This window comes from Pelodiscus sinensis, chromosome 24 (assembly GCF_049634645.1).
Source record: "Pelodiscus sinensis isolate JC-2024 chromosome 24, ASM4963464v1, whole genome shotgun sequence".
NCBI classification, from domain to species: Eukaryota; Metazoa; Chordata; order Testudines; family Trionychidae; genus Pelodiscus; species Pelodiscus sinensis.
The window spans coordinates 157,419-223,762 of record NC_134734.1 but is presented as its reverse complement, the minus strand read 5'-3'; the positions used below and the strand labels follow the sequence as shown (position 1 = coordinate 223,762).

The 66,344-nt window shown below is 67.4% G+C and overlaps 5 protein-coding genes across 6 annotated transcripts; 3 read left to right on the top strand and 2 right to left on the bottom strand.

The window, feature by feature from the left end:
* Positions 1-11,791: 11,791 nt before the first annotated feature.
* LYPD3 (LY6/PLAUR domain containing 3) lies at positions 11,792-20,733 on the top strand. Its single transcript, XM_075908218.1, has 5 exons — positions 11,792-11,898; positions 14,638-14,769; positions 15,668-15,838; positions 15,914-16,057; positions 18,886-20,733. Exons 1-5 carry the CDS (start codon positions 11,832-11,834, stop codon positions 19,401-19,403), a joined length of 1,032 nt encoding a protein of 343 aa, XP_075764333.1. The 5' UTR covers positions 11,792-11,831; the 3' UTR covers positions 19,404-20,733.
* Positions 20,734-29,968: 9,235 nt separating this feature from the next.
* LOC106732462 (C5a anaphylatoxin chemotactic receptor 1-like) lies at positions 29,969-34,367 on the top strand. Its single transcript, XM_075908217.1, has 2 exons — positions 29,969-30,199; positions 32,141-34,367. Exons 1-2 carry the CDS (start codon positions 30,002-30,004, stop codon positions 33,137-33,139), a joined length of 1,197 nt encoding a protein of 398 aa, XP_075764332.1. The 5' UTR covers positions 29,969-30,001; the 3' UTR covers positions 33,140-34,367.
* Positions 34,368-35,676: 1,309 nt separating this feature from the next.
* Positions 35,677-38,519, top strand: LOC142819572 (chemerin-like receptor 1). The gene is made up of 2 exons (XM_075907625.1): positions 35,677-35,872; positions 36,833-38,519. The coding sequence occupies exon 2, from the start codon at positions 36,841-36,843 to the stop codon at positions 37,861-37,863; it is 1,023 nt and encodes a 340-aa protein (XP_075763740.1). The 5' UTR covers positions 35,677-35,872; positions 36,833-36,840; the 3' UTR covers positions 37,864-38,519.
* A 3,363-nt stretch (positions 38,520-41,882) lies between these two features.
* On the bottom strand, positions 41,883-60,627 carry PHLDB3 (pleckstrin homology like domain family B member 3). The gene is given in 17 exon segments (XM_075907126.1): positions 41,883-43,011; positions 43,444-43,529; positions 43,818-44,040; positions 44,129-44,188; positions 44,820-44,907; positions 45,152-45,263; positions 45,397-45,496; positions 45,682-45,777; positions 46,492-46,578; positions 47,048-47,155; positions 47,699-47,854; positions 50,887-51,002; positions 51,005-51,014; positions 51,379-51,546; positions 52,580-52,690; positions 53,226-53,458; positions 60,497-60,627. Coding segments are annotated over 16 exon segments (1,881 nt in total). The 5' UTR covers positions 53,451-53,458; positions 60,497-60,627; the 3' UTR covers positions 41,883-42,876.
* On the bottom strand, positions 60,505-65,226 carry LOC142819500 (persulfide dioxygenase ETHE1, mitochondrial-like). Of its 2 annotated transcripts, none has more exons than XM_075907128.1 (7): positions 65,094-65,226; positions 64,608-64,752; positions 64,054-64,202; positions 63,209-63,338; positions 62,759-62,848; positions 61,904-62,020; positions 60,505-60,642 (listed from the first exon to the last, which is right to left on the bottom strand). In XM_075907128.1, exons 1-7 carry the CDS (start codon positions 65,151-65,153, stop codon positions 60,590-60,592), a joined length of 744 nt encoding a protein of 247 aa, XP_075763243.1. In that variant the 5' UTR covers positions 65,154-65,226; the 3' UTR covers positions 60,505-60,589. The 2 variants fall into 2 exon arrangements, with proteins under 2 accessions (XP_075763243.1, XP_075763242.1); XM_075907127.1 differs by lacking the exon at positions 65,094-65,226 and adding an exon at positions 64,958-65,083.
* Positions 65,227-66,344: the final 1,118 nt, after the last annotated feature.

The following is a 66,344-nucleotide window of genomic DNA, read 5'->3' as shown; positions in this document are numbered from 1 at the left end:
GCCTGGCATTTCCTGCACCCTCCTCCCTGGGCCCCCCTGCTCAGGGGAGGATGGAGCCGGGGGGTCTGGGCCGGCAGGAGCAGCGGGTACCTGGGTGGGGCTCGGGGATCTCTGGCGCTCAAGGCTCCTCCGCGATCAGCTGCGATCCCTCTGCCCCAGGCCAGGAACCACGTGACCGGCAGGATATTTCCCAAGAACAGCCCTTCCCTGGGACAAACAACCCGCCCTGCACAGCCCTGGGCGCTGGGCCCCTCCCCTGCCACCCCCTGGGAGCCTGTGACGTAGTGGGGGTGCTACAGATACCATCCAGTAGGGGCAGCGCTACAGCTCCCGGCCAGTAGGGGTCACCCCAGCCCAAACACAGCCAGCAGGATGCCCAGAGGCTATGGACTACGGGAAGCTCAACGCCGTCACGGTGCCCGACGTCTACCCCATGCCAGGCCCAACGAGCTCCTGGACAGGCCGGGGGGAGCTCGCTGCCTCACCGCCCTGCCCCTCACCCAGGGCTACTGGCAGGTGCCGCTGGGCACCGAGGCCAGGCTGAAATCGGCGTTTATCACCCCGCTGGGGCTCTACGAGTTCCTGGTCCTGCCCTTCGGCCTCAAGGGGGCGCCGGTCCCTTCCAGCGCCTGGTGGACCAGCTGCTGCGGGGGGTGGGGAGCTTTGCCCTGGCTCACAGCCACGATATTTGTGTCTTCAGCCAGTCCTGGGAGGCCCACGTGGCCCAGGTCAGCCGGGTGCTGGGCGGCTGCAGGGGGCCGGGCTGACGGTAAAGGCTGGGAAGTGCCAGGTGGGGCTGGCCGAAGTCTCCTACCTGGGCCGTAAGGTGGGGAGCGGCCGCTTGAAGCCAGAGCCGGCCAAGGTGGAGGCCATCGGAGACTGGCCTGTGCCCCAGCCCAAGAAGCAGGTCCAGGCGTTCATTGGGATGGCGGGTACGACCGGAGCTTTGTGCAAACTTCAGCTCCATCGCGGCCCCGATCACGGAGCTGTGCAGGAAGGGGAGGCCCGACAGGGGGTCTGGCCGGAGCAGTGCCAGAGGGCTCTGTGCGCTGAAGGAAGCCCTGGCCAAGGCCCCAGCACTGGTAAATCCGGACTTCGAAAAGCCCTTTCTGGTGTCTACCGATGGCTCTGACACCGGGCTGGGGGCGGGGCTGAGGCAGGTGGATGAGCAGGGGGAGCGACACCCCGTCGTGTACCTGAGCAGGAAGCTGTTGCCCGGGAGCAGAACGACGTGGCGATGGCGTGGGTGATGGCGTGGGCCTTTCAAAAGCTGCTGCCGTACCGGTTTGGCCGGCATCCACGGTGTAACCGACCCCTGCCCCCGACCTGGCTGCGCAGGGGAAGTAGGTGCCGGTACGCCGTCCGAGGGAGGGGTCTCCAGGCTGGACAGTGCTGGGGCAGGTGGAGGGTTGGGGGCTGAGCAAGCCGCAGGCTTGTGGCTGCGAGGGTGCAGGCGTTTGGGCTGGGGTGTCTGAGGGGCTCAGGGCAGGGAGGTTGGGAGCATGACGGGCACAGATCTGCGGTGTGTGGATGGTGCAGGCGTGTGGTGGCAGAAGGCTGGGGGTGTGGGGGTGCAGGAGTTTGGGGATGGGAGGGGCTCAGGACAGGGGGTTCCAGTTGTCACGTTACTGGATTTTAAGGGGAGCAGCCAGGATCACTGCTGCACCCATGGGGAGGCGTTTGCCCCAAAAGCGATTACAAAGGGGGCCATGTGAGGTGTCAAAGGAAAGCGTACGCTCTACCGATTCTGTATATGCTACTCGTGCACTTGTAGAATGGCTGGATGTGGAGTTTCAGTGATGTACTCTGTGGCTGCTGGAAGATGCTCTGTCTGAAGCAGAGCAATGGGTAAGGAATGCTGAGCCGATGGCTATACTAATTAGCAAGGAGACAATGAATCTCCGGGTGCCGATCCACACCTCAGGAATGTGACCGACACCTAAGGGCTACCAGCATGGAACAGCAGGATAGGCCACTGACCAGGTGACCTGCTGCAGCCAAGAAGATGCCAGGAGAGGTACATAAGTGTCCTGTGGCTCCTCCATCTAGGGCTTCAGCTCAGCTCTCGATCCCAGAGCTAGAGAGCCACGAGCCAGAACGAACCGCGGACCCATCCTGACATAGGATGTGCACCAGAGACTTTTAATCCAGCAGGTATAACATCTCTGCTACAAGCCTGCATCGAGAACCGGGAGGTGCGATGTTTGTGATGTAGGATCCTTTAACAGCCTCTCTCTCCTGCTTTGCTTTCTTTTAGTAATAAACCTTTAGATTTTAGATGCTAAAGGACTGGCCCAGCGTGGTCTTGTGGGTAGATCCAGAGTGGAAATTGATCGGGACCTGTGGCTAATTTCTTGGAACAGAGAGAACCCGCTCGGGGTAGGTGATTGGCTTCTATAACCCCTCACCTGTGCTAGGCCCGGGGCTGTTTGGGGCATGGAAAGAGCTGGGGTGTCCGAGGGGTTTTGCTTGTGAGGCTTCTGGCTGGCCGGACAGGCAGCTGGAGCGCTCGGTGTGTGGCCTGTTTGGGAAGGTCTCCAGTTCGGGGCTGTAAGGAGCCCCAAATGGGAGCAATTCGCCCTGAGCGGACGCCCTCAGCTGTGCCCAGACCCGGCCCGGTCCGTCACAGTACAGTGTATGATGGGCTCAGGTTTGGAGTCTGGGAGGGTGCAGGAGTGTTATGATGCTGCAGCCAGATGGGCGCTTGTTGGCTAGGCTTCATTTTTAAGTACAATATTATGTCAAACACAATGTGTTTCGGCGTTGTCTTTATTTATGAGAGGGGCAGGGAACCTGTTTTGAGTCAGGTGTCACTGACCCACAGAAAAGTCAGAAAAGTCGGGGCCACACAAGTGAGATGCAAAAAACAACCCCTGCGAAAACCCCCAAGCCTCACTAATGTGGCTCCAACTGTGCTTGTGGGGGCAGGAGACAGAGTGCTGGGGCAGGGTGCTGGTGGGTGCTAGGGCAGATGGCAGGCCACTGGGGCAGGAGACAGGGTGCTGGGGCAGGGTGCTGGGGGGTGCTAGGGCAGATGGCAGGCCACTGGGGCAGATGGCAGGCCACTGGGGCAGGAGACAGGGTGCTGGGGCAGGGTGCTGGTGGGTGCTGGGGCAGGTGGCAGGTGGGTGCTGGGGCAGGTGGCAGGTGGCAGGCCACTGGGGCAGGAGACAGGGTGCTGGTAGGGGGTCTGGCCAGGGGGAGGAAATAAGGACAGCTCAGCCAGTACCAGGGAATCCCGGGTCTCAGGAAGCACCTGGGCTGCTCTTCCCCTCCCCTTTCCTCCCTTCCCCTCCCCTAAACAGCTGGTGCACTTCTGTCCTTGGCCAGGGACTTCCTTCCCCCTGCTGCCTGCTGTGCAGGGTGTGTGTAGGAGTCCTGCCTGCATGCCAGCTCCCACTTCTCAGGAAGCGCCTGCCCTTCCCCTGCTGCCCACGAGAGCCGCGTGCTTCCTGAGAAGTGGGAGCTGGCCTGCAGTCCTGGGACTCCTACTCCCTCCGCCCCCCGACCTTATGCCCAGGTCCCGAAGCTGCTGCCGCACCCGGAGCCCTCAGCAGCTGGCTGCTCGCACGTGCAGGACGTGACACAGCACCCGGGGGGCCGTGCGCGGGACGGCCGGGCCGTGAGCACGTACGCGGCTCCGAGCGGCCCGGCCGGGACAGCGGCTGAGCTGAGCGGTTCCGGGTTCCGCCCTGGTTCCGTCAGGAGCCGCAATTCTTCTCTTTGCGGCTCACGAGCCGCGGGTCGGCCGCCGCTGTTTCAGACCAAGGGAGGGGGCGAGGCCCCTTCCCCCCAGGAGGACTCAGGCTCTGCCCTGGCGCCTGGGCTGCCATCACTTCTGTGCTGCGCCGTGTCCCTGAGAAGCAATGAAACCTTCGACTCGACTGGCCGGAGGAGAGGCGCCTCTGGCTGCGGACGGGGGGACAGAGTCGGGGGCTCCCTGACGGGCCATCACACGGCCACGGACAGAACCCAGGCACCCTGACTCAGCCCCTTGCCCCATCTCTAACCACTGGACCTCACTGCCCTCCCAGAGCCAGGGAGAGACCCCAGCTATCCTGACTCCCAGGGGCCCCCTGCTCTAACCACTGGACCCTACTGCCCTCCCAGAGCCAGAGAGAGACCCCAGCTATCCTGACTCCCAGGGGCCCCCTGCTCTAACCACTGGACCCCACTGCCTTCCCAGAGCCAGGGAGAGACCCCAGCTATCCTGACTCCCAGGGGGACCCCCTGCTCTAACCACTGGACCCCACTGCCCTCCCAGAGCCAGAGAGAGACCCCAGCTATCCTGACTCCCAGGGGCCCCCTGCTCTAACCACTAGACCCCGCTGTCCTGAAGGAGCTGGGGAGAGAAGCCAAGAGACCTGACCCCCTGCTGTAGGCACCACACCCCAGTCCCCTGCTGGAGATGGGGGGAGGACCCAGAAGTCTGGGCTCCTGCCCCTCCCCCTGCTCTCAGCCACTCAGTCCCAGCCCCCCAGGGCAGAGCCTTGGCCCCTCCCCCCTCCCCCCGCTGCCCCCAGGCCAGTCTGTGCCCTGGAGCCAGGTCGTGGCTGGCACCCCTAGAGGGGAAGAGCTCCAGGCCCCATCCCCCGTCTCTCCCTGCGCCTGGCTCAGCAGGGCCTTGTGCTCCCCACACCCCAGCCCCAGGCCCCGGTGACTCAGTGCTGCCTGGTACAGGCACTGGGGAAGGGCAGGAGGGAGGAGGGGGAAGCTGTGTGTCTGGACTGGGGGTGCTGTTCCCAGCTGCACCCCAATTTCCTGCACATCTGGCCTCTTCCTCCCCGCCCCAGCACCCCTGAGGTCCGGCCGGAGCAGCTGGTTTTGAGGCTTGGGGGGGCTGCATTGCAAGGGGGCTGAGCCACATAACAACACACACAGCCCCCCCCCCCCCACCCGCCACTCACCCCAACCTGCAATCCTGCAATCCATAGCTGGGGAGAGAACCCAGGAGTCCTGGGTCCTGCTCTAACCACTAACCCCCACTCCCCTCAGCGCTGGGGAGAGAACCCAGGAGTCCTGGCCCCGGCCCTGCCACCCTGTAGCCGTCAGACACTCGCCCCATCCCCCCCCGTGGCCAGGCCAGACCCTGTTGCAGGACCCCCCGTTTGCTGGGGCAGAGCCGAGGCTGGGCCCCCGGTGCCAGCTCATGCCCTGGACCCGGGACTGTCAGTGCTGAGCTCAGCACCCTCGGGCAGCAATACGGGAACAGGGAGGGTGGGTGTCAGCACGTCAGCCTGCCCTGCTGCCCCATCCCGGCCCTATGGCCCGTGTGACGGTGGGGGCGCCGTGCCGCAGGGAGGGGGCAGGGATCCAGGAGGGGGCGCCGTGCCGTAGGGAGGGGGCAGGGATCCGGGAGGGGGCAGGGATCCAGGAGGGGGCACCGTGCCGTAGGGAGGGGGCAGGGATCCGGGAGGGGGCAGGGATCCAGGAGGGGGCACCATGCCGTAGGGAGGGGGCAGGGATCCGGGAGGGGGCAGGGATCCAGGAGGGGGCACCGTGCCGCAGGGAGGGGGCAGGGATCCGGGAGGGGGCAGGGATCCAGGAGGGGGCACCGTGCCGTAGGGAGGGGGCAGGGATCCGGGAGGGGGCAGGGATCCAGGAGGGGGCACCATGCCGTAGGGAGGGGGCAGGGATCCGGGAGGGGGCAGGGATCCAGGAGGGGGCGCCGTGCCGTAGGGAGGGGGCAGGGATCCGGGAGGGGGCAGGGATCCAGGAGGGGGCGCCGTGCCGCAGGGAGGGGGCAGGGATCCAGGAGGGGGCACCATGCCGTAGGGAGGGGGCAGGGGTCTGGGAGGGGGCACCGTAGGCAGGGGTCCGGCAGGGGGTGCCACAGGGAGGGGGCAGGAGTCCGGGGGGGGCCGTGCCACAGCAAATGGAGGGGGGGTCCAGCAGGCGGTACCATGCTGCAGGAAGGGGGGGCTGGGCAGGGGTCTTGGGCCCGGTGCCAGCCGCGGTGCTGTGGGGGGGGACTCGGCAGCAGGGCCGTCCTTAGGCGCAGGCGGAGCTGCATGGGCAGTGCCCTGTGGTACCCGTGCCGGCCAAGGGCAGTTCCAGCTCAAACACCCTCGTGCCCCCGCCCCCGCTCCACCCCTTGGCCAGGTGGCCCAAACCCCCCCCCCCAGCTCCCACTGCCCCCCAGCTCGGTGGCCCCAGGCCCTGGCCCCTGCTCCACCCACCAGCACCTGCAGGCCCCCATGCCCTGCTCCACCGCCCGCCCTGCACCGCTCCTTCTGCCTGTCCCCCCAGCCTCCCCTTGCTCCTGCCCCCCCGTTCCCCCCAGCCTCGCCCTGCACCTGCCCACCCCCGCAGCATTTCTGCCCCCCTGTTCCCCCCAGCCTCCTCCTGCTCCTGCCCACCCCCGCAGCATTTCTGCCCCCCTGTTCCCCCCAGCCTCCCCCTGCTCCTGCCCACCCCCGCAGCATTTCTGCCCCCCTGTTCCCCCCAGCCTCCCCCTGCTCCTGCCCATCCCCGCAGCATTTCTGCCCCCCGTCCCCTCCAGCCTCCCCCTGCTCCTGCCCACCCCCGCAGCATTTCTGCCCCCCTGCCCCCCCCAGCCTCCCCCTGCTCCTGCCCATCCCTGCAGCATTTCTGCCCCCCCGTCCCCTCCAGCCTCGCCCTGCACCTGCCCCCCCCCACAGTGTTTCTGCCCCCCTGCATGGCGGGGCTGGGGCCTGCGTAGGGACCAGCAGCGGCAGGACAACCCTGCCCGTGGGATGCGAGTGGTGGGGCGCCCAGTCCAGACACCCTGCTGTGCGGGGTGGGGGCTCCCTGGGGGCGGCCGTGGGAAGCAGGCAGGGGGTCCTGGGGGAGCTCCGGGGGGAGGTGGGGGGACGCTGTGCCAGGCAGTGGGGTGCCATGGGGAGCGGCTGGGGATCCCAGGAGGGCTCCGGGGGGAGGTGGGGGGATGCTGTGCCAGGCAGTGGGGTGCCATGGGGAGCGGCTGGGGATCCCAGGGGGGGCTCCAGGGGGAGGTGGGGGGACGCTGTGCCAGGCAGTGGGGTGCCATGGGGAGTGGCTGGGGATCCCAGGGGGGCTCCGGGGGGAGGTGGGGGGATGCTGTGCCAGGCAGTGGGGTGCCATGGGGAGCGGCTGGGGATCCCAGGGGGAGCTCCGAGGGGAGGTGGGGGGACGCTGTGCCAGGCAGTGGGGTGCCATGGGGAGTGGCTGGGGATCCCAGGGGGAGCTCCGAGGGGAGGTTGGGGGACGCTGTGCCAGGCAGTGGGGTGCCATGGGGAGCGGCTGGGGATCCCAGGGGGAGCTCCGAGGGGAGGTGGGGGGACGCTGTGCCAGGCAGTGGGGTGCCATGGGGAGTGGCTGGGGATCCCAGGAGGGCTCCGAGGGGAGGTGGGGGGACGCTGTGCCAGGCAGTGGGGTGCCATGGGGAGCGGCTGGGGATCCCAGGGGGAGCTCCGAGGGGAGGTGGGGGGACGCTGTGCCAGGCAGTGGGGTGCCATGGGGAGCGGCTGGGGGTTCCGGGGGGGGCTCCGAGGGGAGGTGGGGGGACGCTGTGCCAGGCAGTGGGGTGCCATGGGGAGCGGCTGGGGATCCCAGGGGGAGCTCCGGGGGGAGGTGGGGGGACGCTGTGCCAGGCAGTGGGGTGCCATGGGGAGTGGCTGGGGATCCCAGGGGGAGCTCCGAGGGGAGGTGGGGGGATGCTGTGCCAGGCAGTGGGGTGCCATGGGGAGCGGCTGGGGATCCCAGGGGGAGCTCCGGGGGGAGGTGGGGGGACGCTGTGCCAGGCAGTGGGGTGCCATGGGGAGCGGCTGGGGATCCCAGGGGGGCTCCGAGGGGAGGTGGGGGGACGCTGTGCCAGGCAGTGGGGTGCCATGGGGAGTGGCTGGGGATCCCAGGGGGAGCTCCGAGGGGAGGTGGGGGGACGCTGTGCCAGGCAGTGGGGTGCCATGGGGAGTGGCTGGGGATCCCAGGGGGGCTCCGAGGGGAGGTGGGGGGACGCTGTGCCAGGCAGTGGGGTGCCATGGGGAGTGGCTGGGGATCCCAGGGGGGCTCCGAGGGGAGGTGGGGGGACGCTGTGCCAGGCAGTGGGGTGCCATGGGGAGTGGCTGGGGATCCCAGGGGGGCTCCGAGGGGAGGTGGGGGGACGCTGTGCCAGGCAGTGGGGTGCCATGGGGAGCGGCTGGGGATCCCAGGGGGGCTCCGAGGGGAGGTGGGGGGACGCTGTGCCAGGCAGTGGGGTGCCATGGGGAGTGGCTGGGGATCCCAGGGGGAGCTCCGAGGGGAGGTGGGGGGACGCTGTGCCAGGCAGTGGGGTGCCATGGGGAGTGGCTGGGGATCCCAGGGGGGCTCCGAGGGGAGGTGGGGGGACGCTGTGCCAGGCAGTGGGGTGCCATGGGGAGTGGCTGGGGATCCCAGGGGGGCTCCGAGGGGAGGTGGGGGGACGCTGTGCCAGGCAGTGGGGTGCCATGGGGAGTGGCTGGGGATCCCAGGGGGGCTCCGAGGGGAGGTGGGGGGACGCTGTGCCAGGCAGTGGGGTGCCATGGGGAGTGGCTGGGGATCCCAGGGGGGCTCCGAGGGGAGGTGGGGGGACGCTGTGCCAGGCAGTGGGGTGCCATGGGGAGCGGCTGGGGATCCCAGGGGGGGCTCCGGGGGGAGGTGGGGGGACGCTGTGCCAGGCAGTGGGGTGCCATGGGGAGCGGCTGGGGGTCCCGGGGGGGGCTCCGAGGGGAGGTGGGGGGACGCTGTGCCAGGCAGTGGGGTGCCATGGGGAGCGGCTGGGGATCCCAGGGGGAGCTCCGGGGGGAGGTGGGGGGACGCTGTGCCAGGCAGTGGGGTGCCATGGGGAGTGGCTGGGGATCCCAGGGGGAGCTCCGAGGGGAGGTGGGGGGATGCTGTGCCAGGCAGTGGGGTGCCATGGGGAGCGGCTGGGGATCCCAGGGGGAGCTCCGGGGGGAGGTGGGGGGACGCTGTGCCAGGCAGTGGGGTGCCATGGGGAGCGGCTGGGGATCCCAGGGGGGCTCCGAGGGGAGGTGGGGGGACGCTGTGCCAGGCAGTGGGGTGCCATGGGGAGTGGCTGGGGATCCCAGGGGGAGCTCCGAGGGGAGGTGGGGGGACGCTGTGCCAGGCAGTGGGGTGCCATGGGGAGTGGCTGGGGATCCCAGGGGGGCTCCGAGGGGAGGTGGGGGGACGCTGTGCCAGGCAGTGGGGTGCCATGGGGAGTGGCTGGGGATCCCAGGGGGGCTCCGAGGGGAGGTGGGGGGACGCTGTGCCAGGCAGTGGGGTGCCATGGGGAGTGGCTGGGGATCCCAGGGGGGCTCCGAGGGGAGGTGGGGGGACGCTGTGCCAGGCAGTGGGGTGCCATGGGGAGCGGCTGGGGATCCCAGGGGGGCTCCGAGGGGAGGTGGGGGGACGCTGTGCCAGGCAGTGGGGTGCCATGGGGAGTGGCTGGGGATCCCAGGGGGAGCTCCGAGGGGAGGTGGGGGGACGCTGTGCCAGGCAGTGGGGTGCCATGGGGAGTGGCTGGGGATCCCAGGGGGGCTCCGAGGGGAGGTGGGGGGACGCTGTGCCAGGCAGTGGGGTGCCATGGGGAGTGGCTGGGGATCCCAGGGGGGCTCCGAGGGGAGGTGGGGGGACGCTGTGCCAGGCAGTGGGGTGCCATGGGGAGTGGCTGGGGATCCCAGGGGGGCTCCGAGGGGAGGTGGGGGGACGCTGTGCCAGGCAGTGGGGTGCCATGGGGAGCGGCTGGGGATCCCAGGGGGAGCTCCGGGGGGAGGTGGGGGGACGCTGTGCCAGGCAGTGGGGTGCCATGGGGAGTGGCTGGGGATCCCAGGGGGGCTCCGAGGGGAGGTGGGGGGACGCTGTGCCAGGCAGTGGGGTGCCATGGGGAGCGGCTGGGGGTTCCGGGGGGGGCTCCGAGGGGAGGTGGGGGGACGCTGTGCCAGGCAGTGGGGTGCCATGGGGAGCGGCTGGGGATCCCAGGGGGGCTCCGAGGGGAGGTGGGGGGGACGCTGTGCCAGGCAGTGGGGTGCCATGGGGAGCGGCTGGGGATCCCAGGGGGGCTCCGAGGGGAGGTGGGGGGACGCTGTGCCAGGCAGTGGGGTGCCATGGGGAGTGGCTGGGGATCCCAGGGGGGCTCCGAGGGGAGGTGGGGGGACGCTGTGCCAGGCAGTGGGGTGCCATGGGGAGCGGCTGGGGATCCCAGGGGGAGCTCCGGGGGGAGGTGGGGGGACGCTGTGCCAGGCAGTGGGGTGCCATGGGGAGTGGCTGGGGATCCCAGGGGGGCTCCGGGGGGAGGTGGGGGGACGCTGTGCCAGGCAGTGGGGTGCCATGGGGAGTGGCTGGGGATCCCAGGGGGGCTCCGAGGGGAGGTGGGGGGACGCTGTGCCAGGCAGTGGGGTGCCATGGGGAGCGGCTGGGGATCCCAGGGGGGCTCCGAGGGGAGGTGGGGGGACGCTGTGCCAGGCAGTGGGGTGCCATGGGGAGCGGCTGGGGATCCCAGGAGGGCTCCGGGGGGAGGTTGGGGGACGCTGTGCCAGGCAGTGGGGTGCCATGGGGAGTGGCTGGGGATCCCAGGGGGGCTCCGGGGGGAGGTGGGGGGACGCTGTGCCAGGCAGTGGGGTGCCATGGGGAGCGGCTGGGGATCCCAGGAGGGCTCCGGGGGGAGGTTGGGGGACGCTGTGCCAGGCAGTGGGGTGCCATGGGGAGCGGCTGGGGGTCCCGGGGGGGGCTCCGAGGGGAGGTGGGGGGACGCTGTGCCAGGCAGTGGGGTGCCATGGGGAGTGGCTGGGGATCCCAGGGGGGCTCCGGGGGGAGGTGGGGGGACGCTGTGCCAGGCAGTGGGGTGCCATGGGGAGCGGCTGGGGATCCCAGGAGGGCTCCGGGGGGAGGTTGGGGGACGCTGTGCCAGGCAGTGGGGTGCCATGGGGAGCGGCTGGGGGTCCCGGGGGGGGCTCCGAGGGGAGGTGGGGGGACGCTGTGCCAGGCAGTGGGGTGCCATGGGGAGTGGCTGGGGATCCCAGGGGGGCTCCAAGGGGAGGTGGGGGGACGCTGTGCCAGGCAGTGGGGTGCCATGGGGAGCGGCTGGGGATCCCAGGGGGGCTCCGGGGGGAGGTGGGGGGACGCTGTGCCAGGCAGTGGGGTGCCATGGGGAGCGGCTGGGGATCCCAGGGGGGCTCCGGGGGGAGGTGGGGGGACGCTGTGCCAGGCAGTGGGGTGCCATGGGGAGCGGCTGGGGATCCCAGGGGGGCTCCGGGGGGAGGTGGGGGGACGCTGTGCCAGGCAGTGGGGTGCCATGGGGAGCGGCTGGGGGTCCCGGGGGGGGCTCCGAGGGGAGGTTGGGGGACGCTGTGCCAGGCAGTGGGGTGCCATGGGGAGCGGCTGGGGGTCCCGGGGGGGGCTCCGAGGGGAGGTGGGGGGACGCTGTGCCAGGCAGTGGGGTGCCATGGGGAGCGGCTGGGGGTCCCGGGGGGGGCTCCGAGGGGAGGTGGGGGGACGCTGTGCCAGGCAGTGGGGTGCCATGGGGAGCGGCTGGGGATCCCAGGGGGGCTCCGGGGGGAGGTGGGGGGACGCTGTGCCAGGCAGTGGGGTGCCATGGGGAGCGGCTGGGGGCCTCCCCGGGCCCTGCCGCCCCCCCCCAGCGTGGAAAGCGCCCCGCCGAGGCGCCGCCCGCTCCCCCGACCGGCCGGGCCAGTTCCCGGGAAAGGCCCTGACGCGCTGGGCGGCACCGGGAATAATCACCGGCCTGCGGCCCCGCAGCAAAGCCGGGGTGGGGCGCGTGGGGGCAGGAGGAGACGCCCCACCCCACTGCCTCCTCTTATGAGTCCTCTCCGCTCAGGGCCGGCAGACGGAGCCGCGTGGAGCCGCGAGACACAGACATGGGAGCCCCCTGCCCCCCCAGAGCCGCCCCCCTTCTCCTGCTGGCGGCCGTGCTGCTCCTGAGAGGTAGGGCGGGGGCTGGGGGGGCGGCCCTGGGTGCCCCAGACGAGGGGCGGTTGGGCCGGGGTGGACTGATGGGCCGTTTCCGTCTCGGCTGCGTCTGCAGCTCCTGTTTCCCACCCGGCTTCTTAGACAGAATGGGGCTGATGGCCCCATGTCCAGCCCCAGGCTGGGGGGCGGGATGGGGGGGGATGGGGCACGGGGCCTTTCCCCTCTAGGGGGTGCCAGCCCCATACCTCCCCCAGGCTGGGGGGCAGGCTGGGTGGGGATGGGACACGGGGCCTTTCCCCTCTAGGGGGTGCCAGCCCCATACCTGCCCCAAGCTGGGGGGCAGGCTGGGTGGGGATGGGACACGGGGCCTTTCCCCTCTAGGGGGTGCCAGCCCCATACCTCCCCCAGGCTGGGGGGCAGGCTGGGTGGGGATGGGACACGGGGCCTTTCCCCTCTAGGGGGTGCCAGCCCCATACCTGCCCCAAGCTGGGGGGCAGGCTGGGTGGGGATGGGACACGGGGCCTTTCCCCTCTAGGGGGTGCCAGCCCCATACCTCCTCCAGGCTGGGGGGCGGGCTGGATGGAGGATGGGACACGGGGCCTTTCCCCTCTAGGGGGTGCCAGCCCCATACCTGCCCCAAGCTGGGGGGCAGGCTGGGTGGGGATGGGACACGGGGCCTTTCCCCTCTAGGGGGTGCCAGCCCCATACCTCCCTCAGGCTGGGGGGCGGGCTGGGTGGGGGATGGGACACAGGGCCTTTCCCCTCTACGGGGTGCCAGCCCCATACCTCCCTCAGGCTGGGGGGCGGGCTGGATGAGGGATGGGACACGGGGCCTTTCCCCTCTAGGGGGTGCCAGCCCCATACCTGCCCCAAGCTGGGGGGCAGGCTGGGTGGGGATGGGACACGGGGCCTTTCCCCTCTAGGGGGTGCCAGCCCCATACCTGCCCCAAGCTGGGGGGCAGGCTGGGGGGGGGATGGGACACGGGGCCTTTCCCCTCTAGGGGTGCTGGTCCCATACCTGCCCCAGAGTAGGGGGCTGGCTGGCGGAAGGGCAGGGAATGGGGTCAGGGCCTTCCCCTCTAGAGTCTCCTGTCCCTTCGCTTTGAGAGGGGACCCTAGCCCACAGCCCCCCCTTCCGCCGTGCTGGGGGCTGGATGCTGACTCAGTGCTCCCTGCTGGGACTGGGGGGAAGCTGCTAGTGCCCTGGGCCTGGGAGTGGGTGGAGATGCTGAACATGTCGGGACAGGTGGCTCCACCTGGAACGGGTCTGGGGCACCACGCCAGCTGTGAGGCTCCTCCCAGGGACGCCAGCCTCACCCTGGGGTGAGGTCACCCCATGTTGGAGCTGACGCAGCACCTGCTGGAGGAGCCAGGTAAGTTGCCACCCTGAAAGCGTAGGAAAGAAAGAGTGCAAAACAGACGTGCAAATGCAAGTTCCCAGACTAATGGTGAAAAGGGGACAGCGAAGCCTGCACGTGTCCGTGGGAACGCCTGGAGAAACCGTGCAAAGGAGAAAGTGAAGCGTGTGTGTGACTGTGGGAATGCCTGGTGAAAACCGTGCAAAGGAGAAAGTGAAGCCTGGCTTGTCTGTGGGGCCGCCTGGTGAAAACCGGCAAAGGAGAAAGTGAAGTCTGCATGTGTCCGTGAGAATGTCTGGTGAAAACCGTGCAAAGTTGAAAGTGAAGCCTGGCTTGTCTGTGGGGCTGCCTGGTGAAAACCGGCAAAGGAGAAAGTGAAGCCTGCATGTGTCCGTGAGAATGTCTGGTGAAAACCGTGCAAAGTTGAAAGTGAAGCCTGGCTTGTCTGTGGGGCCGCCTGGTGAAAACCGGCAAAGGAGAAAGTGAAGCCTGCATGTGGCCGTGAGAACATCTGGTGAAAACCAAGCAAAGGGGAAAGGAAAAAGCCGCAAATGACTTCAAATTTGCCATCAAAATAACACAGCAAGGGACCATGTGCTGTGCAAATGTACAGAGCTGAAGGGTCCAGAGAGGTGGGAAAGTGAGCACACTTCTAGTGAATTAAAACCAGTGCAACAGGGGAGAGGGAATGTGCCTTCTCCCCCATTTCTATGAAGGTGCAAATGGGCATGAAACACAGGCAGACCCATGTGCACTGGTGAACGGGTGGTGTGAGGAACAATTCACAAGGAGAGGACAGGTGACAACTGACAGGGAAGTCTGTCACCCAGGAAAGGGTCCAAACTGACATGCCAAGGAAGGTGAGAAAGGTGAAAATTGGCATGTAAAATTACACGAAAAAGGCATTCAGCATTACCCGGTGCAATGTGCACGTTAGTGAGCCAAAGTGCAAGGGCCAGGTGAAAAATGAACCTGTCAAGTGTCATGGTTCCATGTAACTTGCTGTTGATTTTCCACTTTTCCTTTGTACGTTTGCAGAGTAACTTTCGCACGGCCCCAGGAAACATGGCACGTCAGCTGCCGTGCCTCCACGTGCTGTTACGTGCACCGTTACAGGGGCAAGGTGAAAATTGTGCAGGTGGAATTACGCACAGAAATGTGCAGCAAGGGGAGAGGGCCACTCTGCACTGTCAGGTGTGAATCCGTGCAAACAGGAGAGGGAGCCGTGCAAAGGGCCATGCCAAGCCGCCTGGGGAAAGGCGCCCCCCCGGCCTGGGGAAAGGCGCCCCCCCGGCCTGGGGAAAGGCGCCCCCGGCCTGCCTTTGTGAGATTCTCCAAGAGTTCAGGGGGCCAATCCAGCTTTCATGGGATCCCTTCCCCCTTCCCTCCCACGCAGGAGCCACGGCCTTGGAGTGCCACAGCTGCGTGGAGCGCGGCGATGGGGGCTGCAGCCCAGAAAAGATGAAGACGATCTTGTGCCCAGACAACACCCACGTGTGCGCAGAAACCGTGGCAGCTGTGAAATGGAGTGAGTAGGGCAGGCTGGGAGCCAGGACGCCTGGGTGCTCTCCTTGGCGCTGGGAGAGGAGTGGGGTCTAGTGGTTAGAGGGAAGGGGTCTGGGAGCCAGGACACCTGGGTTCTCCGGGAGGGGAGTGGGGTCTAGTGGTTAGAGGGAAGGGGTCTGGGAGCCACGACGCCTGGGTTCTCCGGGAGGGGGTGGGGTCTAGCGGTTAGAGGGAAGGGGTCTGGGAGCCAGGACGCCTGGGTTCTCTGGGAGGGGAGTGGGGTCTAGTGGTTAGAGGGAAGGGGTCTGGGAGCCACGACGCCTGGGTTCTCCGGGAGGGGAGTGGGGTCTAGCGGTTAGAGGGAGGGAGCCTGGGAGCCAGGCTGCCTGGGTTCTCCGGGAGGGAGTGGGGTCTAGCGGTTAGAGGGAGGGAGCCTGGGAGCCACGATGCCTGGGTTCTCCGGGAGGGGAGTGGGGTCTAGCGGTTAGAGGGAGGGAGCCTGGGAGCCACGATGCCTGGGTTCTCCGGGAGGGGAGTGGGGTCTAGTGGTTAGAGGGAGGGAGCCTGGGAGCCACGATGCCTGGGTTCTCCGGGAGGGGAGTGGGGTCTAGCCGTTAGAGGGAGGGAGCCTGGGAGCCACGATGCCTGGGTTCTCCGGGAGGGGAGTGGGGTCTAGTGGTTAGAGGGAGGGAGCCTGGGAGCCACGATGCCTGGGTTCTCCGGGAGGGGAGTGGGGTCTAGCGGTTAAAGGGAGGGAGCCTGGGAGCCACGATGCCTGGGTTCTCCGGGAGGGGAGTGGGGTCTAGCGGTTAGAGGGAGGGAGCCTGGGAGCCAGGCTGCCTGGGTTGTCTCCGGGCGGGGGGTGGCAGGGCGGGGCGGGCGCTGCTCCCGGCTCGCTCACCGTGGGGCTCTCTCCCCAGGCCACGGGCAGTTCCTGGTGGGCGAGAAGGGCTGCGGCGTGGGCCTGGCGGGCACCAACGACAAGGGCGTGGACCTGCACGGCATCATCGCCTTCTCCCAGGTGCACCAGTGCAACAGCAGCCGCTGCAACTCCCGGCTGGACATGCGGGCCATGGCGCTGCACCCCACGGGTAAGGCCTCCGGCCGTGGGGGAGGGGCCGCCCCCCCGCTCCGCCTCGCTCACGGCCCCCCTTGTCTCTCGCCAGGTAACGAGAGCGCCCGGGTGCCCAACGGGCTGCAGTGCTACAGCTGCCACGGCAACGGGACCTGCGCCCTCAGCACGGCCACGCTGGTGCAATGCTACGACGGGTACCGGGGCTGTTTCCACGGCAACGTCACCATGCATGTCGGTGAGGCCCGGGTGGGGCATGGCCGCTGCTTAGCAACCGGGGGTGGCGGGAAGTGGGGGGACGCGGGGGGGCCCAGGGAAGCACCACAAGGGGGGCTGGCTGGGACCCCGAGTTCGCCTTCAGACCGGGGCCACAGGCCTGGCAGAGCGTTGCCAGTGGGGTGGGGGCTTCGCATCCCCCTCCCGGCAAGGCACCCCCCACGGCGTCCAGCAGCCCTGAGGGTGGGGGGTGCCCCTCTCTTCCCACAGCACAGCGCCCCCTGGGGGTCCACTGGGGCTAGCCCACACTGCCACGGGACAGCCCTGCCCTGCCCCCACAGCACAGCGCCCCCTGGGGCACCCACAGCCACGGGAGAGCCCTGCCCCGCCCCCCCAGCACAGCGCCCCCTGGGGCACCCACAGCCACGGGACAGCCCCGCTCCGACCCCACAGCACAGTGCCCCCTGGGGGTCCACTGGGGCTAGCCCACACTGCCACAGGACAGCCCCGCCCTGCCCCCGCAGCACAGCGCCCCCTGGGGCACCCACAGCCACGGGAGAGCCCCGCCCCGCCCCCCCAGCACAGCGCCCCCTGGGGCACCCACAGCCACGGGAGAGCCCCGCTCCGACACCACAGCACAGCGCCCCCTGGGGCACCCACAGCTACGGGAGAGCCCCGCCCCGACCCCACAGCACAGCGCCCCCTGGGGCACCCACAGCCACGGGAGAGCCCCGCTCCGACCCCACAGCACAGTGCCCCCTGGGGGTCCACTGGGGCTAGCCCACACTGCCACGGGACAGCCCTGCCCTGCCCCCACAGCACAGCGCCCCCTGGGGCACCCACAGCCACGGGAGAGCCCTGCCCCGCCCCCCCAGCACAGCGCCCCCTGGGGCACCCACAGCCACGGGACAGCCCCGCTCCGACCCCACAGCACAGTGCCCCCTGGGGGTCCACTGGGGCTAGCCCACACTGCCACAGGACAGCCCCGCCCTGCCCCCGCAGCACAGCGCCCCCTGGGGCACCCACAGCCACGGGAGAGCCCCGCCCCGCCCCCCCAGCACAGCGCCCCCTGGGGCACCCACAGCCACGGGAGAGCCCCGCTCCGACACCACAGCACAGCGCCCCCTGGGGCACCCACAGCTACGGGAGAGCCCCGCCCCGACCCCACAGCACAGCGCCCCCTGGGGCACCCACAGCCACGGGAGAGCCCCGCTCCGACCCCACAGCACAGTGCCCCCTGGGGGTCCACTGGGGCTAGCCCACACTGCCACGGGACAGCCCTGCCCTGCCCCTACAGCACAGCGCCCCCTGGGGCACCCACAGCCACGGGAGAGCCCCGCCCCGCCCCCCCAGCACAGCGCCCCCTGGGGCACCCACAGCCACGGGAGAGCCCCGCTCCGACACCACAGCACAGCGCCCCCTGGGGCACCCACAGCCACGGGAGAGCCCCGCCCCGACCCCACAGCACAGCGCCCCCTGGGGCACCCACAGCCACGGGAGAGCCCCGCCCCGACCCCACAGCACAGCGCCCCCTGGGGCACCCACAGCCACGGGAGAGCCCCGCCCCGCCCCCCCAGCACAGCGCCCCCTGGGGCACCCACAGCCACGGGAGAGCCCCGCCCCGACCCCACAGCACAGCGCCCCCTGGGGCACCCACAGCCACGGGAGAGCCCCGCTCCGACCCCACAGCACAGCGCCCCCTGGGGGTCCACTGGGGCTAGCCCACACTGCCACGGGACAGCCCTGCCCTGCCCCCACAGCACAGCGCCCCCTGGGGGTCCACTGGGGCTAGCCCACACTGCCACAGGACAGCCCCGCCCTGCCCCCGCAGCACAGCACCCCCTGGGGCACCCACAGCCACGGGAGAGCCCCGCCCCGCCCCCCCAGCACAGCGCCCCCTGGGGCACCCACAGCCACGGGAGAGCCCCGCCCCGACCCCCCAGCACAATGCCCCCTGGGGGTCCACTGGGGCTAGCCCGCACTGCCACGGGACAGCCCCGCCCTGCCCCCGCAGCACAGCGCCCCCTGGGGCACCCACAGCCATGGGAGAGCCCCGCCCCGACCCCCCAGCACAGCGCCCCCTGGGGCACCCACAGCCACGGGAGAGCCCCGCCCCGCCCCGCCCCCCCAGCACAGCGCCCCCTGGGGCACCCACAGCCACGGGAGAGCCCCGCCCCGCCCCGCCCCCCCAGCACAGCGCCCCCTGGGGCACCCACAGCCACGGGACAGCCCCGCCCTGCCCCCGCAGCACAGCGCCCCCTGGGGCACCCACAGCCACGGGACAGCCCCGCCCTGCCCCCCCAGCACAGCGCCCCCTGGGGCACCCACAGCCACGGGAGAGCCCCGCCCCGCCCCCCCAGCACAGCGCCCCCTGGGGCACCCACAGCCACGGGAGAGCCCCGCCCTGACCCCACAGCACAGCGCCCCCTGGGGGTCCACTGGGGCTAGCCTACACTGCCACGAGACAGCCCCGCCCTGCCCCCGCAGCACAGCGCCCCCTGGGGCACCCACAGCCACGGGAGAGCCCCGCTCCGACCCCAGAGCACAGTGCCCCCTGGGGGTCCACTGGGGCTAGCCCACACTGCCACGGGACAGCCCCGCCCTGCCCCCGCAGCACAGCGCCCCCTGGGGCACCCACAGCCACGGGAGAGCCCCGCCCCGACCCCCCAGCACAGCGCCCCCTGGGGGTCCACTGGAGCTAGCCCGGGCTGCCACGGGTGAGCCTCCACCCTGATCCCACAGCACAGCGCCCCCTGGGGCACCCACAACCACAAGAAAGCCCCGATCCCGATCCCACAGAACTACCCAGCCCCCAACCCCCACTGACTGTGTCCCATCCTGTCTCCCCAGGTAACTTCTCGCTGAGCCGCACCATCAAGGGCTGTGTGCAGGACGAGGACTGCACCAAGGAGACACGGGGCAGCACGGCTGTTAGCCTGGGGGGCTCCTGCTGCTCCGGCAGCCTTTGCAACCGGGACCTGGCCAACAAGACCTTCTTTGCCCCCATAATCCCCCCGCTGGAGGTCATACCTGTCCACGGGGCCAACGCTACGGCCACCAACGCCACGGCCGCCACTGCCACGGTCGCCACCGCCAAAGCCACCGCCAAAGCCACTGCCAAAGCCACTGTGCCTGCCACGGCCAAGGCCACCACTGCTGCCCCACTGCCGGGCCACGAGGACCACGAGGCTGACGAGGACGACGAGGAGTTCAGCCGGAACGACAGCCATAGCACCGTGGAGAGCGAGCGGCGGAACAACCCGGCTGCCGAGCTGCCAGGGGGAACAAAGGGGGGCGGGAAGGGGGGCGCAGCGGGGCTGAGCGCCTCAGCCTGGCTGCTCTTGCTGGGGGTCGCCTTGTTCCTGTGAAGGGAGCGGCGGGGAGGGGAAACAGCACAAAACGCTCCCCCTTCTTTTCGCCTTCCCTTTCCCTCTGTGCCGTCCCCCCTCCGCTGGCCAGCCTCTCCCCCGGCCGTCTTCAACTCCAGCCGGGCTGCGGCCTTGGCGCGGCGGCCATCTTGCCGAGCAGCAGCTCTTGACTTCAGGCCTGGCGCTGCCGGGCAGGGCGAGGTCTACGGGTTGCACCTCCATGTGGCAGAGACCCTCCTCACGGCGCTAAGGCCCCCCCAGGGCTTCGCTCCGGCCACCTTGGTCTGGAACCAGCGTGGCTGAGGGGCCTCTGCCCTCGTGGGGTTGCCCCCCTCCATCTCCTGGGGGTCTTGACCATCAGGGAGCCCTTCTCACGGCACCCCCACAAGTCCGGGGTGGCCCTCTTGGTGGCAGGTGGCCTAGTTTGCCCTGTGCGTGGTGGCCATCTTGATTTTTTAAGCATGGGGGGAACAGCATAGAAGGGGCCATATTCCCCCTGCTCTGCAGCACAAACCCCGTGTCACAGGCCACGTGCCCAGCGCTGCGCATTCAGGCTCCTCTACCGCCTGCGTGTGGCGGCCATCTTGTCTGACCACAGCCGGGGGAGGCACGAAGGCCTCGCCCCGGCGCGTTCCCTGCCCCGCTCGGCCGCCGTCTGGCCACGCCGGCCAGAGCCTCGCGAGGGAAGGTGGCCGCCCTGGCTGCTCCCAGTCAAGTGGAGGCCTGCGCGTGGCGGCCGGGGGGCCGGTCATTTTGTCTCTGGCGGACGAGACCCGTTGCCATGGCACCAAAGATAACTCAAGCATCTAATGGCTGGCTAGGCCTCAACGTCGGGAAGGGATGCTTAGTCTGTGCCCCTCCTGCCCCCCACACTTGGCTGCTTGTGGAAGACGGTGCAACAAGATGGCCACCGATGCGTGGGACGCCACGATGGGGCGGGTGGGCCTCGGGATGCCCTCTGCTCCGCCATCTTGCCAGCACCGATAATAAGGCCCCCCCAGCCCTGACAGAGAAAATGGGGGGGGGGTCAATGAGTGTCTCACAGGCCTGCTGGGGAGCTAGGGTCTGCTCCGGAGCCTGCCCCCACTTCCCCAATCAGCCCCCATTCTGCCTGGTGTCCCTGCTACCAAAGACCTCTGGCCCCGTGCAATATTCCCCTTCCTGACCCCTGTGCTGAGCACATGCCCTGGAGCCTGCGGGTGAGGATCCCGGGAGCATTTCCCAGGCAGCGCGGCTGCAGCTGCCCGTCCCAGTGTAAATAGTGTCAGAGCCTCGACGCTCACCATGGGGAAGGGCTTACAGGGTCACCAATAAACGGATTGTGGCTGTATTTAAAGGGGTCTAGCTCTGTCTCTTTGGGGGCCAGATTTTTTGCCTGGATCAGTGGCTTCCTTAGCATCCCTGCCCTGCTCCAAGCAAGGGAAATGTTTCTTTGCGCTTCCCTGGGTGTAGTGGGGGATGGGGTGTAGGCCTTTCCTTTGTTGGGAGTGCCACTTCTCATCTGGGGCTCTCCCCTTCCCCGGACTGGGCCCCGAGCCCTGAGCACACAAGGCACTGTGCCTACCCAGAAGCACATCCTCCACGAGCAGGGGTGATTATCCCCAACTCAATTGAATGGGAAACTGAGGCACGGAGCAGGCCTGAAGCAAGGTCCCCCAGCGAGTCAATGTCAGGGTTAGGAATTGAGCCGGGGTGTCTGGAGCCCCAACCCAGCTCCTTTGTCACAAGACATCAACGGTCCCGGGGCTCTTCCCTTAATGCCCCCCCCCCCCCCCCCCGTACACTTGAACCAGGACCCAAATCCATCAGACAGGACGTTGTGGGGCAGCCTGGCACCCAGGATGTCAGGGTTCCTACGCTAGCTCTGCAGCCAGGGTCAGCTCTAGGTTTTTTGCCGCCCCCACTTCTTTTGTCCGGGGAGGGTGCACGCACAAATGCAGCTTCCTGGGGGTGGGGTGCGCGCTCCGGGGGGGGCCCAAACCCCGGGGCATTTTCATCTCCTAGGAGAGCGCCAGGGGCTCCCCACGTGAAGACAATGAGAGGGCAGGTTCATCCGCAGCAAGTCAGTATGGGTATGTCTACACTACCCCGCTAGTTCGAACTAGGAGGGTAATGTAGGCATACCGCACTTGCAAATGAAGCCCGGGATTTGAATTTCCCGGGCTTCATTTGCATAAGCGGGGAGCCGCCATTTTTAAAACCCCGCTCGTTCGAACCCTGTGCCGCGCGGCTACACGGGGCACGAACTAGGTAGTTCGAACTAGGCTTCCTATCCAAATTACCGTTACTCCTCATTTCAAGGGGTTTTATTACTAGAAGCCTTATAATCACTCAGACTCCAACCCCAACACACAAGCTGTCCAACTCTTGGTGTTTGTGGACAAGACTCAGCCTCACTGTACAATGAGACAGTTCAAAGGGACTAAGAGAACTTTTGTTTCAACTCCCCAGCTCAACTGTCCAGAACAAGACAGGCACCAGACAACAAAACCCCACTAGCCTAGGCCCTATTCCATGAGCGCAGCCCTGTGCTTTCTCCTTCAGGGATGGCCCAAACAGCCTCTGAAGCATGGTGGATTGATTTAAATAGCTTTGATTTAAATCGGCAAGCAGAAAACCTTGGTTTAAAGGAGCAAGTAATCATTTAAATGACACTTTTAAAATATTTTCCTAAAGGATGGTTGAGTCTTATTGATCAGCAACCATTAAAACACGTTGCTTTACAACTAAATATAACCTTTATGCCAAATTTGGTGCTTCTATTTACTAACCAGGAGAATACACTCAGTACAGCTACCGACTAAATAAATGCCCAAATAATTGTGTAACTTACAGGTAATCAGGTTCTTAATTTTTACATTTTAATTCTATTACAAAATGGTATATAAGTGGAACACTTAAGAGACAGGTTTTACCCCATTTATTATTTGCTAAGTGGTGGCTACTTTCTTTAAAACATACGATGTGCATCTACTTCTGTCTGAACAGAAATTCAATTTAAAATAAACAAAACCAGCATTTAATTTTTGTATGAAATAAAACTACCTTAAATGTGAAGGACACATAACAAAAAAGTATCCAAACACATTTTGCAGCTAAAATTCATTGATTAAACAAAGGAAATATCCATGGTGAATTTACCAGTTGGATTCTAGTCATCATGTTCTTCAAGATGTTAGAATGCTCTCATAACCAGTTTTTTACTGAGAGAAGAAGAAAAGTTTTTCTGCTTCGTCAACTCTCGGTTTTGCAACGGTGAATAAAATTGAGCTAGCTGAATGAACCAAAGCGATAAAAACATTCTCTCTTCACCTGCAGAAGCAGCTACTGCTGATGTAAACACCAGTTCCGGGTGCTTACACAGCAACTTACACCAGTGAACTGGTAGAATTTCTTTAAAAGGTGGCAGGACGCATGTCTATTTAATTTTTCATAAGTTATTTAACTAGATGATGATACATTTAGGCCATAACCCTTTGTACTTTCATTGTAAAGGTCTATCATTTCAAACAAAGACTGTTTCAATGGGATCGCAGTTCCTGTTGGAATGAAGCTCTCCTGCCCCAGACAGAAAGGGACTCGGGGACACGGGCGCTGGGACACCAGAGTTCCCCTTCCTCAGACAAAGGGGGAGGGGGAATCACCTGGGTCCCAGGCAGGGGTGAGGTCGTCAGGACACAGCACAACGGGGCTGGGTTCCTGGGCAGGTGTGTGGGGGGGGAGGGTTCAGGGCCCCAAGAGTGGGATGGGGGGGGAAGTTTAGAGGGCCAGACAGGAGACGGGGATCCAGGTGGGCGGCAGGGTGGGGTTGGGGAGAGGAGACAGGGTCCCAGCAGGGTTGCAGTGGGTCAGGAGGTGGGGTGTGGGGTTGCTGGGCAGAGGTCGAGGTGGGGGAGGAGAAGAGGGGGGAGTGAGGGGGGTTGTGGGACAGTGGGCAGGGGTACACAGGCTGGGGAGGGACAGCCGGGCAAGGGGGTTTCACAGGCAGGGGTGCTGCGGGGGAAAGAACACAGGCGAGGGGGTGGCCAGCTGCAGGGGTACACAGGCGGGGGGAGCCCACGGGCAGGAGGCAGGGGAGGGGGAGTTGCCGGGGGCACACGGGCGGGAGGGGGCCGCACTCACTCGAAGGCGAAGAAGAGGCCGCCGGGCTCAGCTTCACCAGCAGCAGCCTCGGCCGCCCCGCGCCCCCCTCCAGGATGTGCCCCAGCAGGGGCCGTGTCTTGGGGCTGCCCACGCAGAGCTTCCAGCGCAGGCGCCGAGCAACCGGGCACGGGGATCCCACCTCGGGGCGGCCTCCGCGGGGCTCCCCGCCTGCTCCTCCTGTGGGCCAGAATGCCGCCCCTGAAAACGTGCCGCCCCAAGCATGTTGCTTCCTTTGCTGGTGCCTAGAGCCGGCCCTGCCTGCAGCACCTCAGGCAAGGGCCACGTGCTGATGCCACTCCTTTGGGGGTACGCGGGAGGGGGGCTGCAAGGCAGGGTTAACACCAGCAGGAGAGCCACTGGCAAAGCCAGGCCGGGCAGCCGCCCTGACGTTCAGGCCCCTGGCTTGTCCCATGCCGGGGGGGACCCTTGCCGCCCTGCCTGCACATCCGGCACAAGCACTGGTAGGACTGCGAGGTGGGAGTGCCACAAGCACCGTCCCGCTGATGAAATCAGAGGCACAACACGCGCCAGCCCCTCCGGCTGCGAGCAGGTGTGGGTACCGCAGCGCCCAGATGCCCCAGCCCTGGCCTCAGAAAGGAAGCTGCCACTATCAGGAGGATCAGGTGCCTCGGCTCAGTATCTCCCGATCACTGTCAGTTCCTGAGAAACCAGAGAGCTTCTGCTCTGCTCATACTAGACAAGGAGGGAGAGAAAACTCACAGGCCCCCCCAAGGCCGCGTGGTGCGGCGGAGTCTGCACGGCCCCAGGCTGCAGGAGCACAGGGCGCCGGCCCGGCCCGCTCAGTGTGTTGGGGTGTGGGGACGTGGAGGCGTTAATAGGGGCCCAGGAAGGCAGTGCACTTGCAGGCTAATGTCACCTTGGCCCGGGGGTTCACAAGTAACCCTTGGAACAGTGCATCGGGCATACGATTTTCGGTTGGAAAAAGGCCTTGAAGCGTGGTGGTGGGAAACACACCCTGTCTGCAGGAGAAGAAGGAAACGGAGAGACATCACCTCGTTACTGTAACGATTGAACACTGGGATCATTCCCCCGCGATCCTTCACGGGAAGAAGAAACCCAGCTTGCCGATAGAACAAAAGTACAGGCGAGCACTGGGGTAGCTACAGGCAAATAAAGGAACCAGCAAGACTCTGTAAAAGAAAGGAGCATTGTAAGATCTCCTGCGCCACTCCCCCTACCCCCTAGAAAAATGCTCTTTTTGGCTTTCGGAACATCAGACAGAGCTGGTAGCGGCTGAAGAGCAGCTGAAAAGATCCCGGGTCTATGGTGGGGACAAGGACTGAGGCTTGTGCTCGCCGTGTGGGCTCTGTCTCGGTGCAGCATGGTTGTGTGTTGTGTGAAAGAAGAGGGGATGTTGCCTGCGGCGGCCCGGAACGAACGCGCATCGGCCCAGTATTGACCAATGCCAGTCTTGCACAAGGGGCATCAGGTGGGAATTTCGCCCTCTCCCTGCCCCCGCTGGAGTCCCCTGACCGCCACAGGCACGGTGCCCTGCTATCGGCCACGCTGTGCCGCTCCTGTTTGGAATAAAGGGAGATGGGTTCGAATTCAACCCCCTCCTCTCCCTACCCCTCCACCCCAGGCCAAACTGTCAGTTCCACACCTAGTTCCACGGGCCCACCTCCCGCTGAGGCCTGCGGTCCTTAATGCCCGGGGTCTGCAAACCGCCTGCCACCCTGGGCCCCCGACTGGCATCTTGGTAACACACTTGCTCTCTGCTCCCAGCTTGCCAAAGCAGGAGGAAAGATGCTGGGGGGCCATGAAGACTTCGGGTGCCGGGAGCCCCCGGAGGGGCACGATCCTGCCGGCCATGCCTGGGAGGGACGGGGCTCCCTGCAAGAAGCTGATTCCTCTGCTCGAATCCAATGCCTGGAACATGCTCTGGGGCTATTGGGTGGGGGGGGGTGCTGCAGGGACCGGCCCTTAGCACCACCGATCATTTCTTGGGGGAGGTGGGTTAACCCTGCGAAACATCCCCGAGGCCGACCTGGTAACTAGTGCAAAGACCAGGCTTTGGAGGGGAGCCTGCGACCAAGCACTGAAAGGACACTGGGCCACCTGGCACACAACCCTGGGGCACGCGCGCTACCTGCTGTATCCTCCCCATCACGGGCATCGCCAAGGGGACTGGACCTCTGCCCCCCTGCCCCCCCACGGTCTGGGTCTGGGGGTGGGCTATCCGGGCAGGGCCTGCAATACCTGGGCAGGAGGCCACAAGAACCACCGCCCCTACCGGTGCCCCTCAGCACTGGGTGGCCGGGGGGAGGGATCAGCCCGTGGCCAGGCTCTGGAGGGGGAAAGATGCTGGGAGCGGGCAGGGTTTGCTTTGGGTAATTTCTCCCTGCAACTAGGACGCTCCACTTACCGGCCGTGCAACAGCGTAACTGGCCCGGCCACCCCATGGGGCTCACTGGACAAGGCGGTACCTGTGCCTACTGGACACACTGGGACACACCGGGGAAGGCAGCTCAGGCTGAGCACCACGCGCGGAGCCTGCAAGCCCAGGCCGTCCAAGGACTGATGCATCCAACGGGTGGCTGACCTGCCTGCAGCTTGGGCGTGGGCTGATGTAGCCTGTGCCCTCCGGACAGGCCTGGCAGAGGCACGGTCACGCCGCAGTCGGACTGTCCATGCTGGGGGGACCTTGCTCCTGCTGAGTGCATCGTTCATTCTACTGGGGGCAGGTTTAAAGCCATCCTCTGTCCTGGCCACCCCATGCTTGTAAGCCAGTAACCCGCCCGGGTGAGACCTGCCTAGCCTGCCTCCCCGCAGCACGACTGGTGGAACAAGACACCGGGCAATTGGTGCCAGGGCCTTCTGGCAGGTGGTGTATCAACAAGAGGGCTCCGCCCAGCTCCGCCAAGCCTGTCACTCCCGCCCGGCAGCCCCCTGGTCCACTCGCACGCCCAGCTCCGCTGCGCCCCCCACTCCTGATCACCAGCTCCCTGCTACCCAAGACCTGGGTTCCCCCTCAGCACACAGCTTCCAAGTCTATCGGCCCAGATTCAATGCTGTTACAGCCCATTGACCCAGCTGGGATCTGCCCCATTGACTCCAGTGGAGCTACGGCCCATTGACCCAGCTGGGATCTGGCCCACTGACTCCAGTGGAGGTACGGCCCATTGACCCAGCTGGGATCTGCCCCATTGACTCCAGTGGAGCTACGGCCCATTGACCCAGCTGGGATCTGCCCCATTGACTCCACTGGAGCTACGGCCCATTGACCCAGCTGGGATCTGGCCCATTGACTCCAGTGGAGCTACGGCCCATTGACCCAGCTGGGATCTGCCCCATTGACTCCAGTGGAGCTACGGCCCATTGACCCAACTGGGATCTGCCCCATTGACTCCAGTGGAGCTACGGCCCATTGACCCAGCTGGGATCTGCCCCATTGACTCCAGTGGAGCTACGGCCCATTGACCCAGCTGGGATCTGCCCCATTGACTCCAGTGGAGCTACGGCCCATTGACCCAGCTGGGATCTGGCCCATTGACTCCAATGGAGCTACGGCCCATTGACCCAGCTGGGATCTGGCCCATTGACTCCAGTGGAGCTACGGCCCATTGACCCAGCTGGGATCTGGCCCATTGACTCCACTGGAGCTACGGCCCATTGACCCAGATGGGATCTGGCCAATTGACTCCAATGGAGCTACGGCCCATTGACCCAGCTGGGATCTGGCCCACTGACTCCAGTGAATCTATGGCCCATTGACACAACTGGGATCTGGCCCATTGACTCCAGTGGAGCTACGGCCCATTGACCCAGCTGGGATCTGGCCCACTGACTCCAGTGGAGGTACGGCCCATTGACCCAGATAGGATCTGGCCGATTTGGGTCAATGGGCCGTAGCTCCATTGGAGTCACTGGGATCTGGCCCACTGACTCCAGTGGATCTATGGCCCATTGACACAACTGGGATCTGGCCCATTGACTGCAATGGAGATACGGCCCATTGACCCAGCTGGGATCTGGCCCATTGACTCCAATGGAGCTACAGCCCATTGACCCAACTGGGATCTGGCCCACTGACTCCAGTGGAGCTACAGCCCATTGACCCATCTGGAATCTAGCCCATTGACTCCAGTGGAGCTACGGCCCATTGACACAACTGGGATCTGGCCCATTGACTCCAGTGGAGCTACGGCCCATTGATGCAGCTAGGATCTGGCCCATTGACTCCAGTGGAGCTACGGCCCATTGACCCAGCTGGGATCTGGCCCATTGACTCCACTGGAGCTATGGCCCATTGACCTCAGCAGGCACATGCCCCATTGACTCAAGTGGAGCTACGGCCCATTGACCCAGCTGGAATCTGGCCCATTGACTCCAGTGGAGCTACGGCCCATTGAGCCAGCTGGGATCTGCCCCATTGACTCCAATGGAGCTACAGCCCATTGACCCAGCTGGGATCTGGCCCATTGACTCCACTGGAGCTATGGCCCATTGACCTCAGCAGGGACATGCCCCATTGACTCAAGTGGAGCTACGGCCCATTGGCCCAGCTGGAATCTGGCCCATTGACTCCAGTGGAGCTACGGCCCATTGACCCAGCTGGGATCTGCCCCATTGACTCCAGTGGAGCTACGGCCCATTGACCCAGCTGGGATCTGGCCCATTGACTCCAGTGGAGCTACGGCCCATTGACCCAGCTGGGATCTGGCCCATTGACTCCAGTGGAGCTACGGCCCATTGACCCAGCTGGGATCTGGCCCATTGACTCCAGTGGAGCTACGGCCCATTGACCCAGCTGGGATCTGCCCCATTGACTCCAATGGAGCTACGGCCCATTGACCCAGCTGGGATCTGGCCCATTGACTCCAATGGAGCTACGGCCCATTGACCCAGCTGGGATCTGCCCCATTGACTCCAATGGAGCTACGGCCCATTGACCCAGCTGGGATCTGCCCCATTGACTCCAATGGAGCTACGGCCCATTGACCCAGCTGGGATCTGCCCCATTGACTCCAGTGGAGCTACGGCCCATTGACCCAGCTGGGATCTGCCCCATTGACTCCAATGGAGCTACGGCCCATTGACCCAGCTGGGATCTGCCCCATTGACTCCAGTGGAGCTACGGCCCATTGACCCAGCTGGGATCTGGCCCATTGACTCCAGTGGAGCTACGGCCCATTGACCCAGCTGGGATCTGGCCCATTGACTCCAGTGGAGCTACGGCCCATTGACCCAACTGGGATCTGGCCCACTGAATCCAGTGGATCTATGACCCCTTGACCTTAGCAAGGATCAAGCCTCCTGCTTTGGGCTGACTGGTGCCCTCCACTCTCTGCCCGCGCTGAGCTGACACATCCTGGGCCTGATTCAGTTCCCCATCAGCACCTGCCCAGGGCCCCCCCCTCCCGCTGTCCCCCATCTCGAGATGTGGGAGTGAGCCCCTGGCCGCCCTGCAGCAGGGGACCTCCTGAACAACAGGAAACGAGGTGTCGAAAGCAAAACCCCAAATGCAACCATGGCCAGATAGCGATCTCCTTGCACACACTCTGCTGCAGAGCTGCCACCACCTGGCCTCCTGCAGCGCCCGAGGGGTTAATGGCTGCTGCTCCAAGGCCGGCGCCCATCCCGGCCCGTCACTGTTACCGGCAGGAGTAGATGGCAGCTGGAGCAGGACACCGGTGCTGAGCTGCAAGGGGGCTGGGAAATGCAGCTAGTGACCTAGTGAGTAAGGACAGTGCAGCCAGGACTCTGCCCCCAGCTCGTGGGTGACCTTGGCCAAGTCTCTTCTCCTTTTGCTGCCTCAGTTTCCCCTTCCGGCCTTTGCCTACTTAGCCTGGGTGCTGCTCAGAGAGGGCCTGTCTGGCAGCGCCTGTCGGGACCGCCAGCTGACCCCTGCTCATCCACATGGGGAAACCCAGGCCCGGGGGCGGCGTTAGCTGGGCCAGTTTGCCCCAGGGAATCGGTGGCAGGGCCAGAAGAGACGCCAGGACGCGGCATCACCTGGGAACCCGGGCAAGGGCCCAGCCGTCGCTGTCAGGGGGCACTTGAATCGCTCTCGGGCCCCTGCTCGGAACTGGGGCTGCCCTGAGGCTTGCAGGCCCCAGAGCCAGCTGCCCAGGTATATCCCCTCTGCGGAGCGGCTCCCTTCGCTGGCAGCGCTAGTGTAGCTGTTATCCACCCGGTGCAGTATATCCAAGAGGGGCACGTCGCCTTCCCTCTCCCCCAGCATCCTGGGTGCTCGTCCGTCAGAGACCATCGTCCCTTAGGGGGTGTAGGAGACCCAGACCCCCGGCCCCCTCTGCGAGCCCACCCTGCCCCCTTCAGGAAACGCCGGCCCAAGGCTGCCCCGTTGGTCCTGCTGTGGGCGGGGAGTAGGGCCAGGTGGTCTCCCGAGGTCTCTCCCAGCCCTTATCTCTGGCTCTGTGCTGAACCCGCCCGTCCCCCGGCACCTGAGGCCTCCGCCTGCCAGGGCGGGGATCATGCCCCCCCACTCCCCCGCGAGAAGGGGGACATCTAATCGCTTCCTGCCAGCGCCCTGGCTAACCCGACTTCCTACTTTCCGCGCAGCCTGCAGAGCCCCAGCCTTGCAGACGGCTCGCGGAGCAAGCCCTGGTCTCTCTCTGCCCACAGCTCCCTGGCCCATGGCGTCGCCCTCCCCCAACCAGACCAGCATGCAGGTAAGGCCACACCTTGATTTGACAGCTTGCGGGGAGCCGGCCCGCGAAGACACAGGGAGCGCCCGGCTGCCCGGCAGAACAGGGTCCTGCATGGGACCCAGGAGTCCTGGCTCCTAGACCCGCTCCACGCACTCTCTAACTAGTAGGCTCCACTACCCCCCGGTGTCCGGGAGAGAACCCAGCAGTCCTGGCTCACAGCTCTCCCTGCTCCAGCCCACCAGACCTCACGCCCCTGCCAGAGCTGCGGAGAGAGCCCAGGCGCTCTGTGTCCAGCATCCCCCACCCTAACCACTAGACCCCACTGCGCTTCCCCAACCAGAGCGGAAACCTGGAGTCCTGGCTCGCAGCCCTCTCCTCTACCCCACGAGATCCCCACTTCCTTCCTCAAGCTGGGGTGAACCAGGAGCCCTGGCTCCCACTAACCACTAGACACCTCTGCCCTGCAAGAGCTGGAGAACCCAGGAGCCCTGGCTCCCAGCCCCATTTCCCTTAACCCTGGGGTGGGGGAGTGAGTAAGGGGCAGCCCACACGCCTGGGCCCCTGCACTGGGCACGCCCAGGAGGCTCAGGCCCCCAGCCAGGGCGTTGGAGCACACCGGGAGCCCCTGCAGAGACCGGCTCGCGCCCGGCGCTAGGTGCGTCCAGAAGGGAACATCAGTCCCGAGGGGCTGGGGGCAGGGATGCTGGTGGCGTGGGCAGAGGGCGGGTGCTTGAACCCAGCTGCACAGCCCCGCCCGCAGGAGGACCCGGGCGTGCAGCGGGGGCTCTCCCCTGGGGGCCAGGACGGCAGGCGCCGGTTGGCGGAGCTATTGCTGCCCCGGGCTCTGGAGCACGGCGAGAATCGTCCCTCTGGGCACGGCCGGGACCCCGGGGCTGGGGCGTGCGCCGAGCCACAGCAGAGCCCGGAGCCCAGTTGCGGTGCGAAGCCCCGACACAGAGCGAGACGCCAGGTGCTCCCGCCGCACAGCTCGGGGCCGGGATCCCCTGTCCCGGGGAGCCGAGATTGGCCCGGGCTCGTCAGTTTGGACCAAGGGAAGGGAGGGAACAACCACTGGGGCTGGGTGGGGCAAGAGGAGAAAGTGAGGAAGCAGGACTCTGCCTGGCTCCAGGAGGGGGTGGGGTCTGGTGGGTCCACGGCACGGTCTGACTGTGGGGGGCTGGGGTCTCATGGGGTGAGACCAGGACGGGCGTGAGGGCAGGAGCTAGCACTCCCGGTTCCCTCCCCAGCTCTGCCTCTGATTTACTGGATGACCTCGGGAAAGCCTTCAGCCTCTAGTACAAGAGGGGGTGGATGCTACGGAGCCAGGGCAGGGAGCAGGGAGCCCCGTGGCTGCGGCAGGTGGCACAGAGGGGCACCGTACCCAGGCGAGCACAAGGGGAGCGCCGGGGAACAGAAACCAGCTCAGATAAGAGGAAACAAGCTTCCTCCTGCCATGAGGACGTGCGGGCTTCAGGGTCAGGACTGGGAAAGCAGAGGCTGTGGGTCAGGGTTGGGGGCTCTGGCAGAGCTAGGGGCGTGGGGGGCTGGGACAGCAGAGGCTGCGGGTCAGGGTTGGGGGCTCTGGCAGAGCTGGGGGCGTGGGGGGCTGGGACAGCAGAGGCTGTGGGTCAGGATTGAGGGGCGCTGGCAGAGCTGGGAGGGGCTGGGGCTGGGACAGCAGAGGCTGTGGGTCAGGGTTGGGGGCTCTGGCAGAGCTGGGAGGGGCTGGGGCTGGGACAGCAGAGGCTGTGGGTCAGGGTTGGGGGCTCTGGCAGAGCTGGGGGCATGGGGGGCTGGGACAGCAGAGGCTGTGGGTCAGGGTTGGGGGCTCTGGCAAAGCTGGGGTCGCGGGGGGTTGGGATTGGAGTGCACTGGCTGAGCTGGGGGGCAGATAACACAGGCTGCGTGTTGGGAGTGAGGTGCCGGGCCGGACAGCACGCTAACACAGTCACCTCTCCCCAGGTGTCCGGCAACACCACCTCACCCAGAAACCAGTCAGCCGGCTCCGACGCCCTCAATCAGGTCTCGGTGGCCATCTTTGTGATCTCCTTCCTGCTGGGCCTGGTGGGCAACAGCGTGGTGGTCTGGGTCACCTGCTTCCGCATGCACCGGACGGTCAACACGGTCTGGTTCCTGAGCCTGGCGCTGGCCAACCTGCTCTACTCCCTGCTGCTGCCCTTCTACGCCGCCCAGACTGTCGCCGGGGGGTACTGGGTCTTTGGCAATTTCCTGTGCAAAGTCATCAGCTCGCTCCTCTTCCTCAGCATGTTCGCCAGCGCCTTCCAGCTCACCCTCATCTCGGCCGACCGCTGCCTGCTGGTGACCCGGCCCGTCTGGGCCCAGCGGGTCCGCACGCCCTGCCTGGCCTGGGGGGCGGCTGCTGGGGCCTGGCTGCTGGCCGGGGCCTTCTCCGCCCCCTACCTGTTCTTCCGGTTTGTGAAGGAAACAAAGGAGGGCGGCGCCCGCTGCATCAATGACTTCGGGAGCAAGGAGGTGAAGGAGAGGCGGAAGCAGGCGCTGATCTCGGTGCGGTTCGTGATCGGTTTCCTGGTGCCGCTGCTGGTCATCTTGGCCTGCCACGCGGTGGTGGCGCTGCGGGCCAGGCACCGGGGCCGCCGCTCCAGCCGCACGGCCAAGGTGGTGGCCGCCGTGGTGCTGAGTTTCTTCCTCTGCTGGCTGCCTTACCACGTCTTCAACTTCCTGCAAGGCTGGAAGGACAAGCCGGAGGTGGTGAAGATGGGCTCCTCCCTGGCCTTCAGCCTCACCTGCCTGGGCTGCTTCCTCAACCCCCTGCTCTACACCTTCCTGGGCCGCCGCTTCCAGGAGGGGCTGCGGGCCAGCAGCCGCAGCCACAGCCGCTGGCTGGAGGCCGCCCTGGGCGAGGAGTCCCTGGGCTCCAACAGCGGGCGCCGGCGCAAACAGTCCACCCTCTCCTCCGAGGCGCGCATGGTGCCGCCGTGAGGGGGCGGCGGGAGGGGCCCCCCGGGGCAGGGCCCCATGGGGTGGAGGCACAGTTGTCCAATGGCACAGAGCAGGGCATGCTGGGAGCTGTCATCTCCATGGACCGCAGCAGAGCAGTGCATGCTGGGAGCTGTCATCATCTCCATGGACCGCAGCAGAGCAGTGCATGCTGGGAGCTGTCATCATCTCCATGGACCACAGCAGAGCAGTGCATGCTGGGAGCTGTCATCTCCATGGACCGCACCAGAGCAGTGCATGCTGGGAGCTGTCATCTCCATGGACCGCACCAGAGCAGTGCATGCTGGGAGCTGTCATCTCCATGGACCGCACCAGAGCAGTGCATGCTGGGAGCTGTCATCTCTATGGACCGCACCAGAGCAGTGCATGCTGGGAGCTGTCATCTCCATGGACCACAGCAGAGCAGTGCATGCTGGGAGCTGTCATCTCCATGGACCACAGCAGAGCAGTGCATGCTGGGAGCTGTCATCATCTCCATGGACCACAGCAGAGCAGTGCATGCTGGGAGCTTATGGGTCACCTCACAGAAGAGCATGCTGGGAGTCTTGCGCTCCTTGGCCTCATGGGAGCAATAACAGGCCCCTCCCCTTTCTGGCGCTGCAGGAACTCAGTGGGATTCACTGGCTGCCACCCCACAGAGGCGGCCATGGGGGTTGCCATGGTTACCACCACCTGGGAGCCTGATTTTCAGACATCAGACCAAGGGGCAGGGGTGGAGTGATTCCTGCAGCCAGGCTCGGATGTTTGTGTCACACTGAGAACAGCATATCCTTCCACCAATTAACATAGTCCCTGGAAAAACACAGGACTCTGGAAAGCCAGCCCTTGCTATACAGAAGCCAACTACTGTGTATCCTTGCACCACAAAAATAGTCCCTCAAAAAATAGGGTTCAAGCCTGGGTCCTTTTTATACTGGAGCCAGATCTACTTTCAATATGCAGTGTGTCCTTCCGCCAAAAAAATAGTCCCTAAAAAAAAAGAAAGAGAAAAGCTGAACACCGGGCCCTTTCCGTACAGAAGTCTCGTGCTGTGCCTGCATATTGTGTGTGTGTCCTTCCGCCAAACAATAAAGGGTAAAATAGCCCCTTAAAAATCGTGTGTGTATCCTTCCGCCGCCTCAGAAATAATCCTTCCCCAAACGCGTTAAATGAAGTTGCCAAAATGGCTTGGGCTCCTCTGAACGAGCAAGGGCCGCCGGGTCGGTGTTAGCACTGGGGGGGGGGGGGGGGCTGCATGCCCCGCCCCTGGGCGGAGTCACTTACAGGGCGGGGCTTCGAAAGTCCCGCCCATTGGCTACACTGTGTCTGGTAATGGGCAGGTTTGGGACTCTGCAAGACCAGTGGCCATCTTGGGTGTTTGTTATGGAGCAAAGACTCATCCACGGCTGCAGCAGTGCATGCTGGGAATTCTTTATCTCACACACACACCCCTTTCATGACCCTCCTTGGCCAGCAGTGCATGCTGGGAACTCTCCCCTCCTCGGCCAGGCCACAGCAGTGCATGCTGGGAACTCTCCCTTCCTCAGCCAGGCCGCAGCAGTGCATGCTGGGAACTCTCCCCTCCTCGGCCAGGCCGCAGCAGTGCATGCTGGGAACTCTCCCCTCCACGGCCAGGCCGCAGCAGTGCATGCTGGGAACTCTCCCCTCCTCGGCCAGGCCGCAGCAGTGCATGCTGGGAACTCTCCCCTCCACGGCCAGGCCGCAGCAGTGCATGCTGGGAACTCTCCCCTCCACAGCCAGGCCGCAGCAGTGCATGCTGGCAGGCCGCAGCAGTGCATGCTGGGAACTCTCCCCTCCTCGGCCAGGCCGCAGCAGTGCATGCTGGGAACTCTCCCCTCCACGGCCAGGCCGCAGCAGTGCATGCCGGGAACTCTCCCCTCCTCGGCCAGGCCGCAGCAGTGCATGCCGGGAACTCTCCCCTCCTCGGCCAGGCCGCAGCAGTGCATGCCGGGAACTCTCCCCTCCTCGGCCAGGCCGCAGCAGTGCATGCCGGGAACTCTCCCCTCCACGGCCAGGCCGCAGCAGTGCATGCCGGGAACTCTCCCCTCCTCGGCCAGGCCGCAGCAGTGCATGCCGGGAACTCTCCCCTCCTCGGCCAGGCCGCAGCAGTGCATGCCGGGAACTCTCCCCTCCTCGGCCAGGCCGCAGCAGTGCATGCCGGGAACTCTCCCCTCCTCGGCCAGGCCGCAGCAGTGCATGCCGGGAACTCTCCCCTCCTCGGCCAGGCCGCAGCAGTGCATGCCGGGAACTCTCCCCTCCTCGGCCAGGCCGCAGCAGTGCATGCCGGGAACTCTCCCCTCCTCGGCCAGGCCGCAGCAGTGCATGCCGGGAACTCTCCCCTCCTCGGCCAGGCCGCAGCAGTGCATGCTGGGAACTCTCCCCTTCCCCAATTGCTCACACCTGGCTCCAAAACGAGTCCTGCCCTGTGTCTGCACCTGCCCCTCCCAGACACCTGGATCCTCCACTGTCTGTCTGCCCCGCCCCAGCCCCACAGCTCCCTCCTGCTGTCACCCCTTCTGCCCCACACGCCGGCAGCCACAGGCAGTTCGCCCCTCGCCCCCGTCCCAGTTCTCCTTTTAGGCGCCTCGCCTGCGCCGCTCAGCCCGTGTGACGGGGCCAGACGGGGGGAGGGTGGTCAGGCAGCTGCTGAGTTCCTGGAAACTAGCCTCAGGGCCAGAGAGACGCAGACAGGAGGAGCTGGTGCTGCCTCCCCAGGTAACGGGGCGGGAGCCCCCGCCTGGCCCACGGGGTCCCTGCCAGGGCTGGGCTGGGCACTCGGGCAGGGGCCGGAAGGCAGGCTGCCATGGCCTGTCTGTGGCCGGGGGGTGCACGCAGGGCGTGCGGGTTGTGACCGTGGGTGATCGAGCGCGCAGGTTCTCTGTGCACACACGTTGTGTCAGTCGTGAGCCTGTGTGGTTCTAACCCCTAGCTCCTTGCGTCTCTGCCCGGCCAGGGCAGACCCAGCCGGGCCAGGGGCAGGAGGGGGCCCCCCAATTCCCTGCCCCCCCCCCCCCCGCAGACGGATGGGTGGTGCGGGTGCAGGGAAGCTGTAGCTCTCGTAGGCGGTTCTGGGGTGTCCGAGGATGCCACGTGGGAGCTGGTGATGGGGGCCTGGGGGGCTCTGGTTTGTCTGGGCCGGGAGTCGGGCTCTGATCGCTTGTGGGGGGCAGTGAATGAGTCTGGGCCATGCCCCTGCTCTTGGTAAGTGGGAGAGCTTGGTCCCCCCCCACCTACTCCCCCCCTTCTCCCGGCGCCAGAGAGAACCCAGGTGTCCTGGTTCCCAGCCCCCACAGCTCTAACTCACTAGCCCCCCCCGGACCCCGAGTGGGGGAGAGGACCCAGACGTCCGGCAAGGACGACTTCCCCTTTCGCTGGCTGAGACACACCAGCGGAAGTGGGGAGGGGGGAAGGGTGATAAAAGCAGCGGGGGCAGCAGCCAGACAGCCCCCAGGACCATCGCCCCCGACCCCCAATTGCCCCACAGCACGAGGCCCTGGGCTGGGAGCCATGGGGGGGTCCAGGGCTCGGCCCCGCAGCCGAGGGGGCAGGGCAAGCGGGGATGTCTGAAGGGAAGAGCTGGGTGCAGCCTGGCCGGCCCCACCCCAGCAGGATGCAGCGCTGGCTCCCATCGGGCCCTGGGAACAGGCCTCCTCTCACGCTCGCTGTCTCCCTCAGGCCCCGCCATGGAGGCCAACGCCTCGGCTCTCTGGCCGACCGGCCCCGGCCCTGCCCCCACCTCGGCCCCGCCGGATCCCAGCTCCGTCGTGGACCTCGTCAAGGTCATCTCCAACGCCGTGATCCTGGGGGGCGGCTCGCTGGGCAACGGGCTGGTGATCTGGCTCACGGCCCGCCGGGCGGCCCGCTCCGTCAACTGCGTCTGGTTCCTCAACCTGGCGGTGGCCGATTTCCTCTTCTCGGTCAGCCGGGCCGTGCCCCTGGCGAGACACGCCCTCTACCACGGCCACTGGCCCTTCAGCACCTTCCTGTGCCGGGCCAACAGCTTCGCCAAGTACCTCAACATGTTCTGCAGCGTCTTCCTCTTGGCGGCCATCAGCCTGGACCGCCTGGCGGCCGTGGCCTTCCCCGTGTGGTCCAAGAACCGCCGGGGGCCCCGCCTGGCCTGGGCAGCCGCTGCTGCGGCATGGGGGGCAGCCACGGTGGCCAGCCTGCCCTTCTACCTCTACCGCAGTCTGGCCGGCTCCAAGTGCTCCATGACGGCCAAGGGGGCGACCAAGGTGATTCTCTATCTCCTCCGGCTGCTTTGTGGTTTCCTGGCCCCCTTCGCCATCATCGCGAGCTGTTACGGGGCCCTGGCGGTGGTGCTGAGGCGGCGTCAGGTCAACCTCCACTCCAGGAAGCCCCTCAAGGTCATGGTGGCCATTGTGGTGACCTTCTTCCTCTGCTGGGCCCCCTACCACCTCTTCCTCCTCCTCAAACTGGCCAACGTCAAGGGCCGGGCCATGGCGGTAGGGCTGCCGCTCACCTCCACCCTGGCCTATCTCAACAGCTGCGCCAACCCCGTCCTCTACTTCTTCATGGGGCTGGACTTCCGCCGGGTGCTGGGCCGCACCACGCTGACCAGGGCCTTCCGCCGGGCCCTGCTGGATGACATGGCCTCCTCGGCCAGGGCCCACGGCCGCAAGCAGGGGGCAACCTCCTCTGCGGACGGGATGGCCCAGAGCTCAGAGGTCCCTGACCTGGCTTGAGGAGACCCCAAGGGAACAGAGCCTGGGGCAGGGACTGAGCACGGAGGGCAGCGGCAGGTAGAACATCCCACAGACAGATGCCAACGGAGCCCCCCGTTATCCCACCGCACCCACCCAGAGGGCGACACGCAGCCCTACAGTACATGGAGCCCTTTCTGCCCACACGACCCCCCCCACTCCCAGCCTTTGTCCATCCCACTACCCCCACCAACGTGTGTGCAGCTGTCCTGGAACCAGACTCCTCCATCCATTCCCAAAGAACCAGGAGCGAGAGCTCAAAGCCAGTCCCTCCCACCCCCAACACGCACCCCCAGCCACCCCCAGTGCACACAGGCCCCCCCGGCCACGAGGTATCCCACCAGCCCGTCTGCTTTCCTGCCCAACCGCCACACGTTGGTGACTCTGCAGAGCAGACAACCCCAACCACAGCTCCCCTTCCCACGCAGCGATCCACCCTGCGTCTGACCCCCCCCCCCCCCCGGGGCTGATTCTCTGAGGGCCCAGCCCCACTACATCCCCCACGGTGGGGAGACCCACCAAGCTCTGCCCTGTTGGAGAGGGGCCCCCCGTCCCACCAGGAGGTCCCGGTGGCAGCTTGGCCGGAGAGCCCACAGACTCATGCCATGGACAGTCCTATTAAACTAACTTCTCCTGGAGCGACTCCGGCGTGTTCGCTGCACGCGAGCCCAGCCCTGCCCCAGGGAGGGAGTTCCCCACGGCGCGAGCCTGGCTCAACTGGAGACAAAGGGCTGCTTGTGCTGGGTGCTGTGTGCGCAAAGTCCTGGCCACCGCACAGGCGAGGTTGTGGTTGGGCAGGGGCGGAGGAGAGGGGGAGCCAGGACTCCTGGGTTCCATACCCGGCTCTAGCAGGGGAGCAGGGCGGGGTGGGAACTGGGACTCCTGGGTGTGTCTGACATGCCCCAGGCTGCGTCACCCCCAGTCTGGCACTGAGAGCGGCCAGCCGCAAACCTGCCTGCGAATCCACCCGCGGCTGGCCCAGAGCACCCGCAGAGCGGGCACGCGGCTGGAGGTTGGGACTGAGGAGAAGCTGCCAAGCGGGGCGGTGTCCCAAGCGCCTGGGGGTCAGGCATGAGGGGAAGTATCCGCCTGACAGGGGGCCAGGGCCAGGGGGTCGGGCGTGAGGGGCGCTGGTTGAGTGTGGAAGGAGCCAGGGGACTGGTGTGAAGGGCAGCAGTTAAGCAGGGTAGGGGCGAGGGGGCTGGGAGTTGGGCATCAGGGGCGCTGGTTGAGCATGGCAGGGGCCAGAGGGCTGTAGGTCAGGCATGAAGGGCATCGGCTGAGCGTGGAAGGGGCCAGGGGGCTGGGTGTGAGTGGCTCCAGTTGAGCATGGTAGGCGTGAGGGGGCTGGGGGTCAGGCGTGACAGGCGCTGTTTGAGGGTGGTAGGGGGTGGAGGTTGGGTGTGAGGGGTGCCAGTTGAGCGTGGCAGGGGCCAGGGGGTCAGGCGTTGGGGCCCCGATTGAGCATGGTAGCGGGCACAGGGCTGGGGGTCGTACGTGAGGGGCACCGGTTCAGCGTGGTAGGTGCGAGGGGACTGGAGGGTCAGGCGTGAGGGATGCTGTTTGAGCGGGCGAGGGCCGGGGGTTGGGCATAAAGGGGCACCGGTTGAGCATGGTAGGGGGCTGGGTGTGAAGGGCGCCAGTTGGGCGTGGCAGGAGCCAGGGGGCTGGGGGTCGGGCATGAAGGGTCCCGGTTGGGCGTGGCAGAGGGCTGGGACCTGGGGGTCAGGCGTCAAGGGCCCAGGTTGGGCGTGGCAGGGGCCAGAGGGCTGGGGGTCAGGCGTCAAGGGCCCAGGTTGGGCGTGGCAGGGGCCAGAGGGCTGGGGGTCGGGCTTGAAGGGCCCCGGTTGGGCGTGGCAGGGGCCAGGGGGTCGGGCGTGAAGGGCCCCTGTTGGGCATGGCAGGGGGCTGGGGGGTCGGGCGTGAAGGGTGCCGGTTGGGCGTGGCAGGGGCCAGGGGGCTGGGGGTTGGGCGTGAAGGGCCCTGGTTGGGCGTGGCAGAGGCCAGGGGGCTGGGGGTCGGGCGTGAAGGGCCCCGGTTGGGCGTGGCAGGGGCCAGGGGTCCGGGCGTGAAGGGCCCCGGTTGGGTGTGGCAGGGGCCAGGGGGCCGGGCGTGAATGGCCCCGGTGGGGCGTGGCAAAGGCCAGGGGGTTGGGTGTCGGGCATGAATGGCCCCGGTTGGGCGTGGCAGGGGCCAGGGGGCTGGGGGTCGGGCGTGAAGCGCCCCGGTTGGGCATGGCAGGGGCCAGGGGGCTGGGGGTCGGGTGTGAAGGGCCCCGGTTGGGCGTGGCAGGGGCCAGGGGGCTGGGGGTTGGGCGTGAAGGGCCCCGGTTGGGCGTGGCAGGGGCCAGGGAGTCGGGCGTGAAGGGCCCCGGTTGGGCATGGCAGGGGCCAGGGGGCTGGGGGTCGGGCGTGAAGGGCCCCGGTGGGGTGTGGCAGGGACCAGGGGGCTGGGGGTCGGGCGTGAAGGGCCCCGGTGGGGCGTGGCAGGGGCCAGGGGGCTGGGCGTGAAGGGCCCTGGTTGGGCGTGGCAGGGGCCAGGGGGCTGGGGGTCGGGCGTGAAGGGCCCCGGTTGGGCGTGGCAGGGGCCAGGGGGCTGGGTGTCGGGCGTGAATGGCCCCGGTTGGGTGTGGCAGGGGCCAGGGGGCTGGGGGTCGGGCGTGAAGGGCCCCGATGGGGCGTGGCAGGGGCCAGGGTGCTGGGGGTTGGGCGTGAAGGGCCCCGGTGGGGCGTGGCAGGGGCCAGGGGGTTGGGTGTCGGGCGTGAATGGCCCCGGTTGGGCGTGGCAGGGACCAGGGGGCTGGGAGTCGGGCGTGAAGGGCCCCAGTTGGGCGTGGCAGGGACCAGGGGGCTGGGGGTCGGGCGTGAAGGGCCCCGGTGGGGCGTGGCAGGGGCCAGGGGGCTGGGGGTCGGGCATGAAGGGCCCCGGTTGGGCGTGGCAGGGGCCAGGGGGCTGGGGGTCGGGCGTGAAGGGCCTCGGTTGGGCGTGGCAGGGGCCAGGGGGCTGGAGGTCGGGCGTGAAGGGCCCCGGTGGGGCGTGGCAGGGGCCAGGGGGCTGGGGGTCGGGTGTGAATGGCCCCAGTTGGGCGTGGCAGGGGCCAGGGGGCTGGGGGTCGGGCGTGAAGGGCCCCGATGGGGCGTGGCAGGGGCCAGGGCGCTGGGGGTCGGGCGTGAAGGGCCCCGGTGGGGCGTGGCAGGGGCCAGGGGGTTGGGTGTCGGGCGTGAATGGCCCCGGTTGGGCGTGGCAGGGACCAGGGGGCTGGGAGTCGGGCGTGAAGGGCCCCAGTTGGGCGTGGCAGGGACCAGGGGGCTGGGGGTCGGGCGTGAAGGGCCCCGGTGGGGCGTGGCAGGGGCCAGGGGGCTGGGGGTCGGGCGTGAAGGGCCCCGGTGGGGCGTGGCAGGGGCCAGGGGGCTGGGGGTCGGGCGTGAAGGGCCCCAGTTGGGCGTGGCAGGGACCAGGGGGCTGGGGATCGGGCGTGAAGGGCCCCGGTTGGGCGTGGCAGGGGCCAGGGGGCTGGGGGTCGGGCGTGAAGGGCCCCGGTTGGGCGTGGCAGGGGCCAGGGGGCTGGGGGTCGGGCGTGAAGGGCCCCGGTGGGGCGTGGCAGGGGCCAGGGGGCTGGGGGTCGGGCGTGAATGGCCCCAGTTGGGCGTGGCAGGGGCCAGGGGGCTGGGGGTTGGGCGTGAAGGGCCCCGGTTGGGCGTGGCAGGGGCCAGGGGGCTGGGGGTCGGGCGTGAAGGGCCCCGGTGGGGCGTGGCAGGGACCAGGGGGCTGGGGGTCGGGCGTGAAGGGCCCCGGTGGGGCGTGGCAGGGGGCTGGGGGTCGGGCGTGAAGGGCGCCGGCTGCAGTTAGGGTGGCCAGGTGTCTGGTATTTGCGGCCCGTCCAGTAATAAAACCCAGGAATTCTGTTTCTCGGACGGGAGGCCGCTTGGGACACTCTTCCCCGCCGTGTCGGGGGGAGGCGGGGGCGGGGGCGGGGCATTTACAGGCGCAGTGACCGGCTGTTGGTTCTTGCGGGTTGTTATTTGGGGTTTTGCTCAGCCCTCGCTGCAATAGAGCTGCAGACCAAAGGGGTCGGACACGACTGTAATAAATACTGGTGGCCCTGGGCCCAGGACAGACGGGGGGGCGGGAAACAGCTGAGACGCGTCCCCCTGCCTCCACCATCCCCCCCAGGCCTGGCCACGTGACGCAAAGCATGCTGGGACAGGCCACTCTGCTGCCCAGGCCGAGCGATTCCAGGCTCCCCATTGGTCAGAACTTGGGCCACGGCACCAGGCACAGCCACCATTGGCCAGCTCAGTCCTGGTCTCCTCCAATTGGTGCAATCGTCCAGTCTGTTCCCATTGGTCCTGATTTCAGACAGACCGTGGAATTCGAAGCACAGCTGCCGCCATTGGTCAATTCAGTCCCAGGTCTCCTGTGATTGGTTCACATTGCAGCAGAGTCGGTTGGGTAAGTGGCCAGGTTTCCAAGCCAGGCCGCATGCCATTGGTGGGAATTCCCCACCTCAGCCCCATTGGTGGACCTTTACAGCAGGTCTCCTCCTATTGGCGCAAAGTCTGAACAAGTCTTTTCCTGTTGGCTGGCCCAGCATGCACTGATTGGCCCATGCCGGGATGAGTCCACCTCCAACTGACCAGTCTTTCAACTAGCCTCCTCTGATTGGCCAGAATTCTGAGTGAGCCTCCTCCCATTGGTCAGGATTCAAAGCCGCTTGCCTCCCATTGGTGTCAGTTCCGGGAGCGTCTCTAGTTCAGAAGAGCCCTGCTCTGATTTGAGGCCCTGCCGGCATCACACCTTGAAGAACCAATCCAGCTCTCCATTGGCTGCCCTGCCCTCAAGCCCCGCCCAGGGGCGGGGCCAAGACAGCTTCACACCTTGAAACACCAAGATGCTCTTCCCATTGGTGTCCTCAGCACTTGCCCCTCCTCCTGGGGCGGGGCCAACCGCTGGGCTGGCCACGCCCCCTGGTGGCAGGCGTGCGGGTGGGGCGGCTCAGTAGCGGGCGTTCTCCTCGGCGGCCGTCACGATGGCGTCCATCCAGATGCGCATGGCCTCGGCGCTGGGCGCCACCAGGCAGAAGAGCCGGTCGTAGGTCTTCACGCAGAACGTCAGCTTGGGGTTGGGGCTCTGTGGGGCAGGGGGGCAGGGTCAGCCAGTGGGGGGGGCTGGCAGGGACGCCGTGCTCCTGGGGGCTGAGGGGGGGATGCTGTGGCTGTTCAGGGGCAGTGGGGGGGACACTGGGGGTCCCAGGCCATTGGGTGGCTGGGGGCCAGGGAGCAGGTGGGGGCTGCAGGGGCTCAGGGGGCATCCAGGGCTGGGGGTGGCTGCAGGGGGCAGTTGGGAGGACCAGGGGCAGCTGGGGGGGCTGCAGGGAGCAGCCAGGAGGACCGGGGGGGGCAACCAGGAGCACTGGAGGATTGCAGGGGGGCAGCCAGGAGAACTAGGGGGCTGTGGGGGGGCAGCCGGGAGGACCAGGGGGGCAGCCGGGAGGACCAGGGGGGCTGCGGGAGGGCAGCCGGGAGGACCAGGGGGGCTGCGGGGGGGCAGCCGGGGCCTTACCTTGAAGGCGCTGCGCAGATGATCATAATAAACCTCCTCGATGGCCTGGAAGTAGATGACGCCCTTCATCTTCGTCTCCTCTTTGTCTGCAACGAGAGGCGCAGGGTTCGGGGCTGGCTCGGGAAGAAATGGGGGATGGGCGTGGGCAGGAATGGGGTTGGAGGAGGGGCTGGGGGCTGGCTGAGGGAGGAAATGGGGGGCAGGCAAGGGAAGTCCTCTCAGCCAACCAATGAGGGGTGCCGGGGGCAGGTGACCAGGGGAAAGGGGGGATACCCAGCCGGGGCTGCTGTGGGCAGGGGTAGCGTATGGGGCTCACCCACATAGCAGGCCAGTAGGGGGCGCTGGGGGGAGCCGGGGGGGGGCCGGGGACTCACCCACGTAATACGCCAGCATGCGCCGCTGCCGGTCGAAGCAGAACCAGCGTTTCTTCCAGGTCTTGATGCGCCCGCCCATCTTGACGAGGAAGCCCCGGCAGGCCCTGCCCGTCACCCGCACCTCGGGGCAGGTCTCCAGGCAGTGCCCCGAGGCCTCCAGGTGGGCCCGCAGGTCCAGGGGGGCAGGCTCAGGGGGCTCCCGCACCAGCCCTGGGGTCCGGGCCTGGGGGGGCAACGCAGGGGTCAATGGGGGGCATGAGCTCTGGTCCCGATCCAATTCTGGGGGCACTGGCTGGGTCGCGGGGTCTCACCTGGGCAGGGGCGGGTGACTCCATGAGCTGTGTCTCCCCCTGGGCCACTCGCCTCACGTCCTGCAGGGACAAAGGGGGTTCAGGACCCAGTAGCCAGAGGGACATACCCCCCACTGGACCCCAGACTGGCCCCCTACCCCGCCGCCCCACCCCAGCCTCCGGGGGAACCCCAGTGATGGAGGTCCCCCTCCCCCAGGACCTTAGTCCCCACCCTACCCCCCCACCTCCACCTCTGACCCCACCCCAACATCTCCCCTCCTAGACCCTCCCCTTCTTCATGGCTCCACCTCCACCCTTAGCCCCGCCCACCCCAGGCCACTTGGCCCCACCCCCTTCCCTCACCTCTATCCTGAGCCTGGCTTCGCCCCTTGCTGAACACCCTACTCCAGCCTCCTGTGTCTAAACCCCGCCCAATGCTGGCCCCGCCTCCACCCTGGCCCCGCCCCAATTCAAAGCAGCTCCCTCCCCTTGCTGACCCCCCTCCCCCCGCTGCAGGCTCAGACCTCCCCCAGCCCGAAGCATGGCTGGTCCCAGCCGCTCTGGTGCAGGGGCCGGGGGAGGAAGCGGGCAGCTGATGCAGCAAAACCCCAACTTCCCTCTTCTGGCCTGGGAGCGCATGGGACAGCCGCGTGGGAGGGGAGTGGGGCCTAGTGGTCAGAGCAGGAGACAGTGGGGGGGCGGGACTCCTTACCCGAGCCTGCAGCAGCCGCTCTCTCTCCGCCATGGCCTCTCGCACCATCCGCTCCATTTCAGCCAGTCTGATGACGCAGGCATCCACGCTGAGGGGGGAGGGGACACGAGGAGGCTGGGGGGACCCAGGGAGACACCAGGGTCCCCCGCAGTGGGGCAGGTCAGGATGGGGGGGCTCCATGCGAGGGAGTTCAGAGGGGCCCGTGTCCAGGGAGCCAAGGACGGGGCAGTGCCAAGGAGTGGGAGCCCCGGAGACGCCTGGGGGTCTGGGAAAGGCACGAAGGGGAGCCCAAGGGGGCTCCTCAGGAAGAGGGGGGGCCGGGGGAGTCTCACCTGTTTGGCCTGTCCTGTGGGTACCGGGGCGCATTGAGGTGTGTGAGGGGCACACAGCGCCGGTCGCCCCCTGCCGACAGCTGCAGCGCCAGGACGTCTGGGTTCAGATCCTCTGAGAGAGGCAGAGAAGGGGGCTCAGCACCCCCCAGGCACAGAGAACCCCCCCAAAACCCTCTGGTCCCCCTGGCCCCCACACCATGCCCTGGGAGAAGAGCCAGCCCCCTAAATACGCCCATCCCCCCTACCTTTGGCATTGAGTGACAGGGGGCGCTGGGTGGTGCGGGGGGCCGGCCGGTCCCCCCGCCTTCGGGGCAGGCTCCCCGACCTCTGCAACCCAAAGGAGCTCTGGAGAGAGAAAACAAGGGGGTCGGCAAATTAAGTCCCCCCCTCCCCACCGCAGGTACCCCAGTGCTGTACCCCAGAACCTCCCCCGGCCCCAGGCTCCTCCCCCCTCTCTCCATCCCGGGGGCGAGGAGGGGCGCAGACACAGAGCAGAGGCGGCGGGAGGGGCGCAGGACAGACAGACACACCTGGACAGAGCTGCGGACGGAGAACACACAGGCCGGGTCGCGCTGGTCGCAGCCCAGCACCACGACCTTCCGGTCCGTCTTTTGGGTGAACATGAGCTGCAGAGAGACGGAGACGTGGACGGAGGGACAGACACACAGACACAGCGGGGGTGGGGACCCAGGGGTCCTGACTCCCAGCCCCGTCCCCCCGGGCTCTCAGCCGGCGGACCCCTACGGCCCTCCTAAGGTTGGAGAGAGTGCTCCAGAATCCTGGCTTTCAGCCCCCTCCCCCCCGCTCTAACCACTAGACCCCCCTCCCAGAACCCAGGCCTCCTGACTCCTAGTTCTTTGCCAGCTGCCTGCAGTGCCTGAAACTCACCAGCAGGTGGCAACATGAGCCCACCTGCGCAGGTGCGGGGCAGCGAGAACCTTTAGGTTTTCTCCAAGCCCTCTGTGTGTGCCTCAGTTTCCCCAAGTGTCACTCCAGTAGCTGTGGGGGGGGGAAGGGTAGGGGCAGAGGCCCCTGGGGGATAGCGCCACCCCCGAGTGCTGGCTGGCACCAGGCTGTCCCAGGCGTTTCTTAACCAGCGGCTCCCCGCCCCCCACTGGAGGGACCAGGCGCTGGGGGCGGGTAAGTGGGGTCACAGTCTGGGGACAGAGAGACACTTTAATCTGAACTGTACGGAGCAGGGAGGGAGGGGACACTGGCAGGAGGAGGGACACAAGGGAGACACGGGGGACTCAGCAGGTGGGGGGGATGCCAGTGGGTGGGGGGGGAGATTGGAGGACACAGGGTGGGGGAGGGGAGAGTGGGGGACACAGCGAGGTTACCTTGGTGAGCTCCTGGTTGCTGACGGGCGAGTCGTCCCCACTCCCGTCCATGCAGGCCTGACCCAGCCCCTCCAGCTCGCGCTGCTCCTGGGACACAGGCAGGGCCGGGGTCACCTCACGGGCTCCCCCCCACTCCCAGCACTGCCCCCGGGCTTTGCCCTCCCCCCCACCCCGGCTCCCAGCGCTGTCCCCCGGCCCTGCTCTCTCCCTCCCTTCCCCCCCCCCCCGCTACTCCTAGCACTGCCCCCGGCCTTGTCCCCCCCTGCTCCCAGCACTGTGCCCTGGCTCTGCCCTGACCCCCTGCTCCCCGGCCCTGCTCCCCCCACTCCCAGCCCTGCCCCCAACGCACCCAGTGTAGTCCCTGGGTCCTGCCCTGTCCTCCCTCGCTCAGCGCCCCAGCTGCTGACCGGCCCTCTGCTCCAACCCATGGACCCGTGTCATGCCTCACTCCCACTCTGCCCCACGTGATCCCCCCACCCGCAGATCCATGGCCCCACTCAGACTGTGGGAGAGGAGTGGGGTCTAGTGGTTAGAGCACTGGGAGGGGGTTTCTCACCGAGCTGAGGCTCTGGGCAGCCTCTCCCTTCTGCGCCACCCTGCAGGACTCGCCCGCCAGGTGCTCCTGCACCGAGCTCACCTGGGCCTCCAGCCTGCGCACCTTCCACTGGGGGGGACAGGGGGGTGAGACTCCTGCGCGGGGGCATCCCCCACCCAAGAGCCAGCAAGGAGACCCTCCCACCCCCGGGGTTCCCTCTGGATTGAGCTGTGGGGGCAGCCCCTCCTCCCCAGAGGCAGGTAAGACTTGGCACCGGATCCAAACACCCACCTGGAATGGAGTCCAGGGCCCAGCCCCCACCCTCCAAAACCACTGAGGAGGGTAAGACCCGGTTCTGGATCCTCCTTCCCCCCTGGAATGGGCTCCGGGTGTAGGCAAGGCCTGGAGCAGGATCCCCCTGGAATGAACTTGCCACTCAAGACCCGGATCCCGGATCCCCTGGAATGGATTCTGGGAGTCCTTGTCCTGGAGGAAGGCAAGACCCGGATCCCGGTCCCTGGGTCCCCTCCCTCTCTGGATGGAACTCCAGTTGCCAGAAGACCTGGAACAGGACTGTCAGGTCACGACCTGGAGCCAGATCCCAGGGCCCCTGGAATGGAGTCACAGGTGGGTAAGACCTGGAGTGGATTCCTGAGGATCGGCCCCACTCACCCTCCTCTCTTTGAGGTTCTCCTGGACCTGGGCTATCTGGAGGGACAAGGCCTGGCAGGCCTCCTCCTTCTCCTCCTCCAGGCGGCTCTCACGCTCCAGCTGCTGGAACTCCAGGTCCTCGTAGCTCCTCAGCGCCCCCTCCAGCATCTCCGAGGTCTGCAGGGAGGGAGACTGGTCAGGACTCCTGGGTTCTAGCCCAGCTGTGGCCGGGGAGGGGGATCTAGTGGGTTACAGCAGGGGGTGGGGGCTGGTACGTCAGGGCTACAGATGAGAATGGCCAGACAGCAGCCAGCGCCAGGTGCCCCAGAGGGAGCGAACAGAACAGGGCGAGGTTTAGCCGGGGGTTGTGGCCTTGACTAATAACCATCATGGACCAACCCTCCAGGTCTTTAACTCTTTTTTTAGTCCATTTATAGTTTTGGGTTTCACAACATCCTCTGGCAGGGAGTTCCACAGGTTGACTGTGCGCTGCATGAAAAAACACTCCCTTTGGTTTGATCTCAACCCGCTGCCTGTTCGTTTCATTAGGTGACCTCTAGTTCTTGTGTGCTGGGAAAGAGCAAATAACTTTTCTTTATTCACTTTCTCCCCTCCAAGCATGATTTTATAGAACTCTCTCCTATCCCCTTTTAGTCTCCCCTTTCCCACGCTGAGAAGTCCCCGTCTTTGAAATCTCTCCTCACATGGCAGCCGTTTCAGACCCCTCATTTTTTGTTGCCCTTTTCTGAAACTTTTCCAGCGCCAAGAGATCTCTGCTGGGATGAGGTGACATCGGCATGCGGGTTCCAGTGTGGATTTACACAGGCGATAAGATCGTCTCTGTCTTATTCTCTGCCCCCTTTTTAAGGCTCCTCAACGTTCGGGTTTCTTTGCTGGCTGCTGCTGCGCACAGACTGGCTGTTTTCAGAGACCTCCCCACAGGACTCTGAGATCTGTCTCTCGAGAGGCAACAGCTGATTTAGTCCCCACCCTTCCATCAGGCTAGCTGGGACCCTGTTTTCCAATCTGCATTACTTTGCATTTACCGACCCCGAATTCCCCGTCTTGCGTGGCCCAGGTGAGGTCCCTTTTAACCCCTCCCAGCTGCGTTGGACTTAACTATCTGGAGTCATTTCCGATCTGCTGCAAATTTTGCCACCTCGCTCTTCACCCCTTTCCCCAGATCATCTAGGAACAGGTCGAGTAGGATCCATCCCAGCACAGACCTCCGGGGGCACCGTGAGTCACCGCGCCCCAGTCCAGACACGGACCCTGACTCCTGCCTGTCTTTGACCCCGTCTCTGATCCAGGACAGACCTTCCTGCCTAGTCCACAACCACGTCCTTTGCCCCAGACCGTTGGCGACAGACCTCGTCCCAGGCTTCCCAGAAACACCCTGTCCTGTCCCCCCCCCCCCCCCCCCGGCCAGAGCTGCTGCCCCCTCACAGGAGACCGCATCGGGCATGTCCCTACACACACGCCGCTGTTGGTCTTTATTCCCCTATACGGGTCGGCTCTGGGCCATAGCAATGCACATGGGCCACTTCGGGGCCTCTTTCCCCAATGGCCCCTGCTGGGCCCCAGCAGCCCCCACTGGGCCATATGAGTCCATAGCAGCCCCTGCTGGGCCATATGACCCCATAGGGCCCCTGCTGCTGGGCCATATCATAGAACCATAGAGCTGGAAGAGACCTCAGAAGGTCAAGTCCCGCCCCCTGTTCTAGGCAGGACCAATCCCGACTAAATCAACCCGGCCAGGGCTTTGTCCAGCCGAGACTTAAACACCTCTAGGGATGGAGATTCCACCCCCTCCCTGGGGAACCCAGCCCAGGGCTTCCTCCCCCCCCCCCCCCCCCCGGCTAGGGAAATAGTTTTTCCTAATATCCAACCTGGACCTCCCCCACCGCAACTTGAGCCCATTGCTTCTGGTTCTGCATCTGCCCCCACTGAGAACAGCCTCTCTCCAGCCTCTCTGGAACCCCCCTTCAGGGAGTTGCAGGCTGCTCTCAAATCCCCCCTCACTCTGCTCTTCTGCGACTAAACAAGCCCCAATCCCTCAGCCTCTCCTCATAGGTCATGTGCTCCAGCCCCCGAATCATTTTGGTCGCCCTCCGCTGCACCCTCTCCAATGCACCCACATTGTTTCTGTAATGGGGGCCCAGAACTGGACACAATACTCCAGATGCGGCCTCACCAAAGCTGAATAAAGGGGAATGATGACATCTCTGGATCTGCTGGCAATGCTCCTCCTAATGCCCCTAATCTGCCATTAGCCTTCTTGGTACAAGGGCGCCCTGGTGACTCACATCCAGCTTCTCATCCACTGGAACCCCCAGGTCCTTTTGGGTCTGTCTGCACTACCCCCGACTTCGAACTAGGGTGGTTAATGTAGGCAACCGAAGTTGCAAATGAAGCCCGGGATTTAAATATCCTGGGCTTCATTTGCATCTTGCCAGGCGCCGCCATTTTTAAAGCCCCGGTAGTTCGGACGCCGTGCCCGCGGCTACACGCAGCACGGAGTAGGCAGTTCGAATTAGGCTCTCGTGGAACGAGGTGTACCGGTAGTTCGGAATAGAGAGCCTAATCCGAACTACCTACTCCGTGCCGCGTGTAGCCGCGGGCACGGCGTCCGCACTACCGGGGCTTTAAAAAAGGCGGCGCCCGGCAAGATGCAAATGAAGCCCGGGATATTTAAATCCCAGGCTTCATTTGCAACTTCGGTTGCCTACATTAACCACCCTAGTTCGAAGTCGGGGGTAGTGCAGACAGACCCTCTCTGCAGGACTGCTGCTTAGCCAGTCGGTCCCCAGCCTGCACCAATACTCGGGATTCTTCCCTCCCCAGGGCAGGACTCTGCACTTGTCCTTGTTGAACCTCATCAGATTTCTTGTGGCCCAACCCTCTAATCTGTCCAGGTCACTCTGGACCCTTCCCTGCCCTCCAGCGTATCCACCTCTCCCCCAGCTTAGTGTCATCGCAAACTTGCTGAGGGTGCAACCCATCCCCTCCTCCAGGTCATTCATAAAGATGCTGAACAAAACCGGTCCCAGAACCGACCCTTGGGGCACTTGGCTAGGAAGCGACGGCCATCCTGCCATGGAGCCGTTGACCACGACCCGCTGGGCCCGACAGTCTAGCCGGCTTTCTATCCACCTCACCGTCCACGTATCCCGTCCATGTGAACCCCCAGCCGCCTGCCCAGCCCTTACCTGCTGCAGCTGGCTCTGCAGCCGCTCCCGCATGCTCTCGGGCTGGCTCTCCAGGTGGGTCTGGGACTCGGCGTGTTGCCTCTGCAGCTCTTCCACCTTGCGCCGCTCCTTCCCAGCCGAGCCTTCTCCTGCCGCAGGGGGGCAGGGTCAGGAGCCGGGACACCTGGGTCCCACGGTCCCCCTCCCCCACCCCCCAGAGCCAGACCCGGCAAAGGGCGCTGGGAAAGGTGGGCGCCCTCAGACAGGAGCAAAGGATTCGGGGATCCAGTGGGGGGAGGGGCAGAGGATCATGGGGGGAACAGGGAGGGAGCACAAAGGATTCTGGGGGAAGAGGGCAGCGAGGCTGGCAAAGGATGCTGGGAACAAACTAGGATGCTGATGAAAAGGTGGCAAAGGATTCCGGGGGAAAGCAGGCAATAGGCAGGGAGCCCAAAGGATTCTGGGAAAAGAGGAGCCCCGCAAAGGCTGCTGGGAAGAGGGCAGGGGCCTGACCTTGTCTCTCTCGGCGTGGCACCGGCTCACCGTCTCCGCCACCCTCCTCTGCAGCTGCAAGAGCAGGCGCTCCTCACGCTGCACCTCCTGCCGCGCCGCCGCCAGCTCCCCCTCCAGCAGCGACCCCTCCAGCAGCGACCCCTCCAGCAGCGACCCCTCCAGCTTCATCTGCAGGGCGAGGGCGGGTTAGCCCCGGTGCCACGGGGACCGGCAGCCACGGCCCGCCACTCCGCCACGACCGGAACCCGGGCGTCCTCCTGCCCCACTGCCCGGCCATGGCCCCCTGCCCCGCCACGACCGGAACCCGGGCGTCCTCCTGCCCCGCTGCCCGGCCACGGCCCGCCACCCCGCCACGACCAGAACCCGGGCGTCCTCCTGCCCCGCCACGACCGGAACCCGGGCGTCCTCCTACCCCACTGCCCGGCCACGGCCCCCTGCCCCGCCATGGCCAGAACCCAGGCATCCTCCTGCCCCGCTGCCCGGCCACGGCCCGCCACCCCGCCACGACCAGAACCCGGGCGTCCTCCTGCCCCGCCACGACCGGAACCCGGGCGTCCTCCTGCCCCGCTGCCCGGCCACGGCCCCCTGCCTCGCCACGACCAGAACCCGGGCGTCCTCCTGCTCCGCCACGACCGGAACCCGGGCGTCCTCCTACCCCACTGCCCGGCCACGGCCCCCTGCCCCGCCACGGCCAGAACCCGGGCGTCCTCCTGCCCCGCCACGACCGGAACCCGGGCGTCCTCCTACCCCACTGCCCGGCCACGGCCCCCTGCCTCGCCACGGCCGGAACCCAGGCATCCTCCTGCCCCGCTGCCCGGCCAGGGCCAGAACCTGGGCGTCCTCCAACCCCACTGCCCCGCCACGGCCAGAACCCAGGTGTCCTCCTGCCCCGCTGCCCCGCCACAGCCCACTGCCCAGCCATAGCCGGAACCCAGGTGTCCTGGCTCCCAGCCCCCCCAACCCACATACCCCACTGCCCTCCCAGCGCGGGAGAGCCCTGACGTCCTGGCTCGGCAGCTCAGTGTTTTCCTTTCCCCAAACGCAGCTCAGCTGCTGGGATCGTGGCTGGGACCCACCCCAGCCCCTCCCCCGGCAGGCGCGGTGCCCGGCCAGACAGGTTTGCCAGGTGCCTGCGGATGGCAACGCCCCCCCCCACCCCCCCACCCCGTGACTCAGGGAGGGGGAGCCCAGCCGGATGCACCTCCATGCTCATCTCCTTGCTGTAGGTCTCCGGCTCCGCCGCCCAGCCCAGCACCTCCTCCTGCTCCCCCCGCAGCCGGGGCCCCTCCGCGCCGTCCCGGGGACTCTCCTCCTGCGCCGGGGCAGAGCAGGAGGGAACCGGCCTGTCCGCAAGGGGACCCAGGCCCTGCCCCCCAGCCAGCCAGTGTCTGGAGGGAGCCGGCCCCCTAGAGGGGGCAAGCCCCTGCCCCATTCCCTGCCCCGGGCCGGGTGGGAGCCAGCGCCCCCTGCAGGGCCTGGCCCCTGCCCCATTCCCTGCCCCGGGCCGGGTGGGAGCCAGCGCCCCCTGCAGGGCCTGGCCCCTGCCCCATTCCCTGCCCCGGGCCGGGTGGGAGCCGGCGCCCCCTGCAGGGACTGGCCCCTGCCCCATTCCCTGCCCCGGGCCAGGTGGGAGCCGGCGCCCCCTGCAGGGCCAGGCCCCTGCCCCATTCCCTGCCCCGGGCCGGGTGGGAGCCGGCGCCCCCTGCAGGGCCAGGCCCCTGCCCCATTCCCTGCCCCGGGCCGGGTGGGAGCCGGCGCCCCCTGCAGGGCCAGGCCCCTGCCCCATTCCCTGCCCCGGGCCGGGTGGGAGCCGGCGCCCCCTGCAGGGCCTGGCCTCTGCCACTCACCCCATTCTGGGCGCTCTCGGTGCTGCTGACCTCGTCCTCCTCGGTGCTGTCACTTGTGGCTCCCCCGGGGCCGGAGGAGAGCGAGTTGGCGTCCCCCCCCGGCTGGGCCTGGGCTGCCTCTGGGCTCTGGGCCCCGCTCAGCCTGTCCTGCCCTGGGGGGGCTGAGCCGGGGCACCGCGGGGGCTGACTCAGCGCCACCGGGGGCTCCAGCTCCTGCAGAGTCATGGCCAGTCCTGTGGCGCAAGCGAGAGGAGACAGTGGGGGCGCTGGGCTGTGGGGGGGTCTCTGCTCGGGCCCCCAGGACCTGCCCCAATGCCCCAGCCCAGGTCACTCCTCCCTGCTTCCCTGAATCTCCCCATATAACTGCCCCACCCCAGAGGTGGCTGCAGCTCAGCACAGAGTGGGGGGGCTCCCACACAAGATCCCAGAAATAGCCACCACTCAGCACCAGGCAGGGTTCCTGTACGAACAGCCTCACCCCAGAGGTGGCCGCATTGCCATGCTGGGCATCAGCATCCCCCATTATTAGTGTTCATCCCCGGGACTCCCTGCCACTGGATGATACAGAGCGTGGCCCTTGCAGGGTCCAGCCTTGGTCATTTCCTGTGTCCTGCCCCTGGGAGGAAGCTGAATGCAGCCTGAAAGTGAAGCTCCCACCCCCAGCACAGCCCTGGCAAGCAAACGGACCCCATGGCCTGTGTCAGGCAGGGGGCCCGGGCTCCATGGGCTATTCCCTCCCTGGAGGCGGCACCCCCGGATCTCTGGGTGGGGGGGCCAGGGAAGGATGCCTGGCCTGGGGAGCCCAAGGATGGGCAGGGGAAGAGGGCTTTCTTTGCTGGCCCTGCTTCCTCTCCCGGCCCCTTCCCAGCCTTGGGATGCAGCCACCTCTGGGGTGGGGCGCGGATATCGTTTAGACAGGGATCCTTCCCCAGGTGCAGAGATGCAGCCGCCTCTGGGGTGGGGCCTGGGATTGTTAATTGTCACTTACCCAGCAGCTCCCAATTAGTAACCCCCACCCCCTCACGCGGGACACAGAAATTCTCCTTCTCTTCCTGTCCCAAAACCTGCTGCTGGGCTGTTCCCCAGATCCCATGAGTCTTCCCTGCATTGGCCGTCTCTCGGCGCTGTGCCGGTATAACCAGCCCCAGACCCCACCCCAGAGGTGGCCGCCTCTCCGCGCTGTGCCGGTATAACCAGCCCCAGACCCCACCCCAGAGGTGGCCGCCTCTCCGCGCTGTGCCGGTATAACCAGCCCCAGACCCCACCCCAGAGGTGGCCGCCTCTCCGCGCTGTGCCGATATAACCAGCCTCAGACCCCACCCCAGAGGTGGCCGCCTCTCCGCGCTGTGCCGGTATAACCAGCCCCAGACCCCACCCCAGAGGTGGCCGCCTCTCCGCGCTGTGCCGGTATAACCAGCCCCAGACCCCACCCCAGAGGTGGCCGCCTCTCCACGCTGTGCTGATATAACCAGCCCCAGACCCCACCCCAGAGGTGGCCGCCTCTCCACGCTGTGCCGATATAACCAGCCTCAGACCCCACCCCAGAGGTGGCCGCCTCTCGGCGCTGTGCCGGTATAACCAGCCCCAGACCCCACCCCAGAGGTGGCCGCCTCTCCGCCCTGTGCCGATATAACCAGCCACAGATCCCACCCCAGAGGTGGCCGCCTCTCAGTGCTGTGCCGGTATAACCAGCCCCGGACCCCACCCCAGAGGTGGCTGCATCTCTGGGCCGTGTGCCTTGGGCAGGCTCTTCAGAGAGGGAAAATCACCTTGGCTCTGGGTCGCCCCGCCCTTGGCACCGTCCTCTCTATCTCTGGCGCCGGATTGTCCCAACAGAACCTGGGCCGAGCCCGGGAAGAGCGGGGGGGGGGTAGAATTTTCCCGAGCTGGGGGGCACAGCGGGTGCGGGGGATGGGAGGGGAACCTGCGGGCGGGTCACTACCCGGGGGGCGTTTCCAGCTGGTGGGTCCCAGGATCTCAAAGCGCCATGGGGACCAGTCTGGTCCCACAGCCATGGGGAGCACTTACCGCTGGGGGGCAAAATAGGGAGAGAACCTGCCCCCCCACTGGAGCCCGCACCCCTCCCGGAGCAGGGAAGGCCCCCAGGAGTCCTGCCCCCCCACTCACCCCGCAAGCTGCTATGGGGCCGCTCCCCCTCCAGAGGCGCAGGAGGGACCCAGGCGTCCGGGAGCTGCTCTGGGACCCGGGTCAGGCGAGTCACGGGGGGGTCACGATCCCCCCCGCGCCGGCTCTTTCTGTTTCTCTTCCTCCTTGGGCCCCCCGCCCCGCCCCGCTCCGCTCCCCGCCCGGCTGGGGGGCAGCGGCGGCTCCGGCTCGGTTTGCAGCCCGGCTTGGAAACACAACACCTGTGACATCAGCGCCCGGAGCGCAGGGCACGTCCGGGCAGCCTCAGCCCCGGGAACCCAGGCGTCCTCCCCGCCCCCCCCCCCCCCCGAGCCGGGGGGAGAACCCAGGCGTCCTCCCCGCCCCCCCCCCAGCCGGGGGGAGAACCCAGGCGCCCCCCCCCCGCTCTAACCACTGGCCCCCACTCCCCCCCAGAGCCGGAGGGAGAACCCAGGCGTCCCCCCCCGCTCTAACCACTGGCCCCCACTCCCCCCCAGAGCCGGAGGGAGAACCCAGGCGCCCCCCCCCCGCTCTAACCACTGGCCCCCACTCCCCCCCAGAGCCGGAGGGAGAACCCAGGCGCCCCCCCCCCCGCTCTAACCACTGGCCCCCACTCCCCCCCAGAGCCGGAGGGAGAAACCAAGGCGTCCCCCCCCCCGCTCTAACCACTAGCCCCCACTCCCCCCCAGAGCCGGAGGGAGAACCCAGGCGTCCCCCCCCGCTCTAACCACTAGCCCCCACTCCCCCCCCAGAGCCAGGGGGGGGGAACCCAGGCGTCCCGTCCCGTCCCCCCCCCCGACCTAACCACTAGCCCCCACTCCCCCCCCAGAGCCGGGGGGAGAACCCAGGGTTCCCCCCCCCGCTCTAACCACTAGCCCCCACTCCCCCCCAGAGCCGGGGGGAGAACCCAGGCGTCCCGTCCCCCCCCGACCTAACCACTAGCCCCCACTCCCCCCCAGAGCCGGGGGGAGAACCCAGGCATCCCGTCCCCCCCCCGACCTAACCACTAGCCCCCACTCCCCCCCAGAGCCGGGGGGGGAACCCAGGCGTCCCGCCCCCCCCTCTAACCACTAGCCCCCACTCCCCTCCCAGAGCCGGGGGGGGGGAAACCCAGGCGTCCCGCCCCCCCCCACACTCTAACCACTAGCCCCCACTCCCTTCTCAGAGCAGGCATCCTGCCCCCCGACCGCTAGCCCCCCCAGAGGCAGGCTGGGCAGGGGAACCTGGAGGAGGGGAAGTTGAACAGTTAAACCGAGAGCAGCCCGCACGAGGCACGAGGCCTGGGCCGGGACTTTCTGCCCTTATGTAAGCACAACCCCCCCCCCCCCTCCCCGGGCCGGAGAAATCACATGGATCCTGCCCCTGGCTGGGGGGGGGGGAGCCAGGAACCACTTGACACAGGTTCTTTTGCCTCTCCGTGCCTCAGTTTCCCTGCCTAGGAGCAGGGCAAATAGCCCGCCCCCCAGCAGTCTCTGCCAGGCAGGGGAAACTCTCAGCACAGGGCCTGTTCAGGGAGCCAGTCAGCAAAGGGGGGCAGGGGGATCAGAAAGAGCCCTGCCCCCCAACCCCAACACCTCCCCTGCCCCACTCTGCGCTTGCCCCCTTTGGGAGCCTTTCCCCGGGAACAGGGCTCTCCCCTCCTCCAGGCCTCGGACAGCCACAGGGGTGACACAACCGCCCCCACAGAAACACAGGCGGGGGCGGGGGGTAGCCACAGCAGGGATTTCAGAGGTGCAGTGCGGGGTGGGGGCTCCTGGGTCCCCGCCCTGACTCTGGGACCAGGCACCCAGGGAGGAGTCCGACATCCGTGAGAGAAACCCGTTTGGCTTCCCCGCCGGCGGGTCGGGACAGGCCGGGGCCTGCCAGCTGACGCCCAGCGTTCCAAGGCAGGAGTTTCCCTTGGGAACCTGGTCCCAGGAGAGCCGGGCCGGGGGCAGGGCGCCGCCCCGCCAGGCCGGCTTTGAAAAACGAACAATTACAGGGCTGGATCCCAAGGCCCCGGGTCCCCATCCTGCGCCCTGGACCCAGCCAGGCCCGGCCCTGGGGCCGGAGGGAGCCAGCGCCCCAAAAGGGAAAGGCCCCATTCCCTGCTCCGAGCCAGCCAGCCCCTCGGCCGGGGCTCTCCCTCCCTCTCCCTGCACCCCCAGGCCCTTGCGGGAGAGGGACTGGACGCCAGCGCTGTACCCGCCCTAACACACCCCAGAGCTGGGTGCAAAGTTCCCCGGCCCGGATAAGGAGAGCTGCTCCCTGGGGTCAGCACAGGGCAGGCATGGGGGCAGGGCAGGCAGGCCTCGAAGGGTTAATAATCCCCAGTTCCCCCCCCCCTTCACGGCTGCAGAACGCCTCGGGGGCTTGTTCCAACCCCTCACCGGCCTCTGGGCGCCAGCTGCCCTGGGAGCCGTCCCCACAGGCCAGCAGCGGGCTGGGAGCCAGGACGCTGTGGGGCAAGGGTGAGGGGGGGAGTCTCCTCCCAGCTTGGGCAAGGCGGGGGGGGGGGTCTAATGGTTACAGCAGGACTGGCTGGGAGCTGGGGCCTAACCCCAGCTGTGTCCTGCGCATGTCTCGCCGTGGTGCCTCAGTTTCCCTCACCCCATAACCGCGAGGAGGACCAAGGCTCAGTTCCCGGGGCAAAGGCATTTACAAGGCCCAGCGAATTACAGGACTTGCTTTGCCATCCAGGCTGGACGCAGCAGAGGGCTGGGGTACTTCTCTCTGCCGGGGCAGCCTGCACCCCAAACCCCTCAGCCCCAGAGCCCTCACCCCAACCCCCCTGCTGCACCCCAACCCATTGGCCCTGCCCCCACCCCACACAACCCTGTGCTGAATGTCTTCTGTGAGGGGGCACCAGAGCAGGGGGAGGGGGGAGAGAGGGGCTGGCACTGAGCCCCACAGCACTAGGGTCCACCCCCATTTCTGCCTAGCTCCTCTTGCAGGGCCTCAGGGAGCCCTTTTATAGCCCTGCCCCCTTCCCAGCATGCCTCTCTCCAACCCTGGGGACTACATCTCCCACCAGGCCTCTCTTCCAGGGCTGCAGCATTAAAGGGGCAGCGCCCCTCACTGTTGTGGGGGGGCTGGGGGTGACCTCTCCCAGCCCCATGGTGCTCGCTGGGTACGAAGCCCAGACCTCCCCCCCCCCCCCCACTGGGGCAGAACCACGCCAGCACGGTGCTTGGCTCCGGCTGGCTGGGCCTGTTTGCGGGGAGGGGGGGACACAGACCAAGAGGGGAGGGTCCCTTTTGGGAGCAGGGTGGGAGGCACAGCTGGGACTCCCCCCTCCCTGGGGGGGGCAGGAAAAGGCAAGAAGGCAGAACCAGCGGGACTGGGGGGGGCGCAGTTTGGCTCTGGGGGTGCGAGGGTTGGAGCTCTGCGGGCTGCTGGGCGGGGGGGGGCGGGGCCGGTTACAGAGGCGGGGGCCTGCTCGGGGCAGGTGTGGGGAGAGCCCCCAGGAACCCCCAGCTGCACAGCCAGGGAGCAGGCTGGGGAAAGCGTGATGGCGCAGCGCCCCCTGGGGGGCAAGTGAAGTAACACACGGGCCGCCTGGGCCCTGCTCCCCAAACTCAGCCCCGGTTCCCTCTAAGCCGCATGGCCCCTTCCCCGGTCCCCACCCAGCCTAGCCCAGGCCTGCCCCGGCAGGGGGACACGCGCCCCGTCCCGGCTGTGCCCCCTGGGGCTGCGGCGGCCCTGGGAAGGCCCCTCACAACTGGCCCCAAATGGCCCCATGGGAGAGGGCTGGGATACTTCCCTCTGCTGGGGCAGCCTGCACCCCACCCCTTGGGCCCCCCCACCCCAGAGCCCTCACCCGACTCTCCACCCCATGAGCCCCCTGCTGCACCCCTACCCCTCGGCCCCCCACTCCAGAGCCCTCATCCCGACTCTCCGCCCCATGAGCCCCCTGCCGCACCCCTACCCCTCGGCCCCCCACTCCAGAGCCCTCACCCGACTCTCCGCCCCATGAGCCCCCTGCCGCACCCCTACCCCTCGGCCCCCCACTCCAGAGCCCTCACCCGACTCTCCGCCCCATGAGCCCCCTGCTGCACCCCAACCCCTCAGCCCTGTCCCCACCCCAGAGCCCTCACCCGACTCTCCGCCCCATGAGCCCCCTGCCGCACCCCAACCCCTCACCCCCCCTACCCCAGAGCCCTCACCCGACTCTCCGCCCCATGAGCCCCCTGCTGCACCCCAACCCCTCAGCCCTGTCCCCACCCCAGAGCCCTCACCCGACTCTCCACCCCATGAGCCCCCTGCCGCACCCCAACCCCTCACCCCCCACCCCAGAGCCCTCACCGCGACTCTCCACCCCATGAGCCCCCTGCCACACCCCTACCCCTCGGCCCCCCCACTCCAGAGCCCTCACCGCGACTCTCCACCCCATGAGCCCCCTGCCGCACCCCTACCCCTCGGCCCCCCCCACTCCAGAGCCCTCACCGCGACTCTCCGCCCCATGAGCCCCCTGCTGCACCCCTACCCCTCGGCCCCCCCCACTCCAGAGCCCTCACCCCGACTCTCCGCCCCATGAGCCCCCTGCTGCACCCCAAACCCTGCCCCACACAACCCAGTGCAGAATGGTGTCTGGGAGGGGGCACAGAATGCAAGTCCCCTCAGGGGACATTGAACATGAGGGACCACGGGCCAGAGCCCCTCTAGCCTGGTATCCCACCCGCCCCGGCCTGGCCCCACGGGCCCATCTAGCCCGGCCTCCCGCCTTGTGAAGCAAACTCCAGTCCAAATGAGGCCCACTGCACTTTATTCCCAACCCCCCGCACAGGAGCCTGTCCCACCTCCCACTCCCCAGGGAGGGGGGGGCCTGGGCTGGGCTCCCCGGGGCAGACCTAGGGAGAGTCCCACTAGAGCAAACAGCGCTGCCCCACAGCCCAGCCCCCGGGGTTACCCCTGGGCAGCAGCGGGGGGAGGGGGCCTGACAGACCCAGAGGGGTCCCTGCGCTCTGCACTCCAGGCTCAGGGAGCGGGGGGGGGTCTTTGCTCCCCAGGGGAGGCCAGCAGATGCCCCCCCACACAGGAAGGTGCAGACTCCGTAATGCTGGGGGGGTTGGAGGAATGAGGGGCGGGGGGGAGGGAAGCAGCGGTGCCCGAAGATCGTTAATCCCCCACCTAGGGAGGATCGAAAGGGGGGGGCTCCCAGATCTCACCGAAGGGTGGGGACTGGGGTGACAGTCAGGGACACACCAATGAGAGGGCGTGGCCTCTGGGGAGGGCGTGGCCTCACAGGACGCAGGGCGGGGCTAAGTCTCCACGTCCTGGATCCCACACTTCAGGTTGGCCGGGACGGCGAAGTCTGCAGGGAGCGAAACAGACACGAGGCCCATGTGACGGGGTCCGGACCGCGTCCACACAGCGCCCCGCCCCCAACCCAGCCGGGCCCCGCCCCCCGCTGCGTCCTGCCCCCAACCCAGCCGGGCCCCGCCCCCCCGCTGCGCCCCGCCCCCAACCCAGCCGGGCCCCGCCCCCCCAGTGCCCCGAGCCCCCAACCCAGCCGGGCCCCGCCCCCCCAGTGCCCCGAGCCCCCAACCCAACCGGGCCCCGCACCCCGCTGCGCCCAGCCCCCAACCCAGCCGGGCCCCGCCCCCCGCTGCGCCCAGCCCCCAACCCAGCTGGGCCCCGCCCTCCCAGTGCCCCCGAGCCCCCAACCCAGCCGGGCTCCGCCCCCTGCTGCGCCCAGCCCCCAACCCAGCCGGGCCCCGCCCCCCCAGTGCCCCGAGCCCCCAACCCAGCCGGGCCCCGCCCCCCGCTGCGCCCAGCCCCCAACCCAGCTGGGCCCCGCCCTCCCAGTGCCCCGAGCCCCCAACCCAGCCGGGCTCCGCCCCCTGCTGCGCCCAGCCCCCAACCCAGCCGGGCCCCGCCCCCCGCTGCGCCCAGCCCCCAACCCAGCCGGGCCCCGCCCCCCCAGTGCCCCGAGCCCCCAACCCAGCCGGGCCCCGCCCCCCGCTGCGCCCAGCCCCCAACCCAGCCGGGCCCCGCCCCCCCAGTGCCCCGAGCCCCCAACCCAGCCGGGCCCCGCCCCCCGCTGCGCCCAGCCCCCAACCCAGCTGGGCCCCGCCCTCCCAGTGCCCCGAGCCCCCAACCCAGCCGGGCCCCGCCCCCCGCTGCGCCCAGCCCCCAACCCAGCTGGGCCCCGCCCCCCCAGTGCCCCGAGCCCCCAACCCAGCCGGGCCCCGCCCCCCGCTGCGCCCAGCCCCCAACCCAGCTGGGCCCCGCCCCCCCAGTGCCCCGAGCCCCCAACCCAGCCGGGCCCCGCCCCCCGCTGCGCCCAGCCCCCAACCCAGCCGGGCCCCCAACCCAGCTGGGCTCCGCCCCCCCTCAGTGCCCCTAAGCCCCAACCCAGCCGGACTCCCCGCCCCCACTGCCCTGAGCCCCCAACCCAGCCTGGCCTGAGGAGGGAAACCAGGGGTCCGGGCACCTTCCCCCCACTACGCCTTGACCCCAATCCAGCCCGGCCTTGAGGAAGGACCCCAGGGGTCCGGGCCCCTCCCCCCACTGCGCCGAGCCCCCAGCCCAGCCCGAGGAGGGACCCCAGGGATCCGGGCCCCCAGTCTCACCCATTTTTTTTGGTTTCGGCAGATTCAGGTTGTTCATCAGCTGGACGAAGGCCTCGAGGCTCTGGGTCAGGCGGGGGTTCAGGGTCCGCTCTTCCTCCACCGTGGACACCGTCTGGCCTGCAGGGGGCAGCGGGGCGGGTGAGACTCGGCACCAGCAGGGGGAGCCCGCGCCCTGCGGCCCCGCCCCCCTGCCACAGCGCCCCCTAGGGCCCCAGGGCCAGCGCCGCCGCCCCGCTGACTCCTGCCCCAGCCCCCCCCGCCACAGCGCCCCCTAGGGCCAGCGCCGCCGCCTGCTGACTCCTGCCCCAGCCCCCCTGCCACAGCGCCCCCTAGGGCCCCAGGGCCAGCGCCGCCGCCCCGCTGACTCCTGCCCCAGCCCCCCGCCACAGCGCCCCCTAGGGCCCCAGGGCCAGCGCCGCCGCCCCGCTGACTCCTGCCCCAGCCCCCCCGCCACAGCGCCCCCTAGGGCCCCAGGGCCAGCGCCGCCGCCTGCTGACTCCTGCCCCAGCCCCCCCCGCCACAGCGCCCCCTAGGGCCCCAGGGCCAGCACCACCGCCTGCTGACTCCTGCCCCAGCCCCCCCCGCCACAGCGCCCCCTAGGGCCCCAGGGCCAGCGCCGCCGCCTGCTGACTCCTGCCCCAGCCCCCCCCGCCACAGCGCCCCCTAGGGCCCCAGGGCCAGCGCCGCCGCCTGCTGACTCCTGCCCCAGCCCCCCCCGCCACAGCGCCCCTAGGGCCCTAGGGCCAGCGCCGCCGCCCCGCTGACTCCCGCCCCAGCCCCCCCGCCACAGCGCCCCCTAGGGCCCCAGGGCCGCCGCCCCGCTGACTCCCGCCCCAGCCCCCCGCGCCGCCTCACCCGTGTAGTCGTGGGCGGGGTAGATCAGACAGTCTCCGGGCAGCGTGAAGATTTTCTCGTGCACGGAGCGGTACAGGGTCTCCGGGGAGCCTGGGGCCAGACGGGGGGGCTGGTTACCGTGGGCTGGGGGACTCGCACAGCCCGAGCCCCCGGCACGCCCCATAGCACCCCCTGCCCGAGCCCCACACACCCTGCCAGCGCCATGGCAACCAGCCCCCGTGTTCCTCATCACTATGGTAGAGCCAGAGACCCCCTCCGTCACCATGGGAACTGCCAATCACACCCTAGAGATAACCCCTATCCCCATAGGAAAGGCTGGACATGACCTGGAGATATCCCCCATTGCCGTGGCAACCACCATCCTCCCCCCATGTTACCATTCACCCCACCCCTGAGATCCCCTCCCCCCGGCAACGCCCCCCCTCCGCCCAGCCCCCCAGCTCGCCGCACCCTGCTGGAAGTCCGTGCGGCCGCAGCCCCGGATCAGCAGTGCGTCCCCGGTGAAGGCCATGGTCCTGTCATTCAGCACGTAGGTCAGGCAGCCGTCCGTGTGTCCGGGCGTGGCTCGGGCTTCTAGGGCCTGCAGACGGGGGGACAGCGACATGACCCTCCATGGGACCCAGGAGTGCTGGCTCCTAGCCCCGGGCTCTAACCACTAGACCCCACGTCCCCCCCAGAGCGGCAGGGAACCCAGGAGTGTGGGCGCCCAGCCCTCCTGCTCTAACCACTAGACCCCACTCTCCTCCCAGAGCGACAGGGAACCCAGGAGTGTGGGCGCCCAGCCCTCCTGCTCTAACCACTAGACCCCACTCTCCTCCCAGAGCGTCAGGGAACCCAGCAGTCGGGGCGCCCAGCCCTCCTGCTCTAACCACTAGACCCCACTCTCCTCCCAGAGCGACAGGGAACCCAGGAGTGTGGGCGCCCAGCCCTCCTGCTCTAACCACTAGACCCCACTCTCCTCCCAGAGCGTCAGGGAACCCAGCAGTCGGGGCGTCCAGCCCTCCTGCTCTAACCACTAGACCCCACTCTCCTCCCAGAGCGTCAGGGAACCCAGCAGTCGGGGCGCCCAGCCCTCCTGCTCTAACCACTAGACCCCACTCTCCTCCCAGAGCGACAGGGAACCCAGGAGTGTGGGCGCCCAGCCCTCCTGCTCTAACCACTAGACCCCACTCTCCTCCCAGAGTGGCAGGGAACCCAGCAGTCGGGGCGTCCAGCCCTCCTGCTCTAACCACTAGACCCCACGTCCCCCCCAGAGCGGCAGGGAACCCAGCAGTCGGGGCGCCCAGGTGACTTACGAAGGCCCCGAATTCCAGGGCGTGGCCCTCCTGGATGTGGATGTCGGCCGAGGCGCCGCTGTCCTTGGCGATGACGCTGCGGCAGCCCGGCAGCATCTTCTTCAGCAGCCCGGTGCCCGTGATGTGGTCGGCGTGGCAGTGCGTGTTGGCTGCGGGGACACAACCAGGGACTGAGTGACGGGAACCTGGCCCGGCCCCCCTGAGCCAGCCAGTGCCCCCCTGGGCTGCATCGGGGCCGGCGCCCCCTGGAGGGGAAAGGCCTGTGCCCCCTTTTTCCAGCCCCCACCAGAAACCAGCCAGTGCCCGCCCTGGGCTGCATCGGGGCCGGCGCTCCCTGGAGGGGAAAGGCCTGTGCCCCCTTTTTCCAGCCCCCACCAGAAACCAGCCAGTGCCCGCCCTGGGGCCGGAGGGGAAAGTTCCCTGGTCTCATCCCCTGGCCCTAGAGCCGGCTGCCCCTCCCCCCGGGCTGGGGCTGCATCAGGGTCGATGCCCCTGGAGGGGAAAGGCCCCGGACCCGTTCCCTGGCCCAGGGAGCCTCCCAGGGCGGCTCTCACCTGCGAACAGCAAGTTGAGGCCCAGCTCCCGCACCAGTTTTGCATCCCGCTTGGCCGTCTCCAGCACGGGGTCGATCAGAACGGCCTCCTTGCTCTCCCGGTCGGCCAGCAGGTAGGTGTAGGTGCAGCTCTCGGGCTCAAAGAGCTGGGAAGGGAGATGTAGTGAGCAGCGCCAGGGGAGTGGGGGCTAGTGGTTAGAGCAGGCTGGGCGCCAGGCCCCCGGCATGCGCTGGTGGGTGCTAATGCCCAGCTGCCGAGCCCAGGCCCTGTGTCCTCGCACCCAGCGGCCGTGCACCCAGTCCCGTTAACCCCCGGCACACTTGCAACCTGCCCCCGGATCCCCAACTCACCCCCTGCCCTTGCGGCAGCACGGAGCCGGTAACCACGGCGCTGCCAGGAGGGACTGATCCGGGCACGCCCCCAGCCTGCCAGCCACCTGTGCCCATCCCTGGAGAACCAGGCTCCTGGCTCCCCGCCCTCACTCACCTGCCGGAACAGCAGCCGCTGGCCCTGGGCACGGCAGGTGCAGGGGGTTCTCCGGGCCATGCCTGGGCCTTGGCGATGCCAGGCTGGCCGGGAGGAGCCTTTAAATGCTGGTGGTGGGGGAGGAGGGAGGAAGGGAGAAAGGGGGCGGAGAGGGCACAGGGCAGGTTGCAGATGTACAGTGATTGGGCCTGGGGGCAGGGCCGGGAGCCAGCACTCCTGGGTTCTCTCCCCAGCTCTGGGAAGGGAGTGGGGTCTAGTGGTTAGAGCAGGGGGGCCTGGAGCCAGCACTCTCCAGGAAGGGGCAGGAGGTGTCTGGGGGCTTCGCGTAGGAGAGGCAGGACACCTGGGTTCTTTCTGCATGGCAGGTGGACCCTTTCCCCCTTTGTGCCTCAGTTTCCCCGCCTAGGAGCAAGCCGAGTGTTCTGCCCCAGGAAGGCCAGTTCAGTTCAACGGAGGCGGATGTTCAGGGAGTCCCCCTGCGGGGTGGGGGATCCACAGAGCTACAGACAGGCCCCCCAGCCCCCAATCCCCCCCTGCCAGCTGCTCCTGCCCTCCTGGGGCCTTTCCTGGGCACAGGGCCCTTCTCCTCTAGGGGGCGCTGATCCTCCACTCGGGGGGCGGGGGGACAGGTTAGCCTGGAAGGGACCTTGCTCGGCCCTCCAGGCCCAGAGGCAGAGCTGGGCCCTACCGGCAGGTGTTTCTCACGCCTGGTCTCAAAGCCACCCAGTGAGGGACAGGCTGCCGGGGCATTTACCCCTCGTCCTGGTGTCCAGCCCGACCCCTCTGCTTCTTGCCCTGTCCGCAGCGCGAACAATTCGTCACCCTCCCCTTCGCCGTCTAGGCACGTGCAGGGTGGGTGGGGGCCGAGGGGGTCACGAGTCAGCTCTGCTCTGCGAGGGGAATGAGGTCTAGTGGTTAGAGCACGGCTGGGGGCCAGGACTCCGGAGTCCCATGAAGGGGCATCTCGCAGGCCCTTCCCCCTCTTCCCCGGACTAAATAAACCCAGTTTCTTCCCCCTGCCCGGGCAGGCCCTAGACCTCTCCTGGCTCCTCTCCGGGCAGGGTCCCAGCCGGGTGGAGCCGAGAAAGCCCCCCTGCTGGCTTGTTTACAACGCGCCCCAAGAGGGCACCCAGGCAGGCGGCCTCAGGGCTCGCCAGCGCGTCACCAGGTGACTCAGTCGGTGTCAGCCGAGCCCTGCTCCCGGGTGGCTGCCGGGCCCCTGGCTGCTCCGCCCCATACCGAGGAGGCTGC

Bases quoted from the DNA above. Each gene is read 5' to 3' on its own strand.
- LYPD3 (XM_075908218.1), top strand. From the start codon at position 11,832: ATGGGAGCCCCCTGCCCCCCCAGAGCCGCCCCCCTTCTCCTGCTGGCG. The intron at 11,899-14,637 runs GTAGGGCGGGGG...CCTCCCACGCAG, and splicing joins GGCCGTGCTGCTCCTGAGAG to GAGCCACGGCCTTGGAGTGC. The intron at 14,770-15,667 runs GTGAGTAGGGCA...CTCTCTCCCCAG, and splicing joins CGTGGCAGCTGTGAAATGGA to GCCACGGGCAGTTCCTGGTG.
- LOC106732462 (XM_075908217.1), top strand. From the start codon at position 30,002: ATGCCCCCCCACTCCCCCGCGAGAAGGGGGACATCTAATCGCTTCCTG. The intron at 30,200-32,140 runs GTAAGGCCACAC...ACCTCTCCCCAG, and splicing joins CCAACCAGACCAGCATGCAG to GTGTCCGGCAACACCACCTC.
- LOC142819572 (XM_075907625.1), top strand. From the start codon at position 36,841: ATGGAGGCCAACGCCTCGGCTCTCTGGCCGACCGGCCCCGGCCCTGCC.
- LOC142819500 (XM_075907127.1), bottom strand. From the start codon at position 65,053: ATGGGCACAGGTGGCTGGCAGGCTGGGGGCGTGCCCGGATCAGTCCCT. The intron at 64,753-64,957 runs GTGAGTTGGGGA...CTCCCTTCCCAG, and splicing joins TGCTGCCGCAAGGGCAGGGG to CTCTTTGAGCCCGAGAGCTG. The intron at 60,643-61,903 runs GTGAGACTGGGG...CGCTCCCTGCAG, and splicing joins GCCGAAACCAAAAAAAATGG to ACTTCGCCGTCCCGGCCAAC.